This window comes from Emys orbicularis, chromosome 17, assembly GCF_028017835.1.
Source record: "Emys orbicularis isolate rEmyOrb1 chromosome 17, rEmyOrb1.hap1, whole genome shotgun sequence".
In the NCBI taxonomy this organism is placed as follows: Eukaryota; Metazoa; Chordata; order Testudines; family Emydidae; genus Emys; species Emys orbicularis.
The window spans coordinates 8,803,583-8,875,671 of record NC_088699.1 but is presented as its reverse complement, the minus strand read 5'-3'; the positions used below and the strand labels follow the sequence as shown (position 1 = coordinate 8,875,671).

Below are 72,089 nucleotides of genomic sequence, written 5' to 3'. Positions count from 1 at the left end.
AAAATTTATCGGAGGCCTTAGAATTTTTCAAAGCTCTAATGCAAGAATGCGTTTGTCCTTTTTGAAAGAGGTAATGGCATGGTTTTCTTTTCCTGTTCATTTCATCCCCTATTCCAGCGGTTCTCCAATTGTGGGTTGTGACCCTATTTTAATGGGGTCACCAAGGCTGGCTTAGACTTTCTGGAGGCCAGGGCTGAAGCCAGAGTTCAGGGCCAAGCCGAAGCCCACTGCCTGGGGCTGAAGCCCTTAGGCTCAGGCTTCAATCCCACCTCTGGGGTCATGTAGTAATTTTTGTTGTTAGAAGTGGGTTTGAGAACCCCTGCCCTATTCTGTTCTCAGCTAGTAATGACAGCCAGCACAGTGTGACTGGGCAAGTCTGCAAACCACCAGCAAGTATTCTACAGCAGAGTTCTGGAGACCTCTGGTGTAAAAGCGGTCTTCGTGTATTTGGAAAAAATAGCCATACTGCATTGCTCTGCTGAACAAATATGTATATAAATCCAGCTGGTTCTTCTAAGATATATTGAATTTTCTTAGTGAATTATAAATGTGGAGTTTCTGATAACATTTTATTTAATAGCAGAGGAACTGCTGTAACTATTAGAGGCAAACTACAAGACAGATGTAAAAGTATTTGCTGGATGGCTGGATACAGCACCTGCTCTATGGACATAGAAGCCAAATTAACATTTATGTATTATGTCAGTGTGTTATGTTTATTAAAATATGTAGCTGTTTTCCCAGTGTATCTTCTGCCTAGGGAAGTGTATAAAAAAAATACTTCTGGTCAGTTTTCCCTTCTTTTTGGATTTAGAAAGTTTTTAATAAAGGAAGTCTTCTCCCACCAGACATCCACACTTGTTTTTTTACATTAGTCAGTCATTTCTTGTCTACCCTGGAAAACTCAAACAGCAACTTAAGAACTAGTAAAGTGATATAAGAGAATGAAACCTGAGAGGTTGTGGGGAGAAGGATTTTAGGCTGTTAAAATTGGTGTTTGCTTTTGTTAACATCTGTTTGACTCCTGAACAAATATACACTGGGATGACAGGCTGTATGCGTTAAGATTTCAGACACTCACCTTTCCATTACAGTATGACAGCTTACCATCAACCTGAGTTTTCCCACACATTCTTATTTTAGAGAATGTAATAAAGCAAACAGATCACTAACAAGTTCAAGTTGTCTTTTTACATCACACAACAGCGAAAAAACAAACAACCCACACACCTTTTTTTAGTTATTTGCATGTCACCGATCTTGCCCACTAGATGGCTCTACTGTCAAAAGAGGATTTCATTTGTTTTTTTCTAGCCTTCCTGAACAGTAACTGCCCTATTTTGTTTGTCCTTCTCTTTAAATTAAAAGAAAAAACCCCTCAGAAAGTAAATAATATTTTGTTTGACATTTATGAAGGGATTTTCTTCAGAATAATCCATATTTGTCCATTAATGTGTCTAGCAGCCTGTATGGTTAATCACAAGCCAGTACACAGGGATTAGCAGAAAGCACATATGATTCTAGACTACACAAGGCCACACTGAGTCAGAAGCAGAGCTGAGATTAGAACCAAAGTGTGTAGCCCATAATCCAAAGCTCAGAGCCTTATAAACACTCTTCCCCAAATTCTCAACAACGTACACAATTCCAACAACATGCAAAAGGGAGTGAGGTCATAGTAAACAAATGTGCAATTTACAGGGATGTGTTGCGAGGCACAAGACCTGAAGCCCTATTTCTAAAACGTATTCCTCATTGTCCTCTTTTGCCAAGTTATTCTATTTACATTAACACTGAGGCATCTATGTGGAATTAATTTTAATTCACATAAAATTATGTGACAGACACTTGTCAGACCTGTAATAAAGGCTCAAAATGCACTTACTAAGATTACATAGTCCAACTTGTCCTTTAAAAAGAATTGAGCAGACACTGCATCATTTTTCAAGAGAATGTACAGATATCCACAGCTATAATAGGGAAACATCAGAGAGTGGTAATAAAAGGACACAGGTTAAAATCCACCCTGTGACAGTAGTGTGTGTGTTTTTACTGGTGCCTGTTTAGTGATTTAATATTTGACCTAGATGATCAATAACTGACAAAGTTCAATCATGTCATTTAACAGAAAGAAAATACTTAGTTACAGAAAACTATGTTGCAGGACTGTAACTATTACAATTAAATAGAGATGAACCAAAAATCTTGGAACTCAAAACAATGAGGTCTAGCAGATAGTTACTGGACTGGACGTCAGAAAACTTACTGTTCATTTTATGATAGACCAGAAGCTTGGAGATTTAGCTAAACCACTTGCCAATATAGAAGTGGGTTAAAGGACATGGTAAGAGTACTAAAATGGAGGGGTAATTATTCATGCAAACTATGCCCATCTCAAATTTTTAATGACTACATGTTAGTGCCACTGCTGTGACTTTGTGCACTAAAGATGTTTCAAACATTCAACACTGCTTTGAGTAGTGGTTAGATAGTGGATTGAGTAATGACATATCGTAACTCAGACTTCTTGTCTAGTTTCAAACCAATTCTGCAGTGCTGGCATAAGAAGCAAGTCACTTAACCTGTTCTGTTCCTCATCTATGAATCAGGATACCTATTTAAGAGGGAATGTTGCAAATATTAGTTGGTTCACGTGCACAGAACTTGGCCTTCAACTAATTCATTCATAACTGTATGCATAGTTATTGTCAATTTTAAACAAATTATACTTAAAATTGAAGTTGATTTAGGTTGTACGTTAACTGGAATGAACGTAAGTATGTTTGGCTGGCAGTGTATATTTTATAATATTTTCATTGTGTTAGTTAAAAGGTAAAGCTACAATACCACTCAAACGCTGTTTTAATTACACTACTCAATTTAGATATTATAACTAGGGATGATGTTCTGCACTGAATACAGTGGACACTACAAGTATCAAATCAATCTAGTTCTATTATAGACTATGACATAGCCACACAGTAATTTGCGAGTGACAAGTCTAAACAAGCTATTACCAAGCAAGATTCAGGGATACATTAAATTAGTTTGGCATTTTCCCCAAAGGATTCAAAACCAATAATATTAGCAATATTAGTGAAGAACCATTTAGTTTCAGATTTATTAGAGTGTGGATAAATTTGATCAAGATACAAACTTATGGAACAGGGAAATAACTAAGTTGGGGCAAATAGGGGGGCATGAAATGTTTACCACCATCTAACTCTGCACTGAGATGTAAATTAAATTGCAGGAAGTCAGACAATTGAGGAATGCAGATTTGAGGGAGGAGGAGGGAATCAATTGGTGAAGCATTCATGATAAAGTCCCTTATGAAACTCAAAGACTTTAATATTCCCAGTAGCAACCAATCACTTGCATGTTCTACTACAAGAAATGGAGTCAACCAAAATCCTATCAGTGGGCAAAAATACTACAGAATACAAACAGCATGTAAAAGGATAGGGCTCCATTCTCAGTCATGTTGCTTTTCTAGTTAACACATCAGAAAGGAGAACTGGGGTACCAATATTTTATTAATCATTTTAAAATGAGGTCTAATCTTTGATTGTTATAATACAAGACTTGGGGATCATGGATTTCCTCGTTGCTTTAACTGTAGTCATTGGGGCTGTTTTATATTAGATACATCAGAGTAGCAGATCAGTTCATTTGGCAAGTCCACCCAGGTGTTTATTTGGCACAACCAGGATGAGAAACTTCAAAGTGTGATCTCATCATGTCAGATAAAGAGATTAAGTAGTTTGCATTGAACCGCATAATGCTTTTAGATAGGACTCATTGTGAATTACTTGCCAATTTTTGTGGATTCAAATGTTTTTTCCTCCAGAAGGGCTTTCCAGAGGAAATTCTGACTTTCTTAGAAAAACACTCGCAGACTCAAGAATTTTTAATGGCAAATGCTGTCATGGTGCATCATGCCTCCATTCTCCTTTAGGGGTCAGGTTCCCCACCAGAGGCTACAACTCTGTTGATGCACCTCAGGTAGGGATTCTCATGATACACCACTGTGGTTCAGCATGAGGGGCAGCCATGGTGCATCACTGGAGATGTCTGGCTAGAGCGTGCCCAGCTCAGAGAAGACGGAGGATATTAGGCACACAAACTACAAATTCATGAGGCACTGTAGCTGAAACGTTCAGTTTCAAACTGAAATGAGGAAGTTTTTTGTCAAAGATTCATGAAGTTCTCAGTATTACATTTTTCACCAAAGGAGCTAATTTTTTTCCATCTAGCGTTAGGGGGAGGAGAGAGGGAGGACACCACATTTTCCAACCAGCAGTGGTAGGGTCCACATTGCAGTAGTATCAACACCAGAGTTTTCAAAAAAGGACAGATTTTTTTTTATTTCCCCCCTCCCCCCGCCCCCAAGCACAACTCTGTACATAATGTACTGTCGGTGTATTCTATTACAAACAAGCAGCTGCAAAAACCAGGGATAAAACCCAAAAACTGTGTCTTGAGAGAAAAAAATATTATCCATCAGTGGATTCACATTGAGATTGTGATGCTGCTACTTTTGATATCAGAAAAGATTTACATGCAGGAATGCAGAAAAAGCATATTCCAAACTCTAGCATGCACTGCTGGGAGAGAGAGATGCTCAAACTCAGTGAAATTTCCCTTGCATATCATAAAAAGGGGACGATGAGATTTATAACTGATGTTAACAAAATGATGGCATGTTTCTCCAACGGAAGCACAAGAGTGGTTGTCCTTCCTATGAAAAGCAAAGCCATGTGGGCAGCTTTAAGTTACATTTCCCTCCCCCATGAAAACAGATTGTTTAAATCCTCACATTAATTTAAACTTTATCCTTCTATTACCTTTGGAGCATATGTATACCCAAGGCATGACTGGAAACTTCCCCCTGAATTTTAGAAAGTGCAAGAGTCACATGGTTTAACACAAAGCATGTGATCTCAAGGAAAGCCTAAAGGTGAGCATACTCTGGCTGCAACAACTTGTGTAACCTTACTCTATTGATAGTTCAGGTGTCTACATGGCTCCTCCAGTCTAGGTATCAATGGTGCCAAAGGAAAGGAGCCAAAGAGACATGATACAAAGACGACAGCTTGCAAGGAGACAGATGGATACATGAGAGGAGAGACACACACTCCATATAACTTTTCCTAGCTCTGTCTAAAACAGTTTAAACCCTTCTCTAATTGTAGGTCAGTAAGCCACTGTAGTCCATTAGTTGTGTATTTTGGCTAAAAATTGTAGAAGAGATTGGAAAACATCCCTTTTTGAAATATTGAAAGAAAAGAGCATTTTGCACTATAACGATTTTATTTCAGGATCTCAAAGTGCTTTACAAACATCAGTGCCTCAACACTGTAGTGAGGTACATATTGTCTCCATGTTACAAAGAAAATGGAAATTAAAATGACTTGCCCATTACCACATAAGTTTCCTATGGAAGACACAGGAATAGGGAACACCAGTTGCCATGTCCCGTACCCAATCCATGGAATCATCTCTCCTCAGCAGTCAGCAGGAAAGAAACATACATCTTCGGAATTATTCCATTTCTTTCTATTTAAAGTTTATATATGAAAAAATAGATGCTGCTGTTGTTTAAACTATGAGAGGTAACATCCTCCAACCTTTTAGAAGTACGCTCTTGAGCGATTCTTTAAGGAAAGAACTGTCTGCTTCGCATGGACATAAAAAAAATATATTACCATGGGCTTTTTTAAGAGTAGGTGTTTACATTAGGCCGACAGGCCAGTAAGTCCTCCTCCTGGCATACAGGTGCCAGTACACATCTGCCCTCCATTCCATGGTGGTTGTCTTTCACTAAGTGTACTTTGGTTGCAAACCACTTTGAGATATCCCTGGAAGCAAATGATTTTCAAGTATTTAACATTAAACATCTATAGCTTAATTGCACATGAAGGGGTTGTAAAACTTACTGCACATCTATTCACAGGCATGTTGCTTACCTGTCAAATTTTCAGACTGCTGAGGGGTGCAAGTCAGGTCACTTTCAACTTGGCTTTTTTTTTTTTTTTTTTAAATAGCCCTTTAAAAAGGTCAGCTTCCCTACCAGGATTAACCTCATGCCATTCACTAGCACGAAGCTCTGCCAAAGCACAATGGGTTGTATTGTCACGCATCGTGACAACATTCCTGGGCTGCCATCATTCCATACTTCCACTAGAAAGCATCCCTGCTCCCCCAACTTCCTCTAGAAATATATGAAAACTACTTGTAATGTTGCTCTCTTGTACCCCAATATAGGATTACTATATAAAGTTTTAAAATCACAACTGTGATATGCTTTCTGCTTGAATTATTTATATCCCCCTCCCACATGGATGCTTTTACTCATTGTCATCCGAGAAGCTCTACAACGGTATCTATTAGCGAGTAGAGATTCCAGTCTCATTTATGTAATATAAATTGTGCCACTTTTGTGAAGCGCACACATTACATTTTAAAAAGTAATGTCATTCATGCCAGTAATTTCATATTAGAACAGTGCCCACAAATCTATTTCACAGAATAAAAATCTGGTTTCTCACCTTGAAATGCAATGTACTTGTCATCTTGATCTCTCCAGTCTGGATGCTAGCCCTCCCTGCCATCCGGAAACAACCTACAACCACCTCTGAAGGGAATCAAATCTTAACATATATTTACACAATTAGTCTGTTTAAAATTAATAGTATGACAGGTCTCCTGTTAGTGTCTGTTATGAAAACCATCTGTGCAAGGGCTATAAATCAAACTATGTAGATCTATTTTGGCATCTTATTTAACCTTAATCCTGTAAGCATTCTGATCTTTACTCAATGATTACATCTTACATATTGCACTCCCACTTTTGCTTACTCTCAGCACTCCATTTCACAATGGTTTTTATATAGTGATTTTATTTATAGTGTATGGTATAGTTATATTTAAATTTAAGTAATAGCAAGTTTTAAAAGGAGAAAAATTTGGCTGTGAGCTAGTTCTGATGATGTATGGCTATATGTTTTATAGGCATTTTAAAAAGTTTAATGTCACATTCAGATACTCCAAAGAGTGTGTTCTACAATGACACACCTTAGGAATCAAAAGGACTTAGCCTGGAGCTAAATGACAGACCCAGGTGTCGTTATTACTCAACAGCCTACAATACAATCATGGCTTAATTACAAGTTTAACCCTCTCGGGATTTCTTCTTGACAACCTATATTTAATCTTCGCACATATTAATTATATATGAAGTCCTGGCGAATATTTGTAATTCCCCAATTATCTAAACTACTTTAGCATTTTATTTTAACAGTCTGAAGCATATTTTAATCCCTCCTACCATATAGTTATTTACTTTCATCAGGATTACAACCAAGCTCACTCTTTATAGCATGATCCCCTAAAAGACTTTCCCTACATCTTTTGTCTTTAAAAAGTTGTTGCTAAGAAGTTTTGTTAACTTGGCTAAAACGTGTGCTTTTTTCCTGTAAACCCTCAATAACTAATCTATGTCCATTTTGCGAGAGATTGATGCTTTAGATGCAATAAACTATCAGATCACAATAGCAAGAACAGATACAACAGTTTATAACATTAAAAATCTTACCATACCATTCCAACCTTGTTTGTCTTGGTTTTAAAAGAAAAAAATTGCAGTGAGCTTGATCATTGTTAATAGTGACTGATCAAAACATTTCCTATAAAATATAGGTCACAGTATTCTCTTCAAATTAAGAAATCCTCTATATAATCCTAAAAGTTGAAAACAAGCGACCTGCTTAAAACCTCAACTATCAACATTAAGAGTTGGTGTAAAAAATGGACCTTTATGGAACTCAAAATAAAAGCCCTTTTGTCTGAATACTGTTGAGTGTAACCTTTAATCTTATTGCAGTTCATTGTGGCAGAACGTTGATGACCACCTTAAGATTCCTTACATTTGACAAATGAGAACAACCATGCAATTTTTTTTTAAAATTTTATTTGTCAAAGAAAAAAAGGCAGTAAGCCAATTGAAAACCTACTTAATCTTTAACTCCAATTTATCTTTAAATTTAGAGAAATGACTGATTTTTTTTTTTTTTTTTAAACAAACCCCCCCTTTCCCCTTTAATGTTTACCATCTACTCGTGCTGAATCCTTCCAAGGAGATTGCTCCAGCGTACCTCTCCAGGTCCTCGCTTTGCTCCTTTTACCAAAAAAAATGAAAGAAAAAAAAATCCATCGTGCATCTTAAGGGCTCCAATCGTCAAAAATAGGAAAAAAAATCTTTGGAATAGCCAATTGAGTTGAATAAAAAAATCCACACGAATGCGGTTTGGTTGGGGCAGGAATCCACTCCTATGTTCCTGGTAATTTGATCCCGCTCCATGAATCCTTGTAATTCAGCCTCCCTATCCTATCCACATTATGATTTGAATCCAATGATCCAGCTCCAAGGATTGGGATCCAGTGAGCCCTCTCCAATCCAAACCTTTATAACCAGCAAAACCAAAAAAGAGGAGGCAAAAAGTTAGATACTGTAATGAAAAAATAGGATTCTGGGGAATGATTAGTTATGTTTGCCATCAATTAATAAGAGATGTACATTAATAACTATCAATTCCCCAAAACAAACTTTTGAATGGTGATGCTCAGATAAATTTTAGGAATATTCATTATTTGGAGAAAACATTGTAATATTTACATATGTCAACTGATAAGGCCAACATATTCACTGCTTGTGAGATGTATTACAGGTTTTGTGGTTGCAAAAAAATTTGTATGATATTGGAAAAGTTTATCACTAAAGCTACCCACCTACTATATGTCTAAACTAAAGCTAGTATTCCCATCTGGAAGGTAACAAAATTAACTAACTGAAGTTTTCAAACATATTAGTGAGTCAACTGAATTAGTCTGAAGGGGAAGGGTTGAGATTTAAGGAATTATTGCCAACTAAATTTTCTATATTTTGTTTTCATTCTGATACTTAAAAAAAAAAAATGTAATAGCAACGCTGTATCAGTCACACAGAGGACATGCAGATTTTAGCAGTATTGATATTATACTCTATCTGGTTTGAAGATACCCTGCATCTACAAATGTACCAGCACTACATAATATTAACATTTGTAACCAAATGCAGCATGACAAACTGAAACAGTATACCCCACCTCCCTGATTTTTCTTTTCTTTTAAACTAGAATGGAATAGAGATACAAAAGCAAGTAATTTAGCCACAATTGCCAACATGGTTTTAAAGAAGAGCAATCGTAGTCTACAATAACTAAAACATGCATGTAGAAGTTACAAGATAAGGTGTATGTAAATACTTGTTTAACCATGGTATAAGGTCAATACTGCCAATTTCATCTGTGACAATAGCACTTGGAGTCATACCATTGCCTCCATTATTGATCTGATCCTCCTCAATCCTCCTTTTGACAATCCTAAAATGATTGACATGTGCTCCACAATCCTTTAATCCAAAGCATTCTTAATCCATCTCTTCAGATATGTCTACAGAAAGACACATGAAAAGGCAAGATAAAATATAAGATCCCCCAGAAGAAACAAGTTAACCACAAACATCCCAACATCCCCAGCTCGTATAAACCATAGCTGAACACGGAGACATTTACACAGCAATACCACAGTCTGCAGAGTGTGGGTAGTTAACTTTAACTAAATTTAAACAATCCTGGCTATAACATCAATTAAAATACAATTTACCAAAGACATGAGGGGAATGTTGATGTTAAGGAGCAAATACTCACTAGGGATATTACACAAGAATGCAATTCAACACTTCAGCCAATTTGAATAAAACAGTTTGAATTAAAAAATTAAAGACTGTACTGAGTAAAGGAAAACTGTGTACAACATGGGGTTCTACAAAAAGAGAGCACCACTAATCATTTATGTACGAGAACGAGATCTGCTGTGACGGGGAGAGTAGCGTGGAGATCCTCTGCTTCTTCTTGGGGAATAACTGCGGCTTCTGCTGTTGCTTCGACTACGGCTTCTGCTACGACTACGGCTGCGTGACCGAGATCTTCCATAGCTTGGACTTCTTGGGCCATCAACTTTAACACGGATGTAGGCAGTTTCTCCCTATCAAATAGACAGAACTTTCGATTGAAAGGTCTAAGATTTTTAGCTATCTTTTCAGGCATGCTGATACTGATTACACTGATATAAAAGCACAGAGATAGATCTCAAATCTTTAAATGAGAATCTTATTATAAAAGACTCAACTACCTGCATGTTAGTATAGTAGAGACTTTGTGTCCTTACCTTCAAATCCTATTGTTAAGCCCTGTGTATCCAATTCTGGCCCCAAAAAAAGCATGAACCTACCTCATGAGATCTAAATTTAGTGTTATCCAGTTTTCGCACTGCGTAGGTCATATCTTCTTTCCGTACAAACTCCACGACACCAGTTCCATCTCGGAAAACATCAGCATAACATACATCACCTGCTTCACGCATGTGATCCTTTAAATCCTGCCAACTTCCACTTGGAGGCAGTCCTGAACAAAAAGCAGGTTACAGATTACTTCAAATGCAAACTTTTATTATTTACTTTCCATTACAATGCATCACCTCCCACTGTCCGGTAAAGGAATTGCCTACTGGAGTTGAAAGAATGTCTTCCAGCAGGAACCCATATAACATGCATACTATACAAAAATGTTACTATTAGGCTTCTTAGAAGCTAGAGGCTGCAAACCAAATACGCACAGTATGAAAATACAATATGGCTAATTGAAAAATGTAGCATCCTTTGTTATTAAGGAATGACTGTAAACATGCCACATCGGAACTGATAAGAATCGATCTCATTATCCTGAACAAACCAAGAGTATTAAGCAACTTACCGGAAACTATCACTCGGTACTCAGACCGCCGGGACGGGGGGCCATACCTGCCCCTGGGGGCCCCGCCACCTCCACCTCCGCCACCTCCTCTGCCGGTGCCTCTGCCGCTTCGGGGAAACTCCACCCTCAGACGATATCCATCGTAATCGTACCCATCCCTTCCATACACCGCATCCTCCGCATCCCTGCAAGAGAAAGGGGAGTGAGCAAAGGCCCAGCCACACCGCACTGCAGAGGCCCAGGCCGGACAACGCACCTCCCTCCCTTTGTTCCCTTGCAGCCATTTTCCCGCCTGAACACAGCCAGCCAGCAGGCACCGTGTAGCCCCGCCCCGCGCCCAACAGCTGAGGCTGAGCCCCAGGGAGCTCAGCTCACCCCCCTCTGCGGGGAGTTGCTGAAGCAAGGCCCGGTGGGTAGTAAGCAGAGGGGAGAGCACGGCAACGTGAAGGCCGGGCGGTGCCCGCCGAGGTGGCTGGAGAAAGGTCTAGGCGGAGACGGGGAGGAAGCGCCGTCCCCGGGCCCGCCAGCAGGAGCACGGCGTGTCCCTGGGGCTGCGGAGTGGTGCCCCCAGGGTGGAGCGGGATGTAGCGGTGCCTCGACAGGGAAGCAGCACCGGTCCCAAGGGAGGGGGTGTAGCGGTATCTCGGCAACGAAGCGGCTCCCCGACGGGACGCCCCCTGCAACTCAGAGCGGCCCATTCGGGCTCCTCGAGGTGCCCGAGGCCGGCCCGCCCTGTGGGGTCAGAGGTAGCCCGGTGCGGGAGACGAGCACCGTGGAGGCTCGTTCGGGCTCCGCGCCATGAACGGCCCCAGGGAACAGGGCTCACCTGGGGTCCTCGAACTCCACGAAGGCGAAGGGCGGCCCGCCGCGGCGGTTCTTGAGGTCGATGTCGCGGATGGCCCCGTACTTGTAGAACACGTCCTCGATGTCCTTGGTGCGGATGTCGGGCGGCAGGTTCCCCACGTAGATGCGGCAGTCGTTGTTACCGGCTGGGCCGCGGATCACGCCCCCTCCGGACATGGCAGGGTCGGCAATGGCTGCGGCGGTGAAGAGCCGAAGCTAGGAGAGTAAACGGGGTAAGTAAGTGGTGGGAACGGGCCGGACACTCAGGAGCAGCTACACACGCCTCCTCCCTACAACCGCTTCAAAATGGCGACTGGCGCTTCCCTCGCGCGGCCCCGCAGGCGCAAGGATTCTAGCACACCCCACGCAGCGCTGACCCTCCCGCCCGCCAGCACCCAGCGTTCAATGGTACACAGAACGGTATCGTTCCGCCCCCAGAGCGCATGCGTGGCTGAAGAAAATGAGTCCGACACTTAGCAGCCTCGGTTTGGAATCCCTACTAATTCCGGCAGCGCAGTCCTCGGCCTCGAGAAACCACCCCGTGTAATGAATCTTATAACCTAGGAATAAACATTCACCACTATCGAAAAAGTTCCCTGCCTGGGGCCGTCACACATCCGGTGAGGAGTCCACGCAAAGAAGATCCGGCTCGGGTAGAGAGGAGGGGTATATCCCACCATGCACCGCGTGGGGGGAGTTTGGCGCCAAGAAGAGGCGTTATATCCCACAATGCAGTGGGGGTAGGGTGGGGTAAGCCTCAGGCGTGGGTCTGAGGTCCTGCGGGCTTCTCCTGGGGCGTGCACGGAGCGCTAGACGGGCGGGTGCTTGCTTGCTGCTTTGTGGGTAGCTTCCAGCTCCAGGCGAAGGGGGCAGCAGATCTGGAACCCAGTCAGCAGCAGCGCTTGTTGGGGTCACTTCTCTCATTGCTCCAGCAGCAGAGCTGCCCCAAAGGGGTCTCTGGGCAGCGTGAGGTGGGCCTGTTCCCTGGGCACTCTGCTTCTGGGGCATATGAGGGGGAAGTTCAGCTGCCCTAGTGGGCCAGCGGCTCCTCATGCTTGCCAGTATGACTGTCCTTTGTCATTTGTTTTATGGTAGTGCCTTGAGATGCAAGCTCAGGGCTGGTTCGGGCTAGTCATTGCGCAAGTCGGTGCATACTAAGGCCATGTCTACACTACTGAGTTTACAGTGGCACTCACTATAAACTCACGTGGTGGGCTATACCCTCCTCTCTACCTGAGCTGGATATGTGACAGCCCCAGGCCTGCAGTGGCTGAAAAGAACTTTTTCTAGTGCTGCTGTAAGATTGCTTGTGTAGCTGTTCTGTGCTGATGGGAGAGAGCTCTCCTGTTGACATAATAAAACCACATCAATGAGCGGCAGTAGCTATGTTGGCAGGAGCTCTCCCTCTGACCTAGCGCTATGCATGCAATCGCTTGTGCTGGCGAAACTTATGTTGCTTAGTGGTGTATTTTTAACTTGGTGTTAAGGGATAGCAAGCAGGGCAACTACCCGGGTCCCCACGAAGCAAAGTTGCTTGGGCTTCTGCTTTAGCCTCGCATGGTGGGGCTCGGGCTTCAGCTTTCTGCCCTGTGCCCCTCGAGTCTAATGCCAGCCCTGATCTCTGGTTAATTTTGGAGGACCCCCTGAAACCTGCTTGTGGCCCCCCCAGGGGGCCCTGAACCCCTGGTTCAGGACCTCTGATCTAGACCATCTCTGACAAGCATTTGTCTAACCTGCTCTTAAAAATCTCCAATGATGGAGATTCCACAACCTCCCTAGGCAATTTATTCCAGTACTTAACTGTCCTGACAGGAAGTTTTTCTTAGTCCAACCTAAAGCCCCCTTGCTGCAATTTAAGTTCATTGCTTCTTGTTCTATCAGAGGTTAAGAAGAACAATTTTTCTCCCTTCTCCTTATAACAACCTTTTATGTACTTGAAAACTATTATCATGTCCCCTCTCAGTCTTCTCTTTTCTAGGCTAAACAAATCCAATTTTTTCAATCCTCATAGGTCATGTTTTCTAGATCTTTAATAATTTTTGTTCGCTTTTTTTGCAAGAGTGTTACACAGTTGACTCATATTTAGTTTGTGATCCACTATGACCCCCAGCTCCCTTTCCGCAGTACTCCTTCCTAGGCAGTCATTTCCCATTTTGTATGTGTGCAACTGATTGTTCCTTCCTAAGTGGAGTACTTTGCATTTATCGTTATTGAATTTCATCCTATTTACTTCAGACCATTTCTCCAGTTTGTCCACATCATTTTGAATTATAATCCTATCCTCCAAAGCACTTGCAACCCTTCCCAGGTTGGTATTGTCCACAAACTTTATAAGTGTACTCTCTATGCCATTATCTAAATCATTGATGAAGATATTGAACAGAACCGGATCCAGAACCGATCCCTGCGGTACCTCACTTGTTATGCCCTTCCAGCATGACTGTGAACCACTGATAACTATTCTCATGGTTTTCCAACCAGTTATGCATCCACCTTATAGTAGTTCAATCTAGGGTGCATTTCCCTAGTTTGTCTGTTTATGCCTAAATCCCATTTTCAAAAGTAAGGTAGGCACTTAAGCTCTAATCCACAAAAGTATTTAGCTCTTTACTTGATTTCTGGGTCACCTAAAGTCAGTGGGACATAGTCTTCGAAGTGTCAAAGTCACTTCTGAAAATGGGACTTTGGCTTGGTCTACACACTGTTTGTACTAGTATAACTATTTCAGTTATTGGCAACAGAGGGTCCTGTGGCACCTTTAAGACTAACAGAAGTATTGGGAGCATAAGCTTTCGTGGGTAAGAACCTCACTTCTTCAGATGCAAGTCATTTCAGTTATGCAATTTTTTACTGAAGTGGTTATATCAGTACAACTCCTCGTGTGGATGCAGGTATATGAGTATAAAGGTGCCTTATATGGGTATCGCTTATTCCTCTTCCCTTACCATCTATAATTATACCAATATAACTGCCCCCATGCTGGGGAGGTGGAGGGCTGTACCACTTTAACTATCAAGGTAGAGTTAAAGCGGTACAACTTTTATGTATAGAGAAGCCCTTAGGCATCTAAGTGGCTTAGGTGCTTTTGAAAATGGTGCCTAGCATCTTTAGCAGTGTCCTTTCTCTGCTATGCCTCATTTTTTCATGTGTTAATTAAAAATACATGTTTCTGTAAGAAAACAGCAATCATGATGATTTACCATTAGGAAAATATTTTCAGTGTATTGTCATACCATGCCAATTTGACTATTCTAAATTTCTTTCATTTTTCTCTCCTAGGTTAAAATACAGTAATATATTTTTCTCTAATGACTTTAAGATTGATGTTACTTCTCTTTTTTGCTATTTTTTTTAAAGTTTGCTACTAATCAATGAAAGGAGTTATATGAAAACTCTTCCTACAGAAACAGTAGTTTGTCTAAGTATATGATTATTTCCATTTTCATATGTTTATGATTTAATAATTGTAGTGACATCAAAATATAAACTAGCGAGGCAGCAAGAATAGTGTCACACTTCAGTTCTGGGAATAGTAAACTTTTGGATTCAAATCAAGGGCTTGTTTACTTTAGAAAGTTGCACTAATTTAGCTTGAATTGACGTAAACCAATATATTTAAACTGGTGCAAAGGGCAGTGTGGAAGCACTCATTTTGGTACAATAGTGTTTCATTAAAGATAGTGTGCATCATCTGAACTGTGTGTTTGTTGAGTAAGTGCATTTTTTAAAATGCAGGTATAATGTTCACAGCTGATTATGTCAATTACTCGAAATATTTTCTATATTTTAAGTTTAAAACATAATACTCTCTTTCCTAGCACAGATAAGTCCCACATCATTTGCCTGGAAATTAGACTTTTATTATCAAAAGCTTGTTGATTTGCTCTATAAGGCATCATCAAAAACGGTGAGTCTGCTTGGCTTGGTAAGACATTATCACTTAATTGTGTCCTCTTTCTTTTATGTGTTGTTAATCCTTAGAACTATGTTAAAAGACTGACTTAATTACCTTTATGAAGTGTCTCTTTATTGAAATATTTGAATGTGTGAATGTTTTCTTTCTTTTTACACTTCTAAATCTTGGTAAGTGTTATCAACAGATACTTTAAATACAAATGGAAATGCTGTAGAATATTTGTTTACCAAGTGAGAATCACTTTTGGCTTTCTGGTAAAACCCACATAGAGAGTCATTAAAAATATTAACTTTGTAGAAAAATAAATTACTGGAAACAGAATGACAAGCACAATGTTATCTACAACAATCCCCTAATGTAGCAATAAGAATCAGAGTTGTAGAAGGAGACGTTTTGCTTTTGAGAATGAGGGTGATATGATGCAAGGCCTTCATATTTAAAATATTGAACAGCAAAACCAATATTAACCACACAAAACAATGTTGGAAATGTCTGAGGGTACCTCACCCGAGCAACACTGAAAGGTATTGGAGTAAAATTTGTCCTAAATGCTCCATTGGCTGCTTCTGGCCCTCCCAAGTACAGCAAGAAAAATAGGTAAGTCTTTGTTTAGCCCTTTGTTTAGCAGTTTCCTAGGCCCCCAATTCCGCGCCCAACCCCTTTCAAATGTCTTCCCTGTTTTGCATGATGCACTCCTGACCTTTCAAAGCACTTTCTGAATTCTCTTAGCTCAGGGGTGGGCAATAATTTTCGCAGGGGGCCACGCCACAAATTTTGGTAAGTCGTCACGGGCCGCACATTTCTACTATATTAATGAAAATTTTAAATTCTACCCCTCTACTGCAGTGCCATGTAATAAAATAATTCGTGCAAAAACTGAGGGTGCAGGAGGGGGTGCGGGGTCTGGGAAGGAGTTTGGGTGCAGGAGGGAGCTCCAGGTTGGTGCAGAATCTTGGGGTGCAGGAGAGGGTGAGGGGTGTGGGCTCTGAGAGGGAGTTTGGTTCAGGAGGGGGCTCTGGGCTGGGGCAGGAGATTGGGGTGCAGGAGGGGGTGCGGGGTCTGGGAAGGAGTTTGGGTGCAGGAGGGAGCTCCAGGTTGGTGCAGAGTCTTGGGGTGCAGGAGAGGGTGAGGGGTGTGGGCTCTGGGAGGGAGTTTGGTTCAGGAGGGGGCTCTGGGCTGGGGCAGGAGATTGGGGTGCAGGAGGGGGTGCAGGGTCTGGGAGGGAGTTTGGGTGCAGGAGGAGGTTCTGACCTGGGGTTGGGGTGCGAGGTGCAGGCTCTGGCTGGGAGCTCCAGGCCGGCAGCACAGGTGGCTCAGGCTGTAGTAGGGATGTGCACTAGTAATTCAAGATAAGTCCAGTTATTGTATGTGAAAACTATCAGACTTGGGTTCTGATCCTGCTTTAGTCCTTGCAGTGGGATTTTAAAGAATACACGGGCCCTGAGCGTGTTTTTGGTTCTGGCAGCTAAATACCATTACTCTTGTTGCTTCTTTGGGTCTTCTTGCCCTACTCTGAGTCCCAGATGCTGCCTGTCCAAGAAGGTCAAGAAACATAATGGTGATGATTATCCAGTAGCATGAGAGAGAGTCCACTGTCACAAAATTCACTACAGCTCAAAAACAATTTTCTCTAACGTGAATCCTCTGATTCAGGATTCAATGTTGTATATATTATTGGACAATTTTCTTGGGGCAAACTAGTTCCCCAAATTTGTAACAAAATTGTGGTACTACCTTATTCTGATACTCTTTCACCGAGTATTGGAGGCTGAGTTGCCTTGGTCAGTGCTCTAAGCATGCGAGTACAATTTTTAAGTATGGATGGGGAAAATCCCTTTTTTCCCCTCCATAACTATGGTCCTGATTTTCTACTTCTGTAGGAATTGGATTCTTTTGGCAATTCAGCAGTAACACTGAAATACATTGAAGATATCCTGAGAGCATGAAATGATACTTAAGATGACATTTTACAGAGCACTCAATTTTAAGCCACTTTTTTTTCTTCCCCTGGTAATGATTTCCACCATCTCATCTTTATTACTAATTTGCTTCTGTACATTATGGAAAATGTAAAAGTTTAATTTTTGAACATGACTCACCTTTAATGGATAATCACTGATTGATGTGAAATGTTACAGAACAAAAGTTTTGCTTATATTGGTTCAATGGGCATGTATAAATCTGTGCAAATGATTGTCTGCTACTCTGTGAATATACAAAATGCCATTGGGAATGGATATATTTGGCGAGAGAAAGCGTAACTCAGTGTTCATTTTATATCTTAAGAAATTTAATAAATAATCTCAGTAATTGAAGAAAACTTGTAATAGAGCATGGTCAGTAATTTGGTGGCAAAATGTTGTAGCAACTTTGTAGAAGGGACACTGGGATCTCAATTCCCTTGTGGCTCTGAAATATATCAGAAGAGTAACATAGCTGAGGGTTTGGCAGCTTAATGTCTTGCTTCTTTGAGAGTAGAGATCAGATTTTTTTCCCCCTCACATCAGTGTTGGTACGAATGTTAGTGGAGTCCATTATTTTTCCACGCTGAGATGTCTGGCGTATGCAAAGAAAGTGAAGATGGCAGTGGCATTCTCCAGAGGAAGAAAATGGTAGCTCTGGAATGACGGGTTGAAAAGGAGCTTGAGACTAGCTTTCTGCCTGGGCCAGGTTTGCTTGACAAAGGGTAGCCTCCAGTTTGAAATTGGGGGAGGGAGAGATGGGGACCAATAGTAAACCTTGGATTTGAGAGAACATAGGGGGATACAAATTATGATGATGGATATGGATGTGAGTACAAGGCTGTATTTTATAATATTGACTCTTGGTAGTTGGGGAGGGTAAATGAGAATTTGTGCTTGAAAGCTTAAAATCACTTTCCAGAAACATTCTTCTAGTAAAAGTCCTTTTATTTATTTAGATTTGTACATAAGTTTAAAAAATGCATATACACATGCTCTAGGTTCAGACTTAATATTCAAACATAACTAATGTGCAGCTTGACTGCTCAAATGTTTGCTGAAAGCACATGAAAAGAGCAAACTGCAGGTATAAAGAATAAGCAAGAAAAGCTTCCTAAAAGAAAGAGCGTGCCAAATTCACTGATGTCCTCCTTGGACAGCACTAGATCGGTCTAAATTACTGTATTTAGTGCATTGGAACTCTATGTGCACCTGAGACAGACAAATAGAAGTGAATTCATTAAATAATTTAAATGTATATTTGCAGAGGAAAATTGATATTTTCTCAGCTCTAATAACTACAAGTGGTCAGCACCTTGAATATTTTTTGTTTTGTTTTTTGCCTTATCTGAAACACATCTCTGAACAGTACAGAACCATTTCCAATTATGACGTATTGGATCAATATTGCTTACATTTGTGCATTGACTCATACTGCTAGTTAGGCCATCATGTTATTCCCTCATGCCTGAATCCACTAGGGGTATTAAGGAACAAACATTCCAATTTTTGGCTATGTCAGACTGGCCGTAACCTCATCAAATATAGCAATGCTTGATGGTTTTCCAAACTTAAGTAGGAAATTCAGACCCCTTAAAATGTAGTATAAAAAGCCACAAATGAGAGGCAGGCTCATAATTAGAAAACAAAAAGACTCAAAAGATTTTGGAATTTTTTTTTTTAAGATGTGGGACTGGAGGATTCATTCAGGGGAGTATACACTATGTGCAAAATGGTGGCAATGCTAATTGAAACCACCTAGCTTGTTGTGATGTCTCAGCACTGTTCCTTGCAGAATCTCTAAACACAGCTGGCTCAATGTATAAGTGAGACTGCTTCTCTGAACAGATGCTCTTCAGAAGCTTATTTAATACTGGATGGCTTCTGATTTCATTACTAGTAAGCATGTGACATTGTTCAATTTTTAAGTCAGCATCTAGACTTGTCAAGATAAAGGGAGAACTGCGAGAAGGATTATATCAGGGGTTCTCAAACTAGGGGTCGGGACCCCTCAGGGTGTCGCAAGGTATTACATGGGGGGGTCACGAGCTGTCAGCCTCCACCCCAAACCCCGCTTTGCCTCCAGCATTTATAATGGTGTTAAATATATTAAAAAGAGTTTTTAATGTATGCGGGGGGTCGCACTCAGAGGCTTGCTATGTGAAAGGGGTCACCAGTACAAAAGTTTGAGAACCACTGGATTATACGCTCTGCAAAAGTACACAATATTGAAAACAATATTTCTGTAGTATTTTTTCTGTAACTAGTTGTACCATTGAAGTAAAACAATATTTTAAAATGTATTTTTATATTACTAATACATGAATAAATTTTTTTTTTAAAACAAAAGTCAAACTTAGTTTTCACAATTCATGCTGTTTATGTTTTGCACTTCATTGGGCATGATAGTGAAAGTAGACTGGTTGATTTCACTGTCTTTTTCTAGCTTCCAGGCACTAGCACTGTAGTTTTCAACCTGTGGTCTGCAGACACCTTGGGTTCTGTAGACTAAGATTTCCAAAGGGGTCCACACTGCCATTCAAAATTTTTTGGGGGTCTACAAATGAAAAAAGGTTGAAACCCACTTCACTAGCACAACATTGTGTTCTGGGGTGGGGTGAGAGGAGGGTTGATTAGGAAGGAAAAGTTTTACATTTTAAAAATATTTGTTTTCATTGAACTTTATTTCCATGAAAATATTTATATTCATGAAAGGTTCTGCAATCTCTTTCTTCCCACTCTGCATAGCTCCCCGCCTCCTGATGTTATTACATATTGTAACAGCCTGTTTCATTTGTTTTCACTTTGAGTCTGAGACTGGTATGTTCCAAGAACCTGACATTTACAAAGAGAAAACGAATGCAAATGTTAATGAAAATACAACAGAAGCGCTCTCTTTGTGGTATTAAGGTATAAATAAATGAAAAGTAAAATTTGTATATTTGATTCACTTATTTCTTAAAAAATAACAACTGTCTCATATTTGAGAGACCGATTAGCCAGAAAAGTGACCAAACAACACTGTAAACTGTTCTTTCGCGGTGGAGGGGTTCAGGGATCAGAGAACGAGAAGAAAAAAAAAAGGGGGGATTCCTAGTCCTACGCAGGGGCTGTCCCTCCCCGTTGTTGCTCTGGGCTGCCTTTTCTCTGGTAGGCACCCTGGACTTGACTTGTCTGGGGAGGTGAGTGCAGGCATGGAGGCACAGTCAATGCTGCTTCCAGCAGCATTCACATAGGTGCACGTATCTGAAGCCTAGGGAAGGGGGAATACCATAGATAGCAGCTTTGCCCATACCTACTTCCCAAATCCTTGCAGAGCTTTAGCAGAAGGGCTTTCAGGGGGTTGAATGAGAAAAGGGATGGTGCTCTTACTTCCCCCTCCTGCAGCCCCTGCCTGGCCTCTGCTCAATTAAGTTACAGGGTAAAGCAGGGCCATGTCACTGTCTTGGCTTTCTGGATAGACGAGTACACTCAGAAACATGTATTTGCTGCAACTTTTAATTTGAATTAATGTTTAATTCTGACACTTGTCGGAATGTACTGCACCCTGGGTCTTTTGTAGGGGACAATTTGCAGGTACAAGTTGTTTGATTGTGTGGTTTGATTTGCTCTGCCTTTCCCCTTTATGTTTGCTGTGTTTCCCTTTCCTCTGATATTTTATTTTCTGTTCATTTTCTTTAGTTGGCTTTTTATCTTTTGATTTATTCCAGTGCCTTAGGATGTGCAGCATATGTCCTGTTAAGCAGCCTTCATATGGCTTTGCCAGGGAATTGTGGGTAATTTACTCCAGAGGTCTAACTGTGGGCTCTAAGCTTTGTTGGAGCTGCTCCTTTAGCTCACTTCATTAGCAGAACACTAGCCTGGGGATGCTGACAACCTGGGTTCTGTTCCCAATATCAACATCTCCCTCTAAATTAATTATAATTAAACTCAGAGAAAATGATGGCATCCTGACAAAGAGGTGCATAAGAAAGAAGTGAGCCAGGACAAAATGCTAAATAAGTTTTAATAGTTAATAAACACCCTAAAATTGAATCAGCAAGGGAGAAAAGCAAAGTCAAGGGAGCATTTTAAATTTGTCCATATGAACTGGCTTGGATAGCGGCTTATATGGTATGCTTTAGGGTAGTGTGGTGTCCCTTGACTAGGGGGTATGAAAACCTGTGTCGCTGCATAGCTTTGATTTGCCATGATATTTAAAATAATGGGCCCACATTTAGAAATCATGATGACTGTGGATAGGCTCTTCAAAGTGTTAAGTGATATAGCTATATTAAGTGAATTATCTCTATGCTTTACTAGTTTCCTTGCCCTGTGTTTGGTATGTTTCTTTGCAGGCTGTTTTTATTCCCTGTTCCTTATCTTGCTTGTGTGTCTTTAAATATTAATGTTGCATCAAATCATTTGCCAACTAGGGCTTCATGGGGTCCCAGGGCTGTGCATCTTAGTTCTTCACAACGGCAGCAAGGATAGAACTCAGATCTTTCTGCTCCAAAAGCCAAAAACAAATCCAAACCTCTATTAGTTGTTAGCGGAATAAGGCCAATGGCAGAAGTGAGTAGTAGTTCTGATCTACTATAGAGGCCAGCGGTACATATACAGTAGCCCAACTATTTTAAGCCTCCGATTTATGTTTTTTAAATGAGTGTGGAGTACATGGAGGGAAATGAATTTAAAACACTAATCCAATCAGAAATTAAGAAAAATTTAAATTAAAACTGATTTTTCATTTTAAAAAAATTACATAAACTTTTGACTATAGTGTTAGAAACACAATAGGATTATACGAAGTGCCTGAGAATAAAAGAAGCAAAAATGACTAGAAACAAAAATGGGTGAGAATCTTTTATTTGGACCAACTTCTGTTGGTGAAAGAGACACGATTTCAAGCTCCACAGAGCTCTTCTTGAAACAAGTGAAACTGATCAGCTTATTTTTTACAAGCCAAATGAAAGGCAAAAAAGTAAACGTATTTTAGATATTCAAAAATGAAAATTGATGTGGGAGAGGTGGCTTTACTTATCCTTTGCATTTCTCCTATTCCTGGCCCAGTCCCTGGCATTGGTTGCAGCAGACTCAGCGTTCTCAGGTGGAGCATGACTCCCAAACTGCTGTTCTTGCAGCTAACTGTGCTCTGAGTGTACCTGATACACTGGGGGTTGGCAGAGAGACTTTTTGCTGATTCTGCACCACCTGGGGAACCCTCCTTTTAGGTTGCACCCCCTTTATAGCCTCTTTACAATGTGAAAGAGAAAATTGTGCGGATGATTTTTGTCTAGACAGTGTCTTTCATCTTTCTCAGTCATGATCATACTTCTTTTGGGGTTGGTCTTGCAAGGGGTTGGTGTCGCACAACATTTTAAATAAAAAACTAGAGCGATATAAAATGAACATGGCACATGTTCAATTAATTAAAAACTGGCTAACTGACAGGTCTCACAATGTAACTGTATGGGGGAATTGTCATCACGTGGGTCTGTTTCCAGTGGTTTCCTGCTGTTTAACATCTTTATCAATGACCTGGAGGAAAACAAAATCATCTTTGATAAGCTTTGCCGATGAAACACAAATTGGGGGAGTGGTAAATAAGGAAGAGGACAGTCGGTCACTGATTCAGAGCAATCTAGATCACTTGCTAAACTGGGTGCAAACAAACAATATGCATTTTAATACGGGTAAATGTTTACATCTGGCAACAAAGAATGTAGCCCACACTTACAGGATGGAGGACTCTGTCCTAAGAAGCAGTGACTCTGAAAAAGATTTGGGGAGGAGGAGGGAGGATACTCAGCTGAACATGATCTCCCAGTGTGATGCCATGGCCAAAAGAGTTAATGCGATCCTGGGATGTATAAACAGGGGAATCTCAAGTAGGAGTAGAGAGGTTATTTTACCTCTGTATTTGGGGTTGATGTGACTGGTGCTGGAATCCTGCATCCAGTTTCGGTGACTAGAGTTCAAGAAGGATGTTGATAATTTGGAGAGGATTCAGAGGAGAGCCATGAGAATGATTAAAGGATTAGAAAACATGCCTTATAGTAATAGAAGAAGATTAAGGAGTGCCTTGATTACAATCTATAAGTACCTACATGGGGAACAAATATGTAATAATAGGCTCTTCAATCTATCAGAGAAGGGTATAGTATGATCCATTGGCTGGAAATTGAAGTTAGACAAACTCAGACTGGAAATAAGGCAAAAATTTTAACAGTGAAAGTAATTAACCATTGGAACAATTTACCAGCATCATGGTGGATTCTCCATTACTGATAATTTTTAAGTAGAGATTGGATATTATTCTAAAAGATCTGGTGTAGGAATTATTTTGGGAACATTCTGTGGCCTGTGTTATACAGGAGGTCAGAGGAGATGGTCACAAAGGTTCCTTCTGTTCTTTGAATCTATGAATATGAATAATATTTGCAACTAGGCAGAAAATCGAAATCTGTCATGTACATTAAAGCTGCTGGCATTTTAGAGAGAGATTCAAAAGATAGAGACACTGATACATCAGAAAAAAGAATTATACTTAATTTTTAAGCAATTGTAAAATAGATGTAATATAGTGATACCATTAAAAGGTCTGCTACGGTTTCCATTAAAAATCATGTTTCACAGGGTTTTACTACCCAGATGTTTCCAACTCCAGTTAAGCACAGGTGGTTTCAATTAGCATTGCCACCATTTTGCACATAGTGTATACTCCCCTGAATGAATCCTCCAGTCCCACATCTTAAAAAAAAAAAAAGATTGTCCTTAAAGTGGCACTCAATTTTTACAATAGATATGAATGTATTTATTTTAGTCTCTGCAATGTCATCTCCAGATCTCAAGAACAAAATTTCTTTCCCTACCCATTCTGTTCTTCTCTTTCTAGCCCTTTTTATTTTTCTAGCAAAATTGCATATTCTCAGTTCATGGGATACAAAATCTTTACGTATGAAGCTGGCGAGCAGTATAAAAAGTGCTAAGTTTTTCCAGAGAAGGAAAATGAAATGTTAACAGCCAAGTTCATCCCTGCACCAACCCTTGTACTCCTCCTAGGGTCCCCTAAACCTGACCCCTAGTGCAGGCTAGGGTAACTCTCTAGGCCATCTTAGCTTATGTTCCCTGTTGCCATGCACCCATGATCATTGCAGGAGTGAGGAATTTCAGAGGTGCGGGACACACCTCCATACCTCCTCCAGCCCCAATATGCCCCAGGACACCCTCTGTGTTGGAGGCTTCTAGGGGGGTGGCACAGAATTGGCAGATATGGCTTTGTGCTTAGCATAGAGGCTCGCTTTGCTGGTGCTATTTACCTGGGTGGGGGGAATGAGCTTGCACCTGCAATACTGCCCCCTATGCATGAACAGTGCTGGTGCAAAGGGGTGTAGGGCAAAGCTGAATCTGGCCCTGCCATTTGGTACTAAAAGGCCCATCTGTAAAGCTGGTTCAAACACTACAGCATTCCATTGCAAACACGAATTAAAAAATAAACTGAAGGAGCCGCCAGCAATGCAACAGCGTCCATGGCTTTGCTGCTAGCTGGTCTCCATATGCGGCACTCCTCTGCTCTCATTTTCTGCCTGTCAGGTTTCAGAGCTAAAATTTCTCTCCTAATTATAAACGAATATGATGATTAATTATAGCAGGGCAGTTTGCAGTGTTATAGTTAAAGGTCTGTCGGGTTCCATTATAAAACACTTGGCTGCAGCTCAGCATATGCAAGGCCTTAGTCTGCAAGAGTTTTTACTGTTAAATGTAAAGAAAGATAAATCCATTCATAAATCCATTCTGCTGTTTCTGAGTTGCAGGAGCAGAGATAAATAGCAATTTCAGTTACTTTTGTTTGCTCCTATACCATAAAAAATACCTATTTCCCCCCCCCCCCCCCCCCGGAGGCTCTGGGCTTTTAATTCCTCCTTTGCCTGATAGGATGTTCAAACTCCACACCCAATAATGAAAAGGAGCAGTTAAGGCTCCATCCTGCAAAGTGCTGGGTTCCCTGGCCCTGAGCCAGGAAAACACTTAGCACCAGAAAAGCACAAGAATAGTCCTATGAATGAATAGGATTATTTTGTGTGCTTAAAGTTAAGCGTGTGCGTAAGTGCTGTGTTGGACTGGGGACAGAGTGCCCAGCACCTTGCAGGGCTGAGCTCTTGGTGAACCTCTGGGGAAGGAAGGAAAAATATTTCCCCTTCCTGGAAGGGGAGCATCGGAGTTGTCAGTCCTGAAGGGAGGGCTTCATTAGTGAAGCAGACTTTTAAAAGCCAGTAGTCGGGCTAGTGGAGAGGCCCTTGTTTTCTAGGAGGAATATGTAATCTCTGGAGCCAGATCGCCTCTTTCTAAGGGTTGGCCTGCATGGAAGGGTTGAGACTGCAGGTACTTTACTTTGGGACTGCTGGACCCTTTCAAGCCAGAGGCATCTGTTGTGAGTTAACCCCTCTGTGAAGTCTGGACTAAAACTATTTCATGCCTAGAACTGCGTCATTTTTCACTTGGTGAATCTCAGTGATCAAGGTGGGACCTTTACACCCACTGTGAGCCTCAGGTGAAGGCCTTCATCTCTCCAGCTGAGGAGGGCAGGAAGCATTTCTCCCAGGAGTCTATCAGTGTTCACATCTTGCATTGCTGACAGGGGGTTGCGAGAGAACAAGGCAATTTCAGCCACTACTATTCCAGGGATGAGTTCGAGTCTCAAATCTGACCCTTCCTGCACCCCACACATGCTGCAGCCTCGATGTACAGGCCCTGCCCCCAAACAGCTTTGTATATGGAATAACTGAGCTATAAAACACTAGCTGTTTTACTAGCATGGGAATCTTTCCCACAATGCATGTAGGGTGTGCCTCAGTCAAACAGAGGCTAGTTCTTGAGGAGTCGGCTGCTTGTTCTGGAGTCGCTGCTTTACTGATGCAGTGTTGGCCTGGCAGATAGTTCTGCTTGCAGCTCTTGTTTTCACTATAGTCTGTATAATGCAACATAAGCAGTGCCAGCTTCTCTGATGTAAATTTCAAATACAAAACCCTAACCTGAATCGATTTCCCCTCATCCCCATAAAGTGGACTATATGTCTGTAGATTTATTGCATGGGTTGTAATATGTTTCCACCACATTCTGGTACAGGAGGAGAGGTCACTGCCTTGCAAAGCAAAACAAAGTCACCAGGAGAGTGGGCTTTGAACGGATAGAGAATATCTGTTCTAAAGAAGTGCCTTGGTGGCCAGAATTCAGACCCCTTCCTTTCAGTGCAGCTGGTAAGAACTTTTAAGAGAGCTCCTAAGAGCAGCTGTTGTGTCAGGGCCTATCAAATCTATAATTACTTTTTTATGCCAAAGAAATCCTGTCAACCCATTGTGCAGGTCTGGTGGTTAAAGCAGAGGCCTGGGAGTCAGGACTCCTGGATTCTGTTCACATAATGTGTGATCTTGGGCATGTCAGTTCACCTCTCTTTGTCTCCGTGACAATGAGAGATGTGTCAGACATTCACACGCTAGAGCGGAGGGTGCAATGCAAACATTCAGGTAGACCACAACGGACAAACAAATGGATTTCAAGCCATTGTAGTGCTGCTTACTGGATGTATTTTGCTTATCCAGAGGCAATCCAGGGTATATCTGCCCTCCTAATACGATTTCCTTATAAAATATTCTAAGCAGGTGTTACGTGGACTTAAACTCAAACTCTGGCAATATATATATTTTATATACTGTAAACCTCTACTCTTTTGCTTGCTGTGGAATGAATTCCTTACACCTCCTCCCCATATTTCAGTGATTAAATAATAACTCTCAGACTGAAGAAAGTGACTGGACTTTGCCTAGTAATTCACACCTGGGTGGGTTGTTGGGCAAGAGACTGAAGATCGAGTGCCATTTATGGCATCCAGGCATGAATTATTACACAATAATTCAAGCCCTGAAATGTTTCATTGCATGCAGGAGACAGAGTGAGAGGAAATATATTGCACAGCCGGCTGTGATCTATATGGCAATATACCTACATCAAGGGGGTCAGACAACATCATGTAAGCCATGAGCATAGCTCGAAGGGTTGTGATCTCATCAGATGACGGTGTAGCTTTGCAGGTGGTGCTGCTTTCTATGTTGGAAGGAAATTGTAAGCCTTTATAACAAGTAACATATGTTTTATTAAAATCAGGCATCAAATGTTAGTTTTTCCTCTGCCTATTTCTTTCATTAGTTTTTGTAAAAGTTGGTTTTGTTTAGAGAAAAATACTGGATTGATTAAAAAAGTTAATTCTGGTTTTAGAGAGATTACTGGGTCTAGAGTGATTCCTTATTCTTAAAGTGCTAGAGTCAGTAATAACTCTAGAACTGGGATGGACTTTGTAAAAGGGCGGATGGTATTATGGACTCCGCTTTCAAAACATAATGAATAGATGATTGTGGAGTGAAAGGGTTGGGATTGAGGCATTAGAGGGGATAGAGCCAATTGCAGACTTAACCCTACCTTATGTGCACTGTGCCATCTTGTTGAAAGGGCTGTGGAAGTCAATACAAAAACCATATTTGTGCAAGCCATATATTTACCCTAGAAGTGGGCCAGGTCAGCACAATTTTGAGGTGGCTCTAAACTTTGATTGGACTACTCACATGAGTGAAGATACTGACGGGAGGCAAAATTCAACCTGTGCAGCGGGCTAGCACAACGTCCATGCACCAGTTAAGGCCCACTTATGCCTTATTTTGACAGCTGGTGGTCTGTACAGGGGTGAATTTCACCCCGATGTGTGTGTCTGCAGGATTAGATCCAATGCCAGGGAACTCGCATTCAGATGCTTTGAACAGACCCCATCTTATGCAGAGTTAGCCTCAGCTATATCACCAACAATAAAAACAGAACGCGGACAGTTTTTCCAGTATCAGCTGAACGGCTGCTCTGTATTTACATGGGAGATGAGTGAATAATTTCAGTCAATTCTTTCTGTTTTGCCTCGAGAATACGTGCGTCACTTTTCATACTGCCATGTCTTCAGCAAGAGATCAAGCCAAGTCAAAAGGGGGGTGGAGATTAGAAGTAAGCTAATCGTTATACATTTTTCTGGCCAGCGTTAGAGGTGCCAAGAGGGAAATAAATATGACTCAAACTCTGCTCTCAGTTGCATTGGGGCAACCCCACTCTTGACTTCAGTCAGGCCTTGGGTTTGCTGTTGGCAAAGGCTAGGATCTGAACAACGCTGAGGCCTTCTTAGTGTGGTGGAGTCTGTGTATCATTGGAATTCATTTTTTTAAATTTATATTTTTAGGGCAGATTAAATGTTGGGTATGGCCACTTTAAGTATCCCTCTAATTAAAATGAAATCCCTCAAGGAGTTTTAAATCTAAAGAGGCATTACATATTTAAGGGATATACAAAATGTGTATGTATTGATCCGAGCAGCTGTAGTGGCTCCTTGCATGCTATTAGAGTCTATCGTATATAAATGTATTATTGACGAGAATGGCCACGTGAGCACTGAAGTGGACATTTGGCTGAATGTCTACTTATGTCAACTTAAATCTGTGACCTATTGAAGGCTATGCACAGCTGCTTGTTACATCCATGTATTAATGATGTGCTGGTAGGTTGTAGTGATCAGTTAGCATGTGTATTAGGCTGTAAAAGGGTCACGCAATCTGGCATCAGACCCTTTCACTACCTTAGTTCTCCCTTCTTGGAATTCCCAATAATGGCCCCCAGCCTCTCCTGGGTTATTACAACATCACAGCTCAAACCTCAACTTAAATCAAAACAAGTCTTTCCCTGACTCCGCGGTTTCTTCAGCTCCTTGCTGGGCTCAATAGCTTTTCCCAAAGCCCAGCTCCTGCTGCCTAGAGTTTCCTTAGGCCTCTTCCTCTTCAGGTTTCTGCTCCTGCCCCTCACTGGCTTAATCTGGCTTGGGTGGAGAGACCCTTTGCTGGTTCTTTCTGATTCTGCGGGACCCTTTTTCTCCTCAGTGACAGAACAAGCTCCCTCCTATGGGATAATCCCACCAATGAACAGCCTCCTACATACTAGGTGATTCTGATCACCTGACTCAGCCAGTGGCCCAATCCCAAATCCGTCGCCTGGGGCCAGATAACTAGACATAGGTCAGGCTGAGCTCAGTTCCGTTAAATGGCTGGCCCACCCTGTGACATAGGTGCTTTTAGTGTTTTTTAATGGGCTTCAAACTTGATCGTGTCCCACTGAAGCCAATTGGAGTTTTGCTGTTTGACTCCAGTGAGACCAGGCCCATGCCCGCTTTGATCTTCCCATTTTCTCCCCACACACTAGTTCACTCATACAGCTGGATTCGGTATTACCCATTAGCCCCTTTAAGGACCCATAAAGAAGGCAAAAAGGCCTCTCCTCTGGGGAATACCACTGATGTAAGCAGCTCCTGGGCCCACCCCAGGAAGCTCCTTCCAGGCTTTAGGTAAGCAGGGGGTGGACTTGGAAGGAGCTGGAGCAGCCTTGGACCTTGGTGATTCTGTGCCACAGGGGCTATTGCAGCAAGGGTGCAATTTAAGGCAGCCCTGAACCTAGACTGGGCGTGGATTGGCCCCAGATAGACCCTGCATAGGGGAAGCTTGAGCTTTTCCTGACAGGAATGGGGCCACTTGAGCTGCCCAAGAGTATTCAGCCCTTCCTGCTGCAGTTGCTACCTTCTTAAAAGTGCACAAAAATGCTTCTGGGTCGTCACTTGGGCCCAATTTTGCCAGGCCGGGTACTGGTCTAGCAGAATTTTTTTTTCCCCTCCCAAAACTATCCAGGTCCCTGGGGTCTGCTTCGCTAGGCATGGCGGGAGATGTTCTTGCTGAGCCTGTTGAGGCTCTTGCTATTGTTGCAGCCCTTGTAATAGAGGCAACAAAATAGCATGTGTCTGCTCCTGTTGGGCTGCCCGCAGGAAGGCTACATCCTCCATGTTCCCCACGGGGGGAAAAAGCCTTAGTCTGTCCATCTGCCACTCATCTTTAAGGTAGTTGGTAGAGAGGGATCCTCTCAATCCCACTTCTAATACCAACATATGGTGGGGCACACTCCCCCTTGGAGCACCTCCTACTGTCCAGGTGCAGTGTCACTGGTATCTTCAGTTCCAGTGCCCCCTGCTGGCTGTTTGCCTCCGGCTCCAGACCTTCGGTGGCTCAGCCCTATGGCCAAGTCACAGAGTTCAAATCCCTTCTGGGGTATCATGAACAAGACCAAACAAATCTGAATAATTCTTCTGCCTCCTTGGGCAACGGAAGTCTTCTCTTTCTACTTGCAAAATCCCTATCTAGGGCTTCCTCTGCAGTAGCCTACCTTGCCCCTATAGCGTGCTTCCCTCTCTATCTTCCTGTTAAACACTAACCCTAGCTCTGGACTTCTCTCAACCAGAAAGACCTACCTCCTGGGCGGTGGGGGTGGATAAGAGAGAGAGAGTGTGGGTATGTCAATTGAGCTCCTTCAATCTACCTATTATGGCTAGGAACCAATTAGCTATTCACCTCCCCAGGTTCACAGCATGATTAACTGGGTGCATTTGCTAGCCTTGCAGGTGACGGGGGTTAAGCCCCATCACAATAAATCATTCTTCATTTGTCCTCCTCCCTAGCAGTGCTGGCACACTCCATCCCAGATGTAGTGACATTTTAGTAATGGGTGAAGTGATCTATGCACATGCTGTCTCTAAAACCCTTTGGGTTGAAATGTACTAACTAAATAGAAGATATCTGTGCACGCAGGCATGTTGTGATAGGCCCATTCATAAAACAAAGCCGAGCATGCATACTACACTAGTAAAGATAGTGCAGACTCCGTTTTTGAATGATCAGCTCTCACAAGATGTTACCATCAAATCCTGTATGTTACTACTTTTGTGCCACAGCAATAAAACAAAACATAAACTCATCAGAGTCACCTCATAGTCCCTGAAAAGGCAGACCTACCCTCAGGCCCCAATGTACGGTATTTCAAAATTGCTCTGTTAAATGTGCTTTGGCATCGCTTGATTGAAAAGACCCTCAGTAGATGAACTGAGAGACAACGCAGCGGGGCGTTGAAGACAGTGTTGTCTAGTCGCTAGATCAGGAGAGTTGGTTTCTCATACCAAGGCCTGCACTAGATCTGGTCGGAAAAATGTTCACTAAATACTTTTTGGTGGTAATTTGCTGATTTCTTGACGTTGAAATGTTTTGTGGAGAAGGTTTGATTTTGATGAAGTTCTAACAGAATCCTACCTGCCATGCAGCTTTACATTGCAAACCCACCAGGTTTCCTGCCGGCTCACTGGCAGCCCGCATGGCAGGCTAATGGGGGGGCGAGGGAGCCCTGTGGACCTGATACTATCACACCGCTAACCACATTAGCTGTGCTTGCAAAAGCCCTGGTAGATACAGTTATACACCTCTACCTCGATAGAACGCTGTCCTTCGGAGCCAAAAAATCTTACCGTGTTATAGGTGAAACCGCGTTATATTGAACGTGCTTTGATCCACCGGAGTGCGCAGCCCCCCCACCCCCCGGAGCACTGCTTTACCACGTTATATCCGAATTTGTGTTATATCGGGTCGCATTATATCGGGGTAGAGGTGTACCAGCAAAAAAGTCCTTCATTTCATTAGGAGAACTGGTATAAGCTATACGAGCAACAGCAGTCGTTTGCCATATAAGCTGCATCTGTACTAGGAGGGTTTGCCCATATAGCTATATCCTTTCTAATGGAGACAAAACTTAGCTGTGCCACTGACTCACTGTTTGACCCAGGGTAAGTCACCTAGCTCTTGGTGTCTAATTACCACACCTGTCAATCAATTATAATAATACCTACCCACCATTGTAAAGTGCTTTCTAGGCTTTTGATAAACAATGCTACACTTTGAAAGAGCAAAGTGTTATCATTAGGCCTATGAAAACGCGCGCTATGCCAGGTTTTAGGTCTGGCTGACCTGCATTCAGCACAGGTTGAAGGGAAATGTGCAAAGGTGATATAAAGCTCTTGGGGCAGCTGTATGCAGAACCAGCCCCCCTTGTGCCAAGCTAGAGCAGCCTCAGCTGTGTTTTAACTTTCACTAGCTGCTAGCAGCCCTGAGGGGCCAAAATCACAGCTGAGGATTGGTGCAACAAATCCACGCTGCCTTGCCTCTGGGCATGCCCTCCCTGCCAGCCGTGGTGTGTGTGTGTGTGTGTGTGTGTGTGTTAGCATAGAAGCCTCTACATCGATAGAGGAAATCCCCTACACTGGGGTGATTCTCCCAGGGCCATATGCAGCAACTTTAGGGCTAGTTTGCACTGGTGATGTGGTACAAAGCAGGTGCGCTACACTGCAGAATCTGGTGCTATGAATTCTCACCCTGTCATAATAGGAAATATTTCTTAAAAGAAATAGGATTCGTTTTGTTCCCTAGCTATTTAAAAAAGAGAACACCAGCCATGACTCTGCACAGCAGCTGCATTGATATGCAGAGGGGCACTACAAAAGTTCTGACATATTACACGTATCTGGTATTCAACAACCTCTTCACCCATTTTGATTTGTCAGTGGAAGTGCTTGTAATCTCCCAGCAGAACAGCCAGCAATTAGGCTCTTGTTCACACAAGCCATATCAGTGTTGTTGGAGACACAAATAAGACCCAAATTTCAAACCTCACATGCCAGTGCAAACCCACACGTATTTTTCCCCCTCTAAGGTGTTGCTAGTAACAGCATCAAAGAGCTGCCAGATCTGAGACAGAACAAAGGAGCTCTGCTGAAAGAGGAAAAGTGGGCAGCATAGACAATAGCTGGAGAAGAGATGCTGGGTTTGACTACATGAACGCACCTTCAGATTTATATTACTCAGCAGCAACTTCTCCGATTTAGGGCCTGAGGAAAGAAGTCAACCTCTCTATTATCATTCCCATGATGGTAGGGGCCCAGGCTGGTGACTGGCTTTATCCCAGCTGCGTGATGTCATGCCAGACAGAGTGTTAAGCAGTAGCTCAGCCTACAGCCACGCCATCTTGTGTTCTGATCCTGTCAGATTGCACAAACTGAACATTGTTAGGAATGCTAAGTATCCGAATGGGAGGCATCCAGGGCGGGCCTGGATTGCAGTGAGAGGGGCTGTGGACACAATAAGTGGTGCTCTTTCTTCTGAACTAACAGCCCAGTGTGGTGTTAGGGGCATTGTGTTGCTGGGGATGCTGTCATTAGGATGAGATAGGATGAGAAGCCTTGACCTTTTATGGTCAGTAAAGGCTCCCCTGGAAGCCTAGGGGTTGGTGTGTTAAACTCATGGTCCTGGCTCTAGTTTTTGGAAATTACATTAGGCCTCTCTAATGTCCCCCTGCACTCTTAACTGGACATGGAACCCTTTTCCACGTCCTGTTCCAAACAGCTGGCTAGTTTCTGCGTGGTTAAATAGCTGCAACATGCCACCCCAAAGGCATTTCAGCAGTGAATGAGGTGATCCCTGTATATGTGCATAGTTTGCCTCAGTGCTCTGAGGCTTGTGAAAGGTGATATACATTGATATATAACAGGGGTAGGCAACCTATGGCATGCGTGCTGAAGGCGGCACACAAGCTGATTTTCAGTGGCACTCACACTGCCCGGGTCCTGGCCACCGGTCCGGGGGGCTCTGCATTTTAATTTAATTTTAAATGAAGCTTATTAAACATTTTAAAAACCTTATTTACTTTACATACAACAATAGTTTAGTTATATATTATAGACTTATAGAAAGAGACCTTCTAAAAACGTTAAAATGTATTACTGGCACGCGAAACCTTAAATTAGAGTGAATAAATGAAGACTCGGCACACCACTTCTGAAAGGTTGCCGACCCCTGATCTATAGTAAATAGTGTGATCTAATAGATAGAGTGCAGGACTGGGACTCAAGAGACATGGCTTAAGCTAATTTAGAAAAAAGCACTCTTATTCTAGAACATGTGGGGTAATTCTGGAATAGCGATTCCCCTTTAAAGTCACACCCTACTTTAATCTGGAATCATTTTCACATGCCCTTAGACTGGAAGTTCTTCGGGCCAGGAACTGTATTTGTATTTGTACAGCACCTGGCATGATGGAATGCCAATCTTGCTTGGTGCTATCACAGTACAAATGGTAATAATAATAATTAATTAATTAATTAATATTAGAGCTGCCGCACGGTCTTGGAAAGGTAGCCTAGTGAACTGAAAACTGCTGGGAAGGAATGTGCAACGTTATGGCTGTCGTGTTTATAAAATATTGGGTGAGTGGTTATTGGAAAGGACTGGCTGGAAAGCAGAGGGAAAGGGGGTGATGAATACAGTGTCACTTTTCTTAAGTGGTCATTCCAGGGACCAACAAAAATCACTTCTTTCATGGAGGCCTTCCACAGGCCCAAATAAAGGTGGGCAGAATTGTCCTCCAGTACATTCGGAGGATCCCGGGGGATGGTCCCTTACGAGAGGAGGTTACCCATTCAGGGAGATCTTTAGTGCAGATTTCACTGGATAGGATTTAAACATGCAGGAGCAATAACATATTACATGTCACTTATGCCCTTAATGAATATTTTAGATGGTAAGATGCCACATGGCCCATATTATTCAACTGTAACTGCAATGTATCTGACCTGAGATCCTAAGTAACATGATTCCAAGGAGTGTTACTCCCAAATAGTCATTCATAATTCAGTGAGATTAGGGAGTTGGTACTCATCAGAGGCCATGATGCTCCCAGTGTTACCAATACCAGCCATTCATTGCTGAGGTCAGTTGGGGGGCAGTGTAAGAAAACATACCGTAGTTACCTGCACTGTCTCACATGGGGGCATCAATGAAAAAACCTCATGATCAGTTATAGAGACATTGGACCTGAGTTTTATTTACACTAAGACTCCTTTGCACTATTCTAGCTATGTCAAGGAGCGTCACTTTAAGGCACACTGCCAGAGTGGTGTAATTGGCATAACTGAGAATCAGGCCCGTTGTCGCAGATCAGCTGATAGCCAGTGTCAAAAGTATCAGGGGGTAGCCGTGTTAGTCTGTATCTACAAAAACAACAAGGAGTCTGGTGGCACCTTAAAGACTAACAGATTTATTTGGGCATAAGCTTTCGTGGGTAAAAACTTCACTTTTTTTTTTTTTTTGCATCTGAAGAAGTGGGTTTTTACCCACGAAAGCTTATGCCCAAATAAATCTGTTAGTCTTTAAGGTGCCACCGGACTCCTTGTTGTTTTTGCCAGTGTCAAAAGAATCTGAAGAGCCTTGCTTTATCCCAAGCAGGCAGTAACCAGCATATATTTGTTTTGCATTTAAATTGTGTTATTTTAGATATTACAACAGGACTCTGAACTCTCTGGGAGGGCAAGGGAAAGAACAAGGTGCAGAAATGTTATAGTCTGACTTGGGTCAGAGTCCTAGCAGTGTGTGAGCTTAACTCTCACACAAACAGATGTAAGTTACATCCCTTCCAGGTTAGCCTTGCTAGAATTTCATTGCTACTCATGCCCACAAAGGAACATGAGTTAAGAGGGAAGTGGGGAGAGAGTGGAGTGGGGAGGTGTTGTCTAAAGATCTGAGGAAATGCCAGGAGCGAGGAACATCTGGCTTTGACACTAGCTTCCTCTTCATCTTGAGCAGGTTACATTAGACACATCCATAAAACAGAAAATGTCTGTGGCAGTCAGGCATAGTACCCACGCACTCTGACTGCTTCCTTGTAGGGCATTGTACCCTCATACTTTAGTATCCTGCTGCACTGTAGTACCCTAATACAATGCAACCTAGTACCACAGTACTCTGCTCCTCCATAGTACCGAGGCACTCTGACTGCCTCTTTGTAGGGTGTTTGTACCGTGGTTCCATGCTGCATTGTAGTACCCTAATACCATGCTGTACCCTAGTACCATGCAACCTAGTACCACAGTACTCTGCTCCTCCATAGTACCGAGGCACTTCTGCACCATACTTACTAATACTCTAGTAGTACCATACTGCACCCTAGTACCCAGCAGTTCTGACTGTCTCCTTGCAGAATGCTTCACCAAACATCTCTTTTAAAGAGGCCAGAGAGACAGACGTTGAATATTGTTGGTGCTGTTCAAAAATATGTCTCAGGAAGATTTTTCTTTTCTTTCTGTGGGAGGGAGCGGGAAGTGGGAATTCCATTTTGGCTGAAGCAGTTTTGCCAGTTTTTGTTCCAAAAAAAGGATGATTTTACTTGCTAAGCTACAATGTGGCACACAGTTGTGTGTGAGAATGTGTGAATTTATCCTTGTGTAACTTATGCAGGCTTGGAAAGATTAGTTTTTTATCTGTAAATGTCAGTAAACATCAATTTCACCGTACGCACACAAACCGATGAAAACATATTTCCATAGATGAAAATAGAAATTTATAGATAAGCAAAATAAAGCAAATGCTGCTTGAGAACTTACTAGAGTCTGACTTAAGGGTATTTACTTTGTATATTTACTTTGTATATTTTGACATGTGATGTTGACAATTTGTGCATTAATGGTTATAAAGCGTTAACTTTTGGAATCTCAATGTCTACTCATTAAATCATTGTTGTCTGCCTTCCCCCCACCCAAAAATTCCTGCAACTTTGAAAATTTAAATTGATGAAAATGCTTAAAACCCATAATTTTGAGCAACTGTGAACATTTAAATAGATAAAAACATGCTTAAAAATAAACATCAATATTATCTGTCAAAATTATAAAAAAACAACTGAATTCTGCCAAGCCTGATCTTAGCTATAACCTGGTGGATAAAGGACAGATTTTTCATTGGCTCCTCTGTAGGCCCCAGAGGAACCAGGGCATCATAGACTCATAGACTTTAAGGTCAGAAGGGACCATTCTGATCTTCTAGTCTGACCTCCTGCACAATGCTGGCCACAGAATCTCATCCTGTAACAAACCCCTGACCTATGTCTGAGCTATTGAAGTCCTCAACTTGTGGTTTAAAGACTTCAAGGTGCAGAGAATCCTCCAGCAAGAGACCCATGCCCCATGCTGCAGAGGAAGGCGAAAAACCCCCAGGGCCTCTGCCAATCTGCCCTGGAGGAAAATTCCTTCCCGACCTCAAATATGGCGATCAGCTAAACCCTGAGCATGTGGGCAAGACTCACCAGCCAGACACCCAGGAAAGAATTCTCTGTAGTAACTCAGATCCCACCCTATCTAGTGTCCCATCACAGGCCATTGGGCATATTTACCGCTAATAGTCAAAGATCAATTAATTGCCAAAATTAGGCTATCCCATCATACCATCCCTTCCATAAACTTATCAAGCTTAGTCTTGAAGCGAGATATGTCTTTTGCCTCCACTGCTCCCCTTGGAAGGCTGTTCCAGAACTTCACACCTCTGATGGTTAAAAACCTTCATCTAATTTCAAGTCTAAACTTCCTGATGGCCAGTTTATATCCATTTGTTCTTGTGTCCACATTCGTACTGAGCTTAAATAATTCCTCTCCCTCCCTGGTATTTATCCCTCTGATATATTTATAGAGAGCAATCATATCTCCCCTCAGCCTCCTTTTGGTTAGGCTAAACAAGCCAAGCTCTTTGAGTCTCCTTTCATAAGACAGGTTTTCCATTCCTCGGATCATCCTAGTAGCCCTTCTCTGTACCATCAGTCTCTGCCCTTCTCTGCTCTCAAATGGAACCTTCCCCCTGCCCCCTTCGTCTCTCACACCACATGCCCCTGACCGCTCTTGCAGACTCGCTTCTCCACCTCCTACCTATGTGATTCACAATGTTACCTGTTTGAGAATTAAAAAGAGAACATTAACCCCCTGCAAAAACTCCCTTCTGAGGACTCAGTTCTGCTCTGAATTATACTGGTGCAAACCCAGTGGAACTGCACTGAAATTAGGAGAGTTATTCCTTATTTACACAGGTGTAATTCACAGCAGAACTGGAGCCTGAAAGTGAGTCTTTGCTTTCCCCTGGCCCTTGCTATGAGAGTGAGCTCCAGCTTCCAGCACGATGTGAGAGCAGCAATCCGATCAGGATCACATGACACACAGTAGACCTCTCTTATCTCCCATACTCACAAACACACAGCCTGGCGGGGGTGGGGAGGAAAGAAGCCCAGTTAGATCAGTGGAGGGGTACTGGCTCATGCTTATTCTGGTGCCCTGGCTTCTCTCTAGGAACTCCCTGGTCTAGGTTGAAATGATTCTCCTTTATCCACAAGGACAGAAATTAAAATGCTCTCCCCTCATTTCCTTCTGGATGTATTCATTTTTTTTAGTGCTCTCAGGCTGGCCGGACACTCCTGTTCTGCTCCGTCCCACAGTGAAGCTGTGCAACCTTGGCTTTCCCGTGTGCAGCTACAAGGAGGCCCTCTCTGTACTCTCCAGGAGGGAGAGTTATTGGCATTCTCCTACACTGATTGCAATCATATTCCCCACCACAGGAAGGCACTTCCTCAGTCACTTGCTTTTCCTTGCCTTCCACAGCCAGAGAGTGAGTCCCAAGCAAGTAGCAAATGTGTTACACCTCCCAACTCCCACCTCCGTTGGCTGAGGGACAGAGTGCTTCACTGCTTTCAGATTAAAGTGCTGCTACAGTAGCTAACTCCCAAAGTGTTTGATTAGCTTGGAAAACGTTAATCAGCCTTGCAGGCTGCTATTAAAGGTTAAACATCCCTGGGCTGTATTATTATTCTTTGAAGGAACTGTTTGCTCGGTGACAGAGGAGTGTTCTCTTTATCTATTCATGAGGCTATTGATTCTAATGCAGCTTTTTCCCACAGTATTGTTATGGAGTGGCTTCTACTCCAGAGCTTGGGGGAGGCTGGTGGTGGAAATCCAAGAGCTCCCCCCCACACACACACATTTAAACTGCAGACCTTTTGCAAGAATTGTCTGGAGTTCTATAGGGGCAGCTGCTTACCCAGCACCTGCATTTACTGCTGTCCTATAGGTGCTGTTGTTTTGCACAATACTCACATTTCCAGAATTTCATAAACTCTCTTGCTTGTGTGGCACCTGTGTTGCTTGTGTTCCCAACAGCTCTGCAGGTGCTGTTGTTTTGCACTGCATTTGCTTTCCTGCAGACTGACAGTCGCAATCCTCAGAGCATGTTAGACAGTGTAATGTAACCACTGTTCTGGTCGGAGTGCATCCAGATTTCCAAGGGCTACAGTTTAGCTCTGAAATGAAACGGGGCCTTTCTTTCGTTTACCGTCAGTCTATGAGATTTCCCTTTGAAGTAATAGGGCAATAGCGGCTTAGCGTTCAGTGAAGAATCTACTTGGAAGAAAGCATTTGGAATGCATCTGTCCACATAGACCGCTGGATCTGTCCCAGAGTGGGAGTGAGTTTTCTCCATCTCATAAAGGCAAAGGGCCTGATCCAAAGCCCAGTGAAATCAATGGAGAGACTCTTATCAGCTTTCAGTGGACTTTGGATTGGGTCGTATAAGCATCTTTCCTCTTTACAGAATCTCATCCTGTTGGAGGCTCCCTGCTGCAGCTGCTCTCCTTCCTGCCAAGGAGGGCCCAATACAAAGTCCTTCACCGCCCCTTGCTCCTCCTGCTACATGTTTCATTTTCTTATAAATCATCATCAAAGTAGAACGAAAACATCTTCCACAGCCATGTCGGAGAGTTAATAAGGATGCCAGTAATTGCTCCTTTGGAAGCAATCCATCCTGTAAATATGTCTCCATCTCTCATCCACTTGCTTGTTTCATCCACCTGTTTTGTCTCGACTGTTCAGAATGCAAGCGATTTGGGGCAGGGGCTGTCTCCCACTCTGTGTGTGTGTACAGCACCTAGTGCAGCAGAGCCCTGACGTGGTTGAGGCCCCCAGGCGCTACCACAATATAATGATGGTGAAACTAGAAGTGGGACAGGACAGGGGGTATTTATCTGACTCTCCTCCCCGTCAGGACTTTGGATCGAGGGAGGTTTGGGTAAATGAGACCCAGATCTGAATTGTCGCTTAATTTTGTTTTCACAAAACAACCACATACCCCCTTCTCTAACACAGACCTGCTGTTATTCACCTAATAGATCTCAATGGCACCTATGGAGCCATTTTTGTCTATTGAGTATATTTGAATATATTGTGATAAAAGCCACAGGGACTGGCTAGCTCAGTGGATTGGTAATGAGCTTTGCCTCTTGGTCCCCAGTGTGTGTAGGCCTTAAGGGTCCAATCCTGCAAGGGACTGGGTTCCCTCAACTGCCACTGACTTCAGCCATGTAGTCCGTCCTCGTAGGATGGTAGCCTAGTGACTGCAAGTTGTTCCCATTTGAAATGAGCTGACGAGCTGCGGTCCGGTTGAAAGGGAAAAGTGACCGTGACCACATGGCTAGAAACGACTGCTTCAGCAGAAGTGAAATAGGCCTGGAGACAGCAGTCCCCGTCCCCACCATCCTCACATGCTGTAATTCAATCACAGCTATTGAACTGGAAGGAGGAATTAATTCAAGGAAATCCTATGGCTTGTATTAGGCAGGAGGTGATCACAATGGCGTTATAATCTATCCATCCTTAGAGGTGGTCCCTGCGGATCAGGGCTGAGGCCCATTTGCCTGTTGTGTGCATAGAGACTTTCAGTCTCCAATGCCTTTGGTGTGGGACCCATCACAAATCTTACACTCACTTTAAGAAAAGATGGCGGGGTGAGGGATGAAGAAACCTGAATGAACAACAAAATGAACACCCTCTCCAAACTATTTGCACCCCCAGTCCTGCAGTCTGATACACATAGGTGGACTCTTATACCCACGTAGATCCAGCTGCAGGATAGGGGCCCTTATGTGTGACAGGGAAGATGGTAGTTTTTTAAATGATTTTTCCTTGGTTTTACACAATATGATTTTCCTTGTATTTATTGTTTTTAAAGGTGTGCTCTTTTTTGAAAGAGGATCAGGTTTACAAAAGCGCTCAGCTCCCCATGCACCGAAAATCTGGCCAGAGGGGCCACAATAGGAGCGTCTAGGTGCTTTGGAATATTTGGCCCCAATTGTGGGTGCCAATTATTTAAATCTGGACTTGAGCTCTTCTGAAAGTCGGGCCCATAGAGGGAGAGATTGCATCATTTACGCCCAGGAGGGGGATGGTGTGGATGTACAGCACCCCAGGTACAGTTCCAGGAAGGATTATGCCCCATCCTGTCCCTTTGAAGAAGAACCAGGACCAGTCTTATTGCTTTGACATGTAAAAAGCAGGCTGGAGGGCTCATCCTGGCATCTTTTTCCCATCTCACCCCTCAGTGCTGGTGTAGTTTGCAGAATGGCGCCTGTTACTTCCCTACGCTAAGGAATATGACCCTGCCTAGATTCCAGGCACATCAGAGATAGATATTTTTATTTATGGATCTTGCATGAAGTGCACACCACAAGTTATGTGCAAAAACTGGCAGAAAGCATATGACCTAAATACATATTAAGTCTGACAAGTCATTTAATATTAGAGATTTTTCTATCATATTCACAAAGATGCAGGGACCACACTAAAGCGGGAAATGAAGGTTTTTTAAAAAAAGATCCCAATTTCATTGATCCTGGTGATTTTTTTTTCTTGTTTTTTCATGGAGGCAAAGCTGTGCTGGCACCTGAAGCTGGCGCTTGCGTTCACTTTATTTAGTGCTGTTGATTTGGTTGCTGTCATGAGAAAACACTTCAAATAAAAAGATCACCAGAGGGAAGGGAATTAACTGGAGGGAAAACAAGCATGGACAAAGAGAGAAATGCTATAATACCGTAACTGAGGGATCAGGCACTGATTTGTCCCACAATGCACATAGGACAGACAATGGGCATGATTTTCCACTGCTTTGTGTAGTCATTTGCGTAATGCTACGAGGCCAGAATTCTCTGCTCACTTAGACCCCATCTACACTAGAGAAATTTGCACTTGTGTAACTACTTTGACAGAGTAGTTACAAAATTTCCTAATAAGAGTCTCTTGAGGATTTGTATATTGTATAGGGAACCAATCCTTTCTCCATTCCCACCCTGAGAAGTCATGTTTGGTACCCAGGGGCCATCCAAGGCAAAAAAGTAAGGCACAACCCTCTAATGTTGACATGCTGCACCAGTGCAAAATGAGGCTGATGCCACTGCAACATCTTTTGGTGTTTTACCAGACTAAGGGCTCGTGTGCACAAGAAAACTGCACTGTTTTAATTTATGGTGTGAATTTAAACCAAGTTAGTTAGGCTGGCACAAACCTCAGTGCAATCAAAAGGGCTGTAAAGCGAGGCCTACACCAGCGCACCTTAGGTCTTGACTACACACAAATTTGCATTGGTTTAGTTAAAGCAGTTTAATTAATTCTCTTTGTCCCTCTACGGGCCAAAGGTGCAAATCCCACTGTGGACACTCTTATTTTGATTTTAAAATGGTTTATTTTTGGCTGATTAGGTGCAGGTTTAACTTTTACGCAAAATTGAAAAAACTCTTCATAAACCACATTAAGAGGGTGTGCATACGGGGATGTGCCCTGCTTTTATTTCAGTGGGAGTTAGGTACTTGACCTGCTTGGGCACATCTGAAAATCCCCCTGGGCATCTACCTGCATTTTTAGGCACCTAAATCCCTTTGAAAATCTGACCCTGAGTGCTTTTGAAAATCTGTCCGCAATGCTAAAGGAGCTGCTGTGTTCTGAGCATTTTTGAAAATCTGTTGGTAGATTATCAAAGAGATTTAAGTGCCTCCTGGGATTTTCAAATATGTCTAGGTGTCTAACTCCCATTGAAATCAAATGGAAATAGGAATTAGGTGCCTAGACTTTTGAAAATCCTACTCGGCACCTATCTACATGTTTAAACAGCTAAATAGTTTTGGAGAGTGGGAGCAAAGCTCTTCTGAAAATCTGGCCTCACATGAAGAGAAGTGAATAGGACTCAGACATTTCAGCTTTAATGATTCCAGATGCTATAGTATCGCAGGGGTGGAATTTTCTTCTAGAAATCTATGCCTTTTTAAAAATTCAACAGACAATGTGGCATGCATTGAGCTAAGAGGCCTGCCTCAAAGATATTCAGCTGAAACAGGATAGCAGGCAGGCAACCTATTCAGGTGCACATTGTTTTTAACTTAATTATATTTAAGTGATTCATAGACCATGCTTATGGTAATACAGTGGCTTTGTGTGTCCCTCGCACTAAATGGGATTTGTTTACCCAAACTCTGAGTTCCTCACTGAGAATTAACTATCATATGCCCCATAATAAGCCTGTCCTTTGTCTCTGTGCACATGTGTTGTATGCTCTGAGGTTACCACAATAGCAAGCCCTTGCTATGGAGCCCTGGCACTCCATGGGTAAAATGCCTTTCAGCCAGAACCTACAATAAATTCACATCGGCTGCTGGATATAAACAATCAGGCTGTGTATGGGAAATAGAAATAATGGCTGGGATAAGAATGCTACTTAGCTCTGGAGGAATTACTTCCTCGAGAGTGAGTCACAAAGACAGGATTGTGTCTGGGAGGCTGCACGAGACTTTGGGCCTGATTCTCCCTTGCCTATGCTGGTGTAAATCCACTGAAGCAAGCAGAATGATACTACGGTGAAACGGATGTAAGTGAGCTTAGGCTCAGGACCTGTACTCCCATCGCTAGGGAAGTCACCTCCTCAGCAGAAGAGTTAGATACTCCCTTTGAAAACCTTTCTGCCTCTAGTTCAAAACCTCTTAACTGCTCTACCCCAACAGCTGAGTTTTACTTCCCAGCACAGAAACTTAGTGTTACAATGCAGCGCTCTCTTTTTATTGCCAGGAAAAGCACAGACTGACTAAACATAGTGACAAGAAAATAAACAATCCTTGTCCTTTTAGAAGCTGTAACAGAACCACTAGATGGTTTCCTATTAATCCTCTGGCATAAGGTGTTTAGAGAGGGACTGTATCTTCCTGTGGGTTTGTGTAACCTCTACCACAATGGGGCCCCAATCCTGGGCTTCTGGGCACTCGTGTAATATATATTTTTTTAGAAATATGAACTCAGGGAATTGAAATTGGGGCTATTGGACTCCGAGGACATCTAATATGCTGATGGTGATTAAACAACAGCTTTTGGGGATGGAGTCAAATTTGCTTTTCCTTCACACACACACGCACGCGCGCACCACTCCTGAATTGTTTTGCATTTGAATCTCTCTCAGTAACCAGGTCTGCCCTGAGACTTCAAACACCCTGGTCTCAGTTCCTCCCTTCTCCAAGACATGTAAGGGCTGACCTCATTACTTCGGCTTAAGTAACAATCTTATTGCATCTCTTGGAGACAGTTCAGGCTGCAATCCAGTGGCTGCCCTTTATAATCCCACTGAGCTAAAACAAAACACTCCATGTGGTCTGCTCTGGCCTCCAAGGGGTTAATGTTTTCTGATTCACTGAAGCCCTCCATGCCTTGGTGAAGCATCATGCCCATCTGTTCCGGCTGATAATGTTCTGATGCCATTGGCTTCTACACCTCTCGCTCCATTTGTTCAATGGCAGTGAGTTTACGCACTGTGCACCTCCCTTGCAGGCAAGACTATCATCGTTTAAACTGAACTGTAACACAGGGGAAGAGAGGAGAGGGATGAGATTAAAGTTGCACTGCGTGATCTTTCTCCAGCAGAAGAGCAAAGAGAGAAGGGAAACTTGCTTCGGGCCCATCTTGCCATGCAGCTGTCAGCGGATAGGACGTTCTTGTCTAATTCTTTACACCATGAAAGGGGTGCTTGAAGTGTGGGGTCCAGTCCTGTGCATCCAACTCTTCTATTAAAATGAATGGGGAAGTCTGCTGCCCCCAGAGGTGGGCAGGCAGCTGTGGTCTAATAGATTGAACACAAGGCTGCAGACTTGGGTTCTTGTCCACTCATTTGCAGAGTGATTTTGGCAAAGCCATGGCATGGCTCAGTTTCCCCATTTATAGCATGGGGATAATGATGCTTACCCACCTTTATAAAGGGCTTTGAACTCTATGGACGAAAAGGGCTAGGTGCCGAGTATTATTATTTATATAACCTGAAAGTGCCCCTTGTTTGTGAGTTAATAGCTATACCACAAGGAGTGTGTTAAGCCCAGCATGCTGATATTGATGACGTAGCAGGAAGCACCCTCAATTGTGGCTGTGGTCATGATGCTGGAATGTTTAGAGATTACAGGCCACATCTTCAGCTTGTGCTCATCGGTGTAAATTGACTTATGCCTCTGAACTCCAGGTGACGGTTTGGTCCAAGGTTTACACGTTTTTTTTTTTAATTAGAAGAAAAAGCGGAGGTCACCGTGTTTGTTTTGGGCATATGGACAGTGGGTTCCGAGAGCAGAAGCAAATCAGAGGGCAGGGATGTGCATACTGTACTGATATTGAAACCAGCATATATGATAGCTAATAGCCAGCTGCCTAGAGTATGGTTCCTGAAAACTAGAGATGAGCTCAGTGTGGCATTCTAGTCTGATCTGTGGAAAACATCCCATTCCATTTGGATGATTTATTATTTTCAGATCACTTGAAACTTCCACTTTTTATCCCTTTCTTCTAGGCAATCTTCCGCCTCTGGGGCTGATCAGCCGTGGTATTGACATAACCACATCCATCCTCAGTCCCTGGAGGTTGGCATCTTAATGAGGAAGTATGGTTGGGGCACAGGCCTGTCTGTGACTTGGGAAACCTGGGTTCAAGTCCTTGCTCTGCCACAGACTTCCTGTGTGACTTTAGGCAAGTCACTTAGCATCACTGTGCTTCAGTTCCCCATCTGTAAAATGGGGAATAACAGCACTGCCCTACCTCACAGGGGTTTTATGAAAAAAATACAGTAAGGATTGTGAGCAGTTCAGACGCTACAATCATGTAGGTCATAGAGGTACTTTAGATAGAGCCACCCTCTGTGAGGGGCACTAATTACTCCAGCTCTCGTTGACTGGAGGAGAATCTGCCTTCGGATTGGGGTGTGAGAGGAAATAAAGTGAGGTGAATGAGTCCATACCCTCCCAACGAAAGGAAAACAAATTCTGGGGTCACAGGCCTTGCTCACTCCGAGGCTTTTCTCAGAAATACAAAGGATTTCAGGCTAGAGCATTGGTGGCCTTCTGTCTTCCCCAGTGCCCTTATGATACCAAGCTTCTGCTCCTCTCTTGAAAGCCACCATCTTTCTCTGATTGAATGGCCTGGCAGTTGTGCAGAATGCTGATGAGAACACTACGTGACCCAGTCGCATGCAATAATTTCTATGAAGGGTCATTTCTCCCAGTCCCAGGACTACAGGGACCCATCTCTTTGTTTCTGAGTAGTTGTTGGGTTGGGTATTTTGGGGAATGCTCATAGCATATCTAGTATTTCAGTCTCATACTTGAGTTCTAACCCTGGAGTGGAAAGCATATTCTGACAATGGGAGGAGGAATCGAACCCTTCTGACCTTCCTCCTGCCGGCTGGATTCACGTTGTATCCATAGTAGTGAACACAAGATAACCTGATTCCCAGAGTCAGAGGGGTGTGAGACTAGCAAACATTTGACATAGAAACGTTTCTTGATCAGAATTGAGGAGCTTTGCAATAAACAGAAAGGTAGGTAATCAAAATGTTTTATTGCTTTAAATTCAGGAACAGTAAATGCTGGACCCTGAGACTGAAATGAATGTTAATGAAATCTTTTATGGTGATCAAATTCTTGAACGCTTGTTGTGACAGTTTCCCACTGGAATTTTATAAAGCATTTCACCGTTTATATACCCAGAATGTACCCAAGATTTATAAAGGGGATTCTAGGGAGATGATTTAACCTAGGCACTGAAAACTGCACCATAAACAGGAATGATCAAAGCAGCCGGAAATTTTTACCAATCCTTGCTTAATGTGGTTTGTAAAACATTTGCCAAAAGTATTGACTCTGAGTTATAAGAAATATTGTGGATATTATCTAGACCAGGAGCCTTGTTAGGCTGCAGCTGACGCATAGCCAGGTTCAACCCTTGATCAATAAAAAGAGCCATCAAGTTCGTATCCGCATTCTGAGCCTGCCATCTCTTAGCAACTACCATTTCAACTGAGCAGCTGAAAGCTTTTTCTCAATTAGGAGCTCTGCCATTGGCCACCAGCAGGGATGCAATGGAGTTTGCTGTGAGTGGATATTCCCTCTTGCCAAGACTGGAATCTCGACTGACTCTCCTAATAGTTTGCCAGGATCTGTGACTGGAGTACGTGAAGTTAAATCTGGAGATAGTTTCTCTCCATCACTCTTGCCTGGTTTGATTTAGGAGGGGGAAAAGGTCTCTACTTTTATCACAAACCTCCTGTTCATTCTTGGTGGATATAAACTCCTGATATAATCTGGTTGCATCAGGTGACCATCCAGGAATGAACTGTAGACGAGATTCCCTGGGTATATATTTGTTTGCAGTAGCCAGAGCTATATCACAGAAAGCTTGGTAGGTAGCACTGATGTTCTCCCAAATACCTGATTCCAAGGTTGTCTCTCACTTTGGGTCAACCAGCAAAAACTGGCTCCTTCGATTTCTGAATGGTTGTATCCAGGATTGCAGGATTCCTAAAGTCTGGCAGACAGCAAAGGTCATGGCTGTCCCCAAGCCAGTGAAACTATTGACAGTCCCAAAGAGCTACTGACTGATTTCTCTGTTGTGTGTTCCATACAGTCTGATGGAGACACTAATCCTGATGCAGATTAAAGAGGTAGCTGATCCTCAGCTGCCTTGCATTCAGGCTGGTTCCCGGAGGAGATGATGTACCCAAGTCCAGGTACTTTGTCTGGCCCCATGTATAGAAAATGCATTTGAGTCCGGAAAGAAAGTTGGTGCAGCCCTTATTGATTTGATGGCAGTGTACAACAGTGTGTGGCACGTTGGGCTGACTGCCAAGCCGCTGCAAGTGATTCCTTATAAGCCGACGGTGCTGATTCACCCAAGAAATGATTAGCATCTGAAGCTTCATCCTGCAAGTCCAGGGAAAAATCAGTCAGCTGAAACATCTCTGTAATGGCCTTCCACAAGGGTCAGTCTTGGCTCCCCTGTACATACACATACGACCTCCCTGGAACTCAGGCCGAGAAGTATGTGTATGCTGATTGCCATCTGTATTGTGGATGCTGGAAATGAATTCCACAAGCTTGAAGGGAATCTCAGCCCAGACCTGGGCATTTTGACCACTTACTTCTAGCAATGGAGGTTAATTCTCATGAAATCAAGACACTGGCAACTACTGTCCATCTATACAGTCCTCTTGCCAATCAAGCTACCTCAATCCATGGGCAAGGAATGCTGCTGCCATTCCATTCCGCGGTCACTTGGCCATAGCCAGACTTACTGGCCTCATCAGGAATCCCTGAAAACGAAGATTTCTTCCTGTACCATCTTGATATGAAAACTATCAGGCACCTCCTGGGGAGCAGACCCTTTGGTCCTTCCTACATCTGTATGGGCCATGGTGGTTGCTCCACCTGAATACTGCTGTGCAGCCATCACACTCTGGTTGCTGACATGGAGCTGAATTTGGCCACTCGTATTATTAGTAGCTGCTTGAATTATATACCAGTTTCCAGTCTCTGTGTGTGCTAACATGCGTAGCTCCTCCAGACCTTTGACAAGATGCTATTACTGTTAAATCTGCCTGGAGAGCTGTGACCGATGAAAACAACCCATTACATCTCCAGTTGACTGATGGACCAGTTTTAGACAGGAAATAACATGCAGCTTCGATTCGACGGTCTGCTTATATTCAGGGGCGGAAACCTGTTCTTGTGTGACACCACACCTGATCTCTCGACAGTTGCTATGGCAGCCCATGCACTCTTGGATGAGAGCACAATTGGCCTTTTACCATGCACAGACAATCAGCACCCCCAGAGAGCTGAATACTACATCCTTACAGAGAGGAAGCATTGGTGGGAAAGAGTCTAACGCACTAAGTACATTCAGGAGTCCATCGCAGCACCTGTCTCCTTGCCCACTTGATCATAGATCATGGACCAGACTCACAGGCTACTCTCTGGCTCATCCAGAGTTGCTGCAACTATCCACCAGCGTGGCCTGGTTTCCTCCCCATGCTGTGACTGTGGAGCGGTGTTGCAGACAATAACTCATGTGGTGGAAGAGGGCCCAACCCAATATCTGGAGGGTGATTTACAATGCCTGGCCTCCCTTGATACAGAAGCCATACTTTGGTCCCGCAACTTGGACATTGAACTCTGATGCCTGTGTACGAGAGAAGAAAAGAAATGCTTTGTCCAAATGAATGCACCATCATCAGGCAGGTGCAGTGCCCAGCTTTAGAAACCATGAAAGAACCGTGTCAGATCTCACCTAGTTAACAGAATATTAGGGGTCAGGTTCAGTTCTCTGTTACACCTTGGCAACCTCACTGCAGCCAACAAGACCTCGTCTGTAGATGTGTAGAACGGCCTGACTCTCCCTGATTGCCCTGCTTCCAGCGCAGTCATTTCCACTAGTGCAAAACTGCCATTCTGACCTGGGAGCATTTTACACTCGGGCCTTGTCTACATGTGAAAGGTTTCCTGGTATAACTATATTGGTTAGGAGAGGGATCATTTTTTTTTTTTTTTAGTGGTAGAGTTAAACTGGTACAAACTCTCGGCCAGGTCTGCACGACACACTTCTGCCAGCATAGATATGTCAGCTGGGGGGTGAAGAGGCGTGAGCTCTGACCGACATAGCTGCGCAAGCAGAAATCCCTAGTGTAGACACAGCTATACCAGTAAAAACCACACCAACAAACCCCCCTGTGTAAAGCGGTTATGCCAACCTAAGCGTGCTTCTGTTGTCATAGCTAATTTCATTTGGGAAGTGATGGTCCTACACTGGCAGAAAAGCTCCTTCTGTTGACATACGTTGCAGCTATGGTAGGGGGGCTATGCCAGTTTACACTTGGTAGTGTAGACAGCGTAAGTGCACTTTGCTGGTATAAGCTATGTCCACATTAGGAGCATTTTTTCCAGTATAGTCTATTGGTATACCTATACCAGTAAAGTGCATCTAGTTTAGACATGGCCACAGTGTGGATGCAGTTATACTGGCATATTGGTGCCTTATACCAGTATAGTTTGTTCCCCTTACCATATGGGAATAGCCAGACCAATATAAAGCGCCTTTATGCTTATCTAATGGCATCCATACTAGCAAAGTGGCACAGATTAACTATACTGGAATAGTTAAAGGAGTACAACTGTCTGGTGCAGAGAGGTATTCATTTTACTTTGTTGCAAATGACTCTACAAGGTGCCTGGCAATGGAGAATCAGGCCCAAACGTGGAAGGCAAATGCATACATTTAAAAAAAAAAAAAGATAGAAAAGAAAAACATATATTTGTAAGCGTTTAGGTTTTGTAAACCTTTCCCCCTCCATAGAACCTAAATGCAGGGGTTAAACTAGCTGAGAGTGTCTCTTTTAAACAGTTTTAGTTGTTTCTTTGCTGTTCCTCTTTAAAAGAAGACCAAAAACTGTCAAGCTCTCCATTCAACGTATCAAACACAAAACAATGATTATCAGTGACAGCGGTGTCTCTAAATGAAGAAAAATAACTGTCAGCAGCTCTGAATGTGATTGCTTGTGTTTCAGACATAGTGCTTGAGAGAGATGGTTATGTAAAGTGAATAAAACCCTTTTTTCCTTCATATTCCAGTGGCTACACACAATCACTGAGGAGCCCAAAAGTGAAAGTTGTAGGGCTTGACCCAAGACTCCCATTGACCTCAATGCCATATTCATGTTATATGAATATATATATATGAGTCGACAGGCAAATTAGAGAAATAATAACTGCTTTTATTAATAGAGATTGATCAAGAACAGGATGCTACTGGAAAGTTCAGCCTCCTTCCAGAACGCTATCTGCCCCACCAGATATAGGGACAACACAGAGAAAATCATCCCCAGATCACACACTCATTGGCTGATCATTCCCTGTAGTCAGAACACTGTTACGTGGCCAATTGTCTTCACAAAGTAACCCATTCATGGGTGCCAGACGTGCTGCTATTGCACAGATTTAGATTAATGAACAAAAGATTTAGAACATCTCCTGAAATTTGTGCTGTCAAAATTACAGTGGCCTGTGGAGATTGGCCTGCCAGTGGCAGCCCAGTGTGGCATGCCATTAACCTGGTGCATGTCTGGCATCTGTCTTCTGTGCTCTTCAACATTCTGTGGGTTAAGATATTGTGCCCATCCCTTGCTCTCCAGCCAGGTTGGGGCTGAGCACGCTCAAAGATGTTGGTAGGAGAGAACGGTCACCTAGCACACAAATGGCTCTCTATGGCAAGGCCTGGGAGCAGTGCCGAAGGGCACCAGAAGGAGCTGCTTCCAACCCTCCGCAGACAGAGGACGGGTCACTTGCAACCTGACACCAAGGAGGGAGCAAATGAGGCCAGTACTGTGCACACAGGTATGTGTAACCCACTGGTTAGTGAGTATTGTGTCCCCCCCCTTGGTGCCCAGTCAACAGAGGATGTGAGTCTGTGCCAGAGCTAATTAGCCTGGTTCTTTCGCTTAAGCTGTAGAGACTCATGCTTCTAGCTCTGCAGCCCCCCAGGTCAATCCCCCACGTCAGTCGAGACGGTAGCCATCACAAATGCTCCTCCACAGTTAAGGAGAAGCAATCCTCTTTCTGAAGCTCTGAAGCATCAGCCGACCTGGACGTGGCCTACGGGATTAACCGTTGCAGGGGCTGCATTACCTTATACAAGAAGTGCCTGGACTGGTAGATCCACAAACTAACAGATGCTCAGGAGCCTTGAAGTGCTGCCCAGGAGTCCCTCAATTACTTCTGCTCTCCCTCCACACCAGCTCCTGATGGCTTTGATGGCTCTCTTCTGCCTGGACCAGAGAAGGAGGAGTTAGCTCTTGTTATGGCTACATGGTCAGCTAATATGACAACCAATAAGTCATGCAAAAAAGGAAATTACTTTTAGATCATATTACAGTGGAACAGGCCTTACATGTCCTCATATGGACATGAAAATGGAGTAGGCGCTGCCCCAGGAAGCACAAGTATAAAGAGACTCCACACTTCACTGTACTTTTCCATCTCTGTCTGCAAGCAAATGTTCAATTTTCCATAAGGCCAACCTCTAAATTTCCTTTAGACAGAACAGAATTGATATGGGGACAGCCTGTGGGTTTACGTTTAAAATATTTACATGGCTTTACGATAGCCAAGCCTGACATGCAGAAAAGTTAGTCACAAGCGCAAAGCAGAGGGAATAGATGAAGAATGAAGCCTAAGACAGTAAAAGGTGGCTCATAACAAAATGACACTGAAGCAAGGCTGGCCGCATGGAGACTTCTCTTCAGAGAGTCCGTCAGCATAGAGTTCATTTATTTTGCAAAGGCCTTTTCTCCAACCAAGGAAATCCACTTCTGACCAGGATTTGTATGTTCAGTGTTTTACTGGGCTAAATATCAACCACTCAGGAGTGAAATAACCACAATGGAGGCCAAATCTTATTAATAGTATAGGATTGGTCAGTGGGTGCTTTCAGTATTCGCAGAGGTAAAAGGCAAATAAATAATAATAAATGGACTGGGCAGTTTTTTGTTGTAATTAACATCATCACCTGCATCCCACTGTTTGACCTGTGGGCATTCTTTACACTAGGTTTTGTTTGCTCTGACCTCTAGCTGCTTCTCTATAGCTGCCACAGTACCTCTGCTGCCAGGCTCACCCACCCTGCCCACCACACTCCTCTTCTTCCTCCCCTTCCCTCTCTTTTCCTCCCCCGACCATCCTCAATCTCCTTTTTTCCATCCTCCCTTTTCCCTGCTGTTTCACTCCTCTAAACTCTTCCCCTTGGTACCACTCCCCACCACCCAACCAAAACGTAAGTGTAGTCAGTTTTTTAAAATTTACATTCTTATAAATCCAACCTTATCAAGCTGTGTCCTGAACATTCAGCACCATGTAACTTCAGTGTCCTCCCTCCCTACCCTTTCTCTTCTGCTTGATTGTCCCTCGTTATGTCACATATTTATGTAGGTCCCGATCCTACAATGAGCTCTGCCTGGGCAGACACTTGTCCACATGTGGAACACATGGCAGGATGAAAGCCTTAGACTGTAAGCTCTTTGCAGTTGGGACCATCACCCTTTAATATCTCTAAAGTGCTTTCGAGAGTGGACTTGAGGCAGTATAATAAACAGACGATAATTTAGGCCATGATCTAGGAAAGCATCCCTCTCTAGGCAGGAAACTTTTAAGCATGTGCTTGAGCACTTTTCTGAATCAGAACCTTAATGCATAATACACAACGTAAAGACCAACGAGAGGTGCCAAATCTGCAGAAACTGGCCAAATTAATAAAAAGGATAGTGTGAAATTCCATATTTCTGAAAGATGCCTGTAATTAGGCTAGATCTATTCCAGAGGGTCAGTTAATTGATGGGCAATTTGGACACAGTGTTTCCTTGGCAGGAAGTAATTCTTCAGCTTGGAATCTGATCTATGAGTCTTCCCTGCTGATATTGTCATCTAAGATTATTGGACTCCCTTTCTAGTGAACATATCTTCTTTAAGAATACAGGTGATGATAAGACAACCCATCTCTATAGGAGCTGTTAGTAAAGGTGAACCAGCTTTTCAGTCTAGCGTCCATCAAATCAGTCTTCATATATCTTCATGGCTGTGATGTTTCAAGGAAGTGTTCCTCCTTGTAATAAATACGAGATTCAAAAGCCTGTGATTCAGTTAGGACCCATCCTTTTGCATGCTTTCATGACCGAAGGTGCATGTAGTTTTAGGACAATTTAGGGCTGAATTCTCTTCTCAGTTATACTGGTGTGTCAGGGACCATGCCTGCCTGTGTGTTCATACAGTGCCTGGCACGATGGAGGATCCTGAGGCTTTTGGGCACCATTGCTACTTTGAGATGTGCTGATAGAAAGTGCAATATGAGAGCTAGGTATTCTTATTAGTATTTCTGTAATGATGATAATTGTGCCAATATAACTCAGAGGAGACTTTGACCCAATTGTTATAACTTACTGTCACACCAAAGGATTGCAAAGTGTTTTCCAAACTACAGGAACGACTTTACTCCTGGAACGAAGCCACATCTCGGGTTGAAAAATGGAGACCGTTTTGTGCGACATACAGCTGTTACAGTCTGTTAGTACCTACATAGAGAACAAATATTTGATCATGGGCTCTTCAATCTAGCAGAGAAAGGCAGAACATGATCCAGTGGCATTCAGACTGGTAATAAGGCGCAAATTTTTAACAATGAGGGTAATTAACCACTGTAGCAATTTACCAAGGGTCATGGTGGATTCTCCATCACTGGCAATTTTGAAATCAAGATTGGACGTTTTTCTAAAAGATCTGCTCTAGGAATTGTTTTGGGGAAGTCCTATGACCTGTTTCATACAGTAGGTTGGACTCTATCTCACTTGGTCCCTTCTGGCCTTGGAATCTATGAATCTAGGAAACCATGTCACACAAAAGTCTAGGGAAGGGCAAAAGAAAAATACTGCAGCTGTTATTTTTATTACAGTACCACTTAGAAGCCCCAACTGAGATTAGGGCCCATTGTGCAAGGTGCTGTGCATACATAATAAGACAGTCCCTACCCCACAGAGTTTACAGTCTGAATGGATAAGACAGATAAAGGATAGGAAGGGGACTAGAACCACAGAAAAGAGTGAAGTTAAGTGACATGCGAATGGTCACACAACAACTCCAGTGCTCTATCCACTAGGCCAGAGTTTCCCAACCTTTTCAGGTTGGCAACTGCCTATTTGAAGTAAAAATTAAGAGTAAAAACATGTATCAATGATAATGAGGAGACTGTGGTAATTTATCTATGTGCGTGTTTTGAGAGGTTGACAGACTACTTCACCTGGAAGGGTCAGGGTGTGTGGGGTATGGGGGAACCAGATTTTCTTTGCTTGAGACTCTAATAAAATTTTCTACACCTTGAGACCCCCTTGATGGCCTTTCAAGACCCCGCCCCCAAGGGTCACGCCCCACCAATTGAGAAACACGGCAATAGACCATGCTGCCTCAGTTGAAAAAGAGGTGAAACCGTGACCCCATTGAGATCAATGGGAATTTTGCCATTGACTTCCATGGATCCAGGATTCCACCCAAGGAACCTTAGGGAAGCTGATGTAATTAGAGTGACCAGGATGTCGGAATTAGAAATGTTGGTAACCCAAACTAGAATCTGGCCAGGGTGCAGGACTTAACACTTGCAAAAAAGTGTGGTGGGATCTTTATGCACACAAGTGCTGAGGAGGACCTGAGTTTCATCTCTAATATGACAAACGGCATCTCCGGCAGGACAGTGCCTCCGTCCTTGGGACAAGACTTCAGCTGGTTTGTATGAGCGGCACTCTTCCATCCTCCCTCAGGCACTGTTTCCAGATGGCTGCTATTGATGTCAGGTGTGTGGACGGGGGAGGGTTGCTGAACCTGTGAAAAGATGTGGGCACCTGGATAGCTTCCCCCTTTTTTGAATTCATGGCCATCCTGGAAGCAGGAGTTCAGTGTAGAATAGCTACTTTTGCGACCACCCTATCACAAAAATGGTTGCTGGGGATTCTTCCTTAATTAATTTCCCCCCAGCGTTCAACGTGCAGATGTAATAATGGGCCTGCATGCGCCGAGGCAGATTGTAATTTTCTCTGTGTGAAGAAAAGTCCTGTTTCATTAAGGGCATGAAGGTGAAGTGATTTCCCTCCCTGGTCTCTTTTTACTTGTTTCAAGATTACCAGTTCTTGGCTAAGGCCACCTCATTCCTCTGAGAGCCTTCCAGTGGACAACTCCAGCTGCAGCGGAGACACTCCCATGTATTGCCTTCCCTTTGTTTTATACTATTCCTGTTGAAATCAATTTATTGATATTGTGTGTGTGCATATATTGATATTGAATGTGTGCATTCTTTTGGCTAGAGCAAGGAAGTAATGGTAAGGGGGCTCCTGTGCTGTGTGTCCATCTCTGGCACTGACTTTCTGAGTGGGTAAGTCACAGGAATCCCTGAGTGAAATTCTGTGGCCTGTGTTATGCAGGAGGTCAGACTAAATAATCATAACAATCCCTTCCGGCGTTAGACTCTATGAAACTTGTGTCATCTCTCCATGCAGGGATGATCTAGATATACTTGGTTCCTTCTCAGCATGGTGGGGCGGGGGGCTGAACTAAATGAGCTCTTGAGGTCCCTTCCAGCCCTACATTGCTTTGATTCTCTGCCTTGATTTACCCCTCTGCAATTATATTGTTACAGAACTATTGCTACCTAGGCCTTCCTGGTTGTCACTACGGTGCACATCATGATTACGTGGGACCTCCTGGTGACAGCAGGACTAGAACTGAAATCTGATCCTTCGACTCCAAAAGCACAGGTCACTCCCTACCAGGTAAGCTAAAGGAGACCCTCCATTAGTAGCTAATATTAACCACTATGATATACATAGTTGAACTGATCTGATTCCACTTAGTTGATGGCCATGGTACACATATACACTAGCCAGTTACTTACCTATCTCGCCAGAGTGTTATGAGACTAAGGTTTGTAAAATGCTTTGAGTCCCTCAGAAGCACCTGGTGTTGGCCACTGTCAGAAGACAGGATACTGGGCTAGATGGACCATTGGTCTGACCCAATATGGATGTTCTTATGTAGGTGCTACAGTAATATAAATAGTAATAAATATGAAGCTCTTCCCTACTCCACCGTTTTCTCTTTTATAACTCTGCTCCATTTGTGCCAGTCTCCGCGGGGCCTTCCATCGGCTTAAGAGGCTTGATGTCCATTTACACCACTCTGGCAGTCTAAAGGGGCCTTATATTTGGCATAAATTATGTGCTACCTTAGTGCAAATGAGACTCAGGCCCAAAGCTTTTGCCATAGGGGTCAGAGCTGATGCTGTTACGCTGAAGTCCACAGCAGCTTTTACTTTTTATACGTATGGGCTGAGTACCAAGTCATGCCTCTTGCTTACACCTCTATGTCTATAGAAGTCAGCCAATGCTTCTGAAGCAACCCTGACTGTACGGAGTGTGCTGAGGGAGAAGAGGGGTGCCAGCATACAAGAGGCAGTGTGGCCATGGTGACAGAGCACTGGATGGGGACTCAGAAGATCTAGGTTCTTATTCCTGCTTCTGCCACTGGCCAGCTGGGTGAAATTGGGGAAGTCATTTCACTTCTCTGTCCCTCAGTTTCCCCATCTGTAAAATGGGGATAATGATATTGACCTCCTTTGTAAAGCACTCTGAGATCTATGGATGAAGAGTGCTCTGTGAGAGCTAGGTATCATTATTAAGAGGCCTGATCTTCCTGTCCTACAGGTCAGAGTTACCTAAGTGACTGTCTCACATGCAGTGCCCCTCCAAAGCAGCAGTGAATGAGCAGTTCCATCTAAAGCTGGCTGGGAACAGAGCCTTCCTTTGGATAATAGTATGAATACCGAGCACTTGCATATGTAGCTCTTTAAATCTTCACCGTCGTCTACTACTCACTACCTGACTCTCACAACACACCCCTATGAGGGAGGTCAGCAAGGATCATTAGCCTCCTTATATGGACAGGGAAAATGAAGCACAGAGACATTAGTGGTCTGATTTGCAAAGGTGCTGAACATTTGACTTAATGGGAGCTGTATGTTCTCAGCATCCCTGAAAATCAGGCTGTAAGTGATTTGCTCGAGGCCACACAGCAAATCATTGTCAAAACCAGGTCCCCGGCGACTAGTTCACACTGCCTCTCTACCATCCGGGGCTGTTCTGTACGTGTAGTCAAGGCTCAAACTAAGATCTCGAAAATGGAATCAGTTAATCTTTGACTATTTTCCATGATCTCTCCCTTACTTTGCCCATTGATTCATTGGAGTGGCTGGATTTTTTGGCTTCCTCAGTCATATTTTATTTGTTGTTTTAGTTGTGAATGGCATCCCATTGCTCGCAATCATCACTCCAGAAAATAATACACTTAATTAGTAAAAGGGAAGCAACTGGCTGGCTGCTTCTCAGGCAAGAGCACAACTTGAGAATTGAACTCCAGTCTGTCCCCTGGGTGCCATTATCTGCCCTAGACTTGTCTTCCTAGAAGCAACTCTACTATCATGTAGCATAGATTTCAGAACCCCAAGTGGTCTCCATGGATCTGAAGGCCCTTCATGCAATTAAAATTTGTCTTGTTACGAGCCAGATGTGCCCATGAACGCCACACCGATCCATTCTTGGGCATCAAAGGATGCAATGGAGCTTAAGGGGGTGTGTTGTAGCAGCAGCGTGGCGGAGGAGATGGCACTTGCTGTGTTTTTATAGGCTGCTTATCTAAACCCATGACTTCTTGGCACCTATGCGCAAGTGAAATGGAGCAACCAAAATTCAAACCGGCGTGATGCCATCCTGACAGATGGGCACATGTGTAGGCAGCAAAGAGATCAGGTATATATAGAGAGCACATTTATTGAGGGCAGGATTCCCAGGCGGGAAAGACTAAACAGCTGTTCATGTGGCGCATATGTGCCTATAGTTAAAGGTATGTTACATGACTGATCACAGTCCAGGCTGCTCTCCCAGCCAATGTATGCAAGTTATCCCTACCATTTCATCTTGCTAAATCTTATTTACGGGTGTGTAGGAGGCAAAGAGATGAATTCCAACACAACCTTCCTCTCCTTTTCCTTCTTTGTTGGAGGCCTCCAACGTAGCCATATAAGAAACTAGGCCCAGTCATGCAGCAGAGTTACCCTGACATAAAATTGGAACTACACAACCCTTCACCTTGATTTAGAGATGAATGGAGAGTTTTCTTCCTAACTTGGGATTTAATAGTCTTATTGTTCCCAGTTCCTTTGTACTACTCTCTTTTTACCTACAGATGGGATTCCTGTACCTTCTGTGAGGATATAGGGGTGTGAAAAAGTAATTATTTCCATTGCCCCCCGATAGAGTGGCCTCACTAACCTGGGGTGCTCTCTGTCTGTCTTTTCAAGGTGTCGCCATTGGCTAGGGGATGTTCATTTCATCCCTGCTTCCTTTAAATGTCCTTTAGTTCAGAAATGTCTTAGGGTTTTTCTGTTTACTGCCACCACAGCCAAGTTTAAACAGCTACAAACTGGATACAGAAGGTCCTGTGGTGACTGGAGATGAAGCTGCTGTAAGCGGCATGTCCCTGTTTGGGAGAGGGACGCTTGTCTGGAGCGGCACCATCTAGAGTTGTGATCTTATCAGATTTCCCATGCTAAGCAGGGCTAAGTCTGGTAGTACTTGGATGGGAAACCTCCAAGGTAAACACAGGCTCCTGTAGGAGGTAGAGATGGTGCTTTAGCAAAGGGCATTATTTCCTCCTTACCATCTTTGCTGGGCTAGGAGACAGTGACCTTTCCTTTCAGCATGAAAAAGGAAAAGCCTGAGAAAAGAGAGAGAGAGAGTGAAATATGCCCAGAAGGCCAGCAAACTATGGCTTTCTTAGACTGAGTTAGGAAATGAGTTCCAGAGCTGAGGACCTTGCACTGCAAACACTACTTCCTCTAACCCGTAAAGATATGCATCTGAGGACTTGTCTGCTTCAGTATCCCAGCTGATCTCAGTTGATGGGTTAAAGCACAAAGAGAGAGGTAGTAATGCCCAGGACCCAAACAATAGATGGCTTTATAGATCAACACCATAAACTTGAATTGCACAGTACAATCACAGAGTACACGTACTCCACGTGCAAAACACTGCTAAGAAAATGGGCCAACTACATTCTGCACTAGTTGATGGTCACTGGTCACTGTTTCTAGGTCTGGGTCTCCCAGGTGCAGATCCCCTATTTGGGCAGTGAAACCCTGCAGTCCAGCCACCTTGAACACTGGAACAAGTGCTTTAGCCCTCCTGAGCTGCTCAGATACATTCTCCCAGAATCCACCTGGCTGTGGGAGTTCTGGTTTCTCAATTAACCTCAATTAACATAGCAGAAAAGACAGGAACACAGTCTTAACAGAGAAATTTGTTAAGCACAGACACTTTACTCTGAACCAAGCACACTGGAGAGTTACAGATCTTTGTATAGCAGAGAGTCCTGAATGCAGCCCTCAAAATCTGATCTCACCCCTCCGTAAGTCCTGGGTTTAGTCAGTGACCAGAGGTGATGCAGCCCTTCCTGCCTTCCTTCTTCTTAGCTTGATCTTTTGGCATGTGTCTTTCCTCCTGTGGCCTATGTGCTTCAGATGGAGGAATTCTGGGTTGTAGCCCCTATCCCATCAGCTGCTGTGCAGAGAATCATTCAAAGTCAATAGCTCTTCTGGTAGAAAACCCATTGTTCTAGAAGGGAAGAGTCATTCAATTTTAATGGCGCTAGATTGTTCTGTTCCAGCGTCTCAGATGCTCGAATCCACGAAAGAGGCTACAATACAACATCAAGGTCACACTGCATAATGAAGATTACAATGCAAAGTAGAACCCCTGAAACAAAATGGGGTTCACCAAGCAAATTGGAGTTCACTATTACACACAAGACACCCCCTCCCCCAACCTGTCACCAGCTCCACAAGACAAGGAATGGTCAGGAGAAGTTGGAGAAGCACTCTTGGCCACCACTGATATCTAGACCTCCAGAAACAGCCGTCCTCCTCAGTTTGGTCAAAGGCCTCACCAGGTTTTTATATGGTCAGGGGTCCTTTTAGTCTCATCGAGACAAATAAGTTCCGAAAGCACTTGATGAAGGGGGGTATCATTATCCTCAGGTTACAAAGGAGAAAACAGGGAGATGGATGTGACTTACCCAAGGTCACCCAGTAAGTCAGCATCAGAGCCAAAAATGGAATCCTGACTCCTAGAGCTGTGCCATACCCATTGGACAAAGCACAAACCTGCCTCTCCTACTGTCCTTGTGTATTGTATGGTTTTGAATATGTGTTGTTGCAGAGTCACTGCAGGGTGTCAATCAATAGTACATTTCTATCTGAGGTGCTTACAAGTGGCTTTTGATATAATGTCAATGGAAGGAGGAGGGTCACATGACGGGGCATTAAGAGACACAGGGTCTATTCCTGACAGCGCTGCTAACATGCTGTGTGATCTTGGACAAATCACTCACTCTCTCTGTGCCTTAATTTCCTCTTCTGTAAATGAGGGACACTGTAATACTGCCTGCCTACCTACCTCACAGGAGCATTTTGTGAGGCTTAATTAATTAATGTCTGTCATACACTCCGGCGGAAGGCACTGTAGAAGCGTGCAGTATCATTACAATTAATTAACACTGGCAAAACACTTTTATGTAATGCCTTTCATCCCAAGAATACTTTACAAACTATGGCCCCGATCCTGCAATCAGATCCATGTGCGTGGATCCCTGAACATTATGACCCTTTAGATGGGTGCAGGGATCTACATGTGTAGATCCAGTTGCAGGATAAGATCCTGTATACATATGGCACTATTGAAATGCACCAACTTCTGGGGTGAAGAGCACAGATGACTAGTGCACGCCACTGTAAGGCGGGTAGATTTCTATGGCCAAAGATACTGCAGCAAATTCCTTCTTGGATAAAAAGTGCCCTGGGATCTTTCAGAGACCCAGCAATACAATACTGATCTCACTGAGCCAGTGCATATTCCTATTATTAGAGCACATCAAAGTTGACGTGCAGCACTACTGCTCCATGATGAAACCACAAAGCACTATGAATGCATCCAGATAAGCAAACACAGAGTAAAGCAATGGCCCTATATCCTTGCCAGACACAGTGATTGGACTTAAGAGATCTCATCCTGGAGTAAAACTCCACTGACATCCACAGGGACACATCAGCATGAAACCTGTTGGTGTAAATTAAATTGGAATCAGGCCTTCAGGACAAGTGCTCAGATTTTGCTCCTGGCTACAGCGGTGTAAATCCAGAGCATCCAAAGTCCAAATATGGGGACTGTGTGCGACAAAGACCCAAAATGAGGGACTCCCAAAAACTGAGCAGCGCAGGAAACGGAAATTGATGTTGGGTCCATTACTTTAGTGTAAATAACTCTGGCCATCACCTTAACTTTTTTTTCTGATGTCAATAATTGTCAGCAATCAATGTGAGAGGGGGACCCCAGCTGGCGTGTCGAACACAGGTGACTCTGAAACTGACCTAAGGGCCACTTGGCCGGTTTATGATCCAGAGTGACTCCACTTCATTCCGGGGGGGTTTACACTGCACTGGGGCCAGAAGCAGCATCAGACCCCAGAATGAGCAACAGATCTGCTGATTGTACCCCCCACACAAATGCACGAGGCTCCCACAGGGAAGCAGATCTGGCCGAGCCCCTTTGCAGGAGGGTCCCCAGGTCCAGGCCACCCCAATCCCTGAGTCGTATTTACTTCCCTCTCCTCCCCCCCCCTTCCACCCCCTCCACCTCGTGAGCCAGACGCGCTCCGCAGCCTGCTCGTGGCATTGTGGGATGAAACAAGATGTAGGCAGAGAAGAGCGAGAGGAAAACGCTTGTCGCTGTGGGCCGAGGCCGCGGCGCAGCCAATGGCGAGGGCGGCTGGCTGAGCCACTGCAAGGGGAGGGGCGCCTATTTCAGCGCGGGGGAGGCGGCCGGGCGGAGAGCGCGCGCTGGGCAGAGCGGGGCACACGGCGGCAGCGGAGCGGGTGCGAGAGCGAGTGCGCGGCGGAGGCGCTTCGGGTCCGTTTGCCGGTGACTCCCGCGGGGCAGGTGAGGCGGGCGCGCCGCGGCGGGGGCGGGTGTATTATTATTATTTTGCCTGGTGCATTCACGAGCAGGGGAGGGGGCGGCTCCCCCCCCCCCCCGGGGCTGCAGCTGCCTGGCCGTGGGAGGCGAAGTGGGCTGCAATGGGGGGGCTGCACCCCCCCTCTCTCGCCAGCCTCCAGCTGGCGGCTGCACCCGCTCCCGGCAGCTTTGCCCCTGGGAGCAGCAGGAACTGGGGAGCTGCTCCGGTTCCTCCCACTCACTCCTGCTGCAGCCTCTGAGTGACCCCTTCCCGCAGCCGGAGCCGGCTTGCTGCCCGTTTACATCGGTGCATTGATGGGGCTCCCGTGCAGCCCCGCCCCCGCCCCCCCAATGGCTTTTAGCAGGGAACTTGTGCAGCTGCTGCTGCTGCATCCTCGGCCCGGCCTGCCCAGGCCGAGTATCCGCGTTCTCCGAGGCAAGGTCATCCTCCTGATCCGAGCTAGACGCTTCCCCTGGGGGCTCGGGAAGTGAAGGTCACACCTCTTCCCCCCAGATCTCAGCGTGCCTTGGTCTGCTGGGGACTGCACGGAAACCTCCTCCCCTGGGACAGCTTAACAGTGGCCAGGAGGAAATACACTAGGGTGGTGTAGGGACCAATCCTGTGCTAGTAGGAGACGGCTCTGGCCTCTGTTTCAGGAGGAAGAGGGTAAAGAGGAAGGTTCCCTCCCTCCCTTATAGGAAAGGGCAAATGTTCTACCTGCTCGGTGGCATTAATTCTGGTATCCGCTTCTTCCCCAGGAGTTTGTGTCAATTTATGCCTGGGCCAGTCTCTCTTGAGGCCTGTTTTGGTGGCTTCTCCCCCCTGGGAAATGCAGCAGCAGCCAAGCCTCCTTGAGTAGGGGGTGAGCTGTCTCTGGCCCTTTCTAGGAGGATGAGAGGTGTCGTGGTATTGTTAAGGCCCAGCCCTGTGGCTAGGGGAGGAGCTGTCGCTCTGATCTGCAGGTGGAGTAGTTGCGCTTGGCAATGCCAAGGTGAATGATGTTTGGCCTCTGGTACTGTGGCTCGGCGTGCTGCTCCCTTACCTGTTCCCGCTTCTACCCTCCCCTTTCCAGACGGCAGTGGTTGCAGCAGCCTCACTCAGCTGCTGTCGTGAAAAGGCTGCTGTCTCCAGGAGAGAGGGGAGCATGGCTGAAAAGGGTGCGGGTGGGGGAGGGAGAGGAGACATCTACATACTTAAGCAAAAAGGAGTTGTTTTCTATTGCAGCACTGGCATAACTAGTGCTTGGCAGGCCTGTCTGTGCTCCCAAGAATCCTGTTCTAAATAAGACCAGGAAGGAAGACACTTTCTGCAGGTCTCTCACTGAGTGCTGTAATTACAGAAGCCCTCTGAATTGACTCTTCAAGCAGCCACATGTGGCTTGTCCTGGGTGCACTGCTTGGCTGTCTCTCTAGGGCTTTCCTTTGTGGTTGTTGACATACTTGAAGCTCCAAATCTACCCCCTCCTGCTAAACAGTGATTTAAACCCCAATCATCTGGGGGGTGGAAGGCACCTGTGACTGGTTTCCTAAAAACTCTTACAAATGCACGTGCTCTTTCCTGGCATTCTAGATGAATTCCCATCCTCCTCCTTTAATGCTATTAGTGTGTGTTAATAATAGCAATGCGCAATTATACACGGTATCTAAAATGTATAAATTAGGGAGCACTATGAGTCTTCAACTGCAGGCAGAATAAAGAATTGAAGTATTGTAGTCATAGGGCTGTTATGTAACTGGATTCTTTCTCTCTCTGGATAGCAGGCTCCTTTAGTTGCTATAACAAAGCTACTCCTTCAGTTTTTCTGGGACTGCTCCAGGAAACAATCATTGTCGCAGACTCTCTCCTTAATGGAGCTAAACATGTATGGGTTCCCTACCTCCAAACATATAGTGCTAGCCTAGTAAAATAGCTCAAGATTTACTAAGTCTTGTTATGGCACCGTAAACTTAATGTGGCTTTGCAGACCTAATTTGACACATTCTCTGCTGTGAAAAGGCATCCTTAAAGCGTAAGTAACTTTGTGGTAGTCCTATGGTAAAGCTAAATATGATAATCGGCAACCATGGGCATCACCTAGACAGCTGCCCTTCACTAGTGTAGTCCTTCAAATGAAGGCCCTAAACTGGTCAGATATCATGCCTGATTCTCCACTTGTTCCACCGAAATAACAATGGAGAACTGAGTTTAAAGTGGCTGTATGTTGTTCACGTGCTAGTTGAAATGGGTCATACATCAAAAGTACTAATCAACACAGGTCCACTCTTAGCTCAGGCAAAATTCACAGGTTTGTTGTTAGTGGGCATTTTGGCCGAGTAAGGACTGAAACGTTAAATAGTAACTTTCAGCTGATCTACAAACGGCATATAAAACTAGCTACAACTAGTGGGTGTGTCCCGAGCAGGGGATCTGAGACTTGCTTACATATAGGTGACTCATCACTGAGTAGCGTAGAACTCCCTAACTAGTTTTAGCAGAGGGAAAGAGGTTAAACACCCTGTCAGACATGCCACAGTTCAGGCTCTTAAAAGGTCACAGGTAGGCTCTCTTGTCTTGGATGGAAGTATCATTCCACAGCAGAACTGGCAACCCTAACATCCCAATATTGCAATGTTGTGATGTGCATGAGACCAGCAAAACTGTTTAGGTTTCATTGGTCAAGCTGAGCAAAGTACAAAAGGGAATCCATGACACACGGAGGTAAACTAGATCTGAAACTGCTTCCGTTCTGGTCTGAACTAGCAAGAACAGCTGAATGTATGACCCTTAACCTTACATTTAAAGGGAATGTACACACTTGAGTGAAATAATAAATGCTTCTGCTACTATATCCATTGAACGCATTCACCTACAATCTGTGCAGACAAACAGGGGCTGCTGTTGGTAGAGCCATATTACTGCTCCACTCCATTGGCTATACCTGCAAGGAAATCCATCTTTAGCCATTGCTTATTGATTTGCGGGCCTGCTGCTCCTGTAATTTAAAGGAGTAGAAGATCTCTGCATAGGATTTATGGGTTTTTAAAGCTAAAAATGTATGTACAGGTGGTGATCCTTGGCTGTCTCTAGTCTAATCTCCAAGTGGCTTCCTGTACTACAGTATTCCACAACCTAATAGTATATCCTAGGATTACTGTGTAGTGTGCCTACAGCCAGATGTTGGGCAAGACAGGGGTTTGGTGTAACCTGCAATATAAATACAGAACACTGTATCCAGAACTGTTTTAAGTTATGTAGACCATGTAGTCTAATGCATGAAAGAACTGTAGCAGAATCCTATGGGCACATCTTAATACTTTATGTTCCGCCTTAGGTTCACAATGTCTGACAGAAAGGCTGTGATCAAGAATGCAGACATGTCTGAGGACATGCAGCAGGATGCTGTAGACTGTGCTACACAGGCAATGGAGAAGTACAACATAGAGAAAGACATTGCAGCATATATAAAGAAGGTATTATGTAGCTGCTATAAAATGGCATAGGGTTGGCTGGGACATGTTGACCATCTTAAGTACTTATTTGACCCTCATCACCATAGTACCGGCGTGGTTCACAACACCCCTGTGAGGTAGGGCAGTGCTGTTATCCCTGTTTCTCCGATGGGAGCTGAGACCGATTCTATGATGTGGTCAAGATCACGCAGGCAGTCTGAAGTAGAGAGAGACTTGAACTTGGGTTTTCCAAGTTCTCGGCTAGCACCTTAACCAATGGACCATTCTTTCTGGCTAGCCAAGCTAAAAGGACTTGGTTGCTGTTTACCCTAAGTAGCAACTTAATGTATTGTTGCTATCTCTCTGCAATCTTCTGAATCTTTGGAAGGCGTGACTTGATTTAAACTGTGTGGCTACTGTAGTTAAAACAAAACAAACAAACAAAAAACCCCAACCCATCTAGTCAAGTGAAACTTCCTTGCTTCTGCTTAGCACTTCTAGACTAAATAAACTCCCACTTCCACCCCCCCCCCTCCTTTTTCTAGGCTTTTCTGCCTGTTGATATCTTCTTAACACTGAGTTTTTGGAAGTTCTGAGCACCAGCTCTAATTGAGGTGAATGGAGCTGTGGGTGCTCAGCCTGCAGAGATGATGCAACTTAAACACCTCACATCTGTCTGAACCCTTTACCTGGATTTATCTGTGGAACCCTGAAGATTAGAGGAACTGACTGATCAAAGTATCTTTCAGTTTGTTCACCTTATGTATTTGATGGAATCTTGTGCATAGTTGGTGTCCCCTGTTTGTGTAGGCCCTTCACACAGCAACGAGGGGGAGAGAGAGAGCACTCGAGGGGAGGGAAACAAGAGGAAAATATTATTATAGAACCAAAACTAGGCAGGGTGGGTTGGGACCCAATGTGGGACCTGAAACTACTTAACTCCGTTCAACTCTAATTCAAGTTGAAATTTGATGGTCTCAACAAGTTGAGAATATCTTTTATATTTTCTTAAAATCTGGCCTTTCCAGGTCAAAAAGTGACTAATCCAGAAGGCTCTTGGGACAGTGCAACGAGGGAATGGAATACAACATAAGACAACCAAAGCTCAGGAAAGAAAATGGCTTGTTGCGTGTTTGCTTCCTTTTCTGATATAAAGGAAATGGCTTACTGCACATTCCCTGCCAATGGAAGAAAGGTTACTTGCAAAGGACTTCAACTGTCTTTTTTTTGTTGGTGCCTTGCTGCTTTCTGGTGTATAGTCTAAGGCTTTCTCACTTTGATTTTTTTCCTTTAAATCAGGACTGTTGAGTCTGATATTTCCCTAGTTTCGCCTGAGGACTGGGTCATGGGAGATCCATATTAACTGAAGGGATGAGAGCTCTCAATCCTTACCAGAAACCCTTTCCTCCCAATTGCTAAATTGGTTAAATTGTTTATCCCAATGATCCACTACTTCACTTGTTTAGCTTTCGGCTTCACCGATGTCTTCCCAAGGCAGACAATATCTGAATGTTTCTGCTTGTTTAAATTAGCAAGTCTCCTCACAGACTCTTCTGCTGCTTTATGAAGACTGCCTGAAGCCTGACTTTTTTTCCTTTTCCAAGTGACCTTTAAGATCCAGCGGCTTGCTGGAACACGCATTCCAAAATACTGTTTCTGGGGGTCAGCTTGGAATGGGAGGGTTTAAATGGTTTTGTGGAACAACTGGCCTACACATGTGGCTTGAATACCACTGTACCAAGGGGACTTTTAAAATCTGCAGTTATGGTCTGGAGCTTGTGTATAAATCACTCAGGTACATGGCATGGGACCTCTTCCGCACTCCAGGGCAGCCCCTTTGTCTCCTGCTAATTAGCACATCAGTAAGGTAGTAGTATCTTGCATCCACCTCTGTTGTCTTCAGATTTCCATTGCATTTGTATCTAACAGTAACCAGTTATGAAAGTATATTTCAGACTGTTCTGATGTGGGCTTTCTTGGTCTTAACTACTGTACTCTCTCTCCCTTTTAGGAATTTGACAAGAAATACAACCCTACTTGGCACTGCATTGTTGGCAGAAATTTTGGCAGCTATGTAACACATGAGACAAAGCACTTCATCTATTTTTACTTGGGTCAGGTTGCAATTCTTCTGTTCAAGTCTGGATAGGAAGTCGGAGCAAGTGAAATTTGGACTGTAATGCACTGATGGCTGAAGCCAAGATTCCCTTTAACATGGCTGTGCCGCTGCATGGACTGTATACTATATTTAATGTGTATATGTTGCAGTAAAATCTACTTCTGTTTAGTTGCCTGGGAAGAAGGCGGCATTTTTTTGTTACTGCTTTTTTTTTTTTTTGATTTTTTTTTTTTTTTTTTTTGGTTGTATTGCACTAGGAAAACTGTAAATGCTTAAACAATGGCCTTTCAATGGGAAGAAATAAAACTGTTCCACAAACAGCTCCCCCAGTGGTAACCTTTTCTTTGGCAAGGCGGGGAAAACACTTTTTGTTTAGCAGACCAAAAAGAGATCTTATTGAGTTCATAGTAAATACTCTTGTTAGACTGTTTAAACTTCTGTGTGTGTATCAATGGAGGAACGTCAACTTTCCTTTTCAGTTTTAGTCTGTGGGGTGGATGTGGGAGCTGTCAATTTGGCTTCGCTGGTCATCTCAGCAGTTGGTGGGGAGAAAGGCCTTATAATGCCCATGTAAATTAGCCGGGAGGCTTTTTAACAAGGTTTTCATTCAAAAAGTGTATTCCCATCTTGGGACTGCATGGCAAATCATACAACTGGGCCTTTATGTTTTCTCGAGAAATGCCCACACCACTGCCCTCAGATCAGCCTACATGGATCAACTAAACTCACAGCAACTTAATCTAGTCTGAAACTTATTAAATGTTCCCCCCCCCCCCTAAATTATTACTTTTTGTAGGAGGAAGGATCTCCTGGCCTCAGTTGGTTCGTGGTGGGGTGATCCAGAGCTTAGTTGCTGCCACTGAGACTAACTTTCTTAGGCCATCTGGTCTCTGTTCCAAAATGGACTAGAAAATTTTAAATGTAGTGATTGACACCAGAATCTGAAAGACTTGATTTGGCATGTCTTTATCCAGACAACACTGCCTTAACTCAGGTCTTTCCCTAAAGTAACCTAGTCATCTGGAAGACTTGCAGATGGCCACTGTTGTCTCCATCAGCTACAGTGAAAATCCTCCAAGAATAGCTTCTGTGTTCCAAATCTTTCTCCTCTCTTAGCAGAAGCTGTTTTGTGAGGGGAAACTCGTGAACATATTCTCTGAAGACAGAATGTCGTTCTCTCCAATAGGGTCAGCAGTGTTGTCTTAGTGTGTAGTAACTTCTAGTTCAAACTGCAAGAAGGTTCTTCTGGATCATCCTAGGGTGGTGTCCCTTCCCCTTCAGTCCCCCCTCTCCCCCCAAAAAATAAATAACCCTCCAAAAACACCTGTGGTGGCTTCTGCAAAACTTGGTGCTTGCAGTAAGAGCTTATTGATTGGTGGTTAATATGGGCAGAATTTCTAGAATGGAGTGAATTCTGTTCTAGGGCATGGTGACTCCTAACTCTCGAGATGAACCAAGTTGAAGGTTGAAAGTAACATGCCACTGCTTTTTGTTTGCTGTATTGGGAGAGGGGAGAAAGTGTAGCTATTAATTGTGAAATGACTGAATGACCCAGGCTGACTTTTTCCTGAAGTAAAAGTCCTTGTGTCTGTAGACTGTGCAAAATCCAAAGTATACCTAACTTTGTAATATTGATAGAACCATGTTGTAACTAGACAAGATGTGGTGTCATAATTTATTTCATGTTGACAAAAAACTTCCGATCTGGGGGTAAGGTGCCTTGGACTAACCAGGGCACTTTGGCGACTTTTGTCTATACAGAACTCCACTTTTGATCTAAAAAGGAGAATGTGTGTTTGTTTTCCAAGCATGAGTCTGATGTGAACCTGTTCACACTCTTCTGTGGAGCAAGAGATGTTCCCTTCATAACTGCAATTGCTCAAATACCTTTTTATTTTTCAAACATTAAAGGTGAATTGACACATTTAAAAAGCTTCTAGTTTCTTTTCATACCAGACTTACAAATAACGTAGCCAATTTGGATTTGTAACATTTAATGTTAACTGTTTCTCCATATCTACTGAACTCTGTAGATCCGGCAACACTTAATACTGTTTGCATGGTTGAGTCTCCAGCTCATCAAATTAGCTACTGACCTTAAGATGTTCACTTTCTGAAGTGAGTTTATACCCTCTTCCAGAATGTCACTTGACGAGTCCTGAGATGACCTCATTAGGCTGAGGGTCCTAACTGGATGCTGGCTGTCATTGGTATTCCAGACATGCTAGCTGTCAAATCACTTCATGAGAATCCTAAACTGCTCTGCTGCAGACTACATGGATGTAGCAACTAAAGCTTTCATTCGCTACTACAACTGGTCAAGCCTTTTGGAGCGTTAACCCTTCCAAACTAGTCCTGGCTCCTTCTTGGGTTTGCTTGTTAGATAAATAGGGTCTAAAGGACCATTGAACTTCCCCCTTTTTCTGTGCTGCTGCCTCTGTCCAAAAAGGTAATCCAAGTAGTGAGAGGTGTTAGACTTCTGAATTTAAAGATTTAATGAGCTGTCTTGTAATTTAAAGCCAGTGGTTGCCTGGAGGAATTGGCTTTTTAAAAAACAAAAAAAAATCCACATTAAGGGGTGGAAAAGGGGAAAACACTTAAGAATATTAAGTTGCTTTTAAATATGGCTCTTACGCCTTGCACTTCTATCAGCATGATTCTATACTGGAGCTTCTGGCCCTCTTGCTGTGGGGGATCCATCTTCAAGGTCTCATAGGCAAACATTACTTTCTTATGGAAGAAATTGCTGTATCTTATGTCCCGTAAATGAGGAGAAGCAGTACTCTATGGAGCACCGGTAGTCTGTAGACTTCAGTGTGAAAAGTTCTCCCCTTCCCAACCTAGTGTAGAACAGCTCTAAATGCACTGAGATAGAGAACTCTTGACTAATGCAAGGGTGTGACTACTCCAGCAATCGATCTTGCCTGTCACAAGGTGGGATGCTCACTTGAGGCAGCTAGAAGTGTCTGTCTCTCTCTCTCCCTTCAACATGTGCTGCTCATCTTGGAATGGCCTAAATGAACCTTCCCAGGGGGAAGGATGGTCCTGTGCAGGGAAGTGCAGCCATGTGAATCTGGACAGCTGTGTTACAGTGCCTGCCCGGTCACAAACTTCCAACATAACTTTAAGATAAACAGTTTCCTCCTTTTGCAACTGAGGGGTAGAATACCGAGGCTGTCAGGGCTGCTGGGAGGTTCAATAATGCTGGGTAGCGCAAGAAAGTGCTTTCTTTGGAGGATTTCCACGTCTTTGTTTCCAAACTAACTGCACTGGGCTTTACTCCTGTGACTGGGGGGGGGGGAGACTAAAAGACAAAGCAGGTGCTCCCAGCCTATGTGCTACTCTTATCTGACCTATGAATGTCACTTGAATGAGCAGTTGCATGCTGTCCAAATCTGCCAGGAAAGGAAAACCTCCAGGGTTAGA

The 72,089-nt window shown here is 43.7% G+C and overlaps 2 protein-coding genes across 2 annotated transcripts; one reads left to right on the top strand and one right to left on the bottom strand.

Moving 5' to 3' along the window:
• Positions 1 to 9,435: 9,435 nt before the first annotated feature.
• On the bottom strand, positions 9,436 to 12,005 carry SRSF1 (serine and arginine rich splicing factor 1). The gene is made up of 4 exons (XM_065418140.1): positions 11,680 to 12,005; positions 10,854 to 11,038; positions 10,333 to 10,505; positions 9,436 to 10,086 (listed from the first exon to the last, which is right to left on the bottom strand). Exons 1-4 carry the CDS (start codon positions 11,871 to 11,873, stop codon positions 9,892 to 9,894), a joined length of 747 nt encoding a protein of 248 aa, XP_065274212.1. The 5' UTR covers positions 11,874 to 12,005; the 3' UTR covers positions 9,436 to 9,891.
• Positions 12,006 to 63,012: 51,007 nt separating this feature from the next.
• On the top strand, positions 63,013 to 68,898 carry DYNLL2 (dynein light chain LC8-type 2). Its single transcript, XM_065418137.1, has 3 exons — positions 63,013 to 63,100; positions 66,427 to 66,565; positions 68,556 to 68,898. The coding sequence occupies exons 2-3, from the start codon at positions 66,434 to 66,436 to the stop codon at positions 68,691 to 68,693; spliced, it is 270 nt and encodes an 89-aa protein (XP_065274209.1). The 5' UTR covers positions 63,013 to 63,100; positions 66,427 to 66,433; the 3' UTR covers positions 68,694 to 68,898.
• The last annotated feature ends 3,191 nt before the right edge of the window (positions 68,899 to 72,089 follow it).

Coding starts and splice junctions, on each gene's coding strand:
- SRSF1 (XM_065418140.1), bottom strand. CDS start 11,873: ATGTCCGGAGGGGGCGTGATCCGCGGCCCAGCCGGTAACAACGACTGC. Junction 11,039..11,679: donor GTGGAGTTCGAGGACCCCAG/GTGAGCCCTGTT, acceptor TTTCTCTTGCAG/GGATGCGGAGGATGCGGTGT. Junction 10,087..10,332: donor CTAAATTTAGATCTCATGAG/GTAGGTTCATGC, acceptor TCTATTTGATAG/GGAGAAACTGCCTACATCCG.
- DYNLL2 (XM_065418137.1), top strand. CDS start 66,434: ATGTCTGACAGAAAGGCTGTGATCAAGAATGCAGACATGTCTGAGGAC. Junction 66,566..68,555: donor TTGCAGCATATATAAAGAAG/GTATTATGTAGC, acceptor TCTCCCTTTTAG/GAATTTGACAAGAAATACAA.